Source organism: Salvelinus namaycush, unplaced genomic scaffold (assembly GCF_016432855.1).
Source record: "Salvelinus namaycush isolate Seneca unplaced genomic scaffold, SaNama_1.0 Scaffold339, whole genome shotgun sequence".
NCBI lineage: Eukaryota > Metazoa > Chordata > Actinopteri > Salmoniformes > Salmonidae > Salvelinus > Salvelinus namaycush.
The window spans coordinates 53,997-126,085 of NW_024060330.1; the positions used below are offsets into that span (position 1 = coordinate 53,997).

A 72,089-nucleotide genomic window follows, 5' to 3' on the forward strand; every position below is an offset into this window, starting at 1 on the left:
TTCATGGTCAAATTGCTGCAAAGAAACCACTACTAAAGGACACCAATAAGAAGAAGAGACTTGCTTGGGCCAAGAAACAAGAGCAATAGACATTAGACTGGTGGAAATCTGTCCTTTGGTTTGATGAGTCCAAATTTGAGATTTTAGATTCCAACCGCTGTGTCTTTGTGAGATGCAGAGTAGGTGAACGGATGTTCTCCACATGTGGTTTTCCCACCGTGAAGCATGGAGGAGGAGGTGTGGGGGTGCTTTGTTGGCGACACTGTCAGGGATTTATTTAGAAATCAAGGCACACTTAACCAGCATGGCTACCACAGCATTCTGCAGCGATACACCATCCCATCTGGTTTGGGCTTAGTGGGACTAGCATTTGTTTTTCAGAAGGACAATGACCCAACACACCTCCAGGCTGTGTAAGGGCTATTTGGCCAAGAAGGAGAGTGACGGATTGCTGCATCAGATGACCTGGCCTCTACAATCACCTGACCTCAACCCATTTGAGATGGTTTGGGATGAGTTGGACAGCAAAGTGAAGGAAAAGCAGCCAAATGCTCAGCATATGTGGGAACTCCTTCAAGACTATTGGAAAAGCATTCCTCATGAAGCTGGTTGAGAGAATGCCAAGAGTGTGAAAAGCTGTCATCAAGGCAAAGGGTGGCAACTTTGAAGAATCTCAAATATTAAAAAAATATGTAGTAACCAAAAACACTTTTTTGGTTACTTCATGATTCCATGTGTGTTATTTCATAGTGTTGATGTTTTCACTATTATTCTACAATGTAGAAAATATTAAAAAATAAAGAAAATCCCTTGAATGAGTAGGTGTGTCCAAACTTTTGACTGGTACTGTATATTATATAGATATATATAGGAGAGAGATATATATAGGCCTGATTAAATCTCAACAACAGTGTCTAGTCAACTTACTTCAGATCTATGAGAATGTCTTTGGTGGTTGTCTTCCTCTTGATACACAGACAGCCGCTCCTCTGCGTCACCTTATAGTGGATGTTATGGAAACTAACGGTTGAACCTTGAAGGGACTTGACAGCATCAATAGACTCATATTTAGGAGTCCCGTTAGTTCCGGTGTCCTCAATCACCGGGATCTGGCTGCTGTACTGCTCCGACATTCTGACGGTGCTCTCCTATTAGGGAAATGATAGACAGTCTTGAAGGAGTTCCCACATATGCTGAGCACTTGCTCTCCTATTAGGGAAATGATAGGGATATGTCTGTCAGAAATGAGACAGCGAGGTAGACTGTGGGAATAATTACAGGGACATGTCTGTCAGAAATGAGACAGCGAGGTAGCCTGTGGGAATAATTACAGGGACATGTCTGTCAGAAATGAGACAGCGAGGTAGCCTGTGGGAATAATTACAGGGATATGTCTGTCAGAACTGAGACAGCGAGGTAGCCTGTGGGAATAATTATGACGGTTCATTTGGCTGGTGCCTTTCTGCTAAGGTAAAGTGATATCATGTAAACATTGCCCATTTCTCTCTACCGTTCCCATCTTTAAGTTAAACAACTGTAGCATTAATTCATTATCGTTAAAAACAAACATTTTCAGGCGCCAATAATTGTTCAATCAAAAATAGGCTACATATTTAGTGTCACTTACCCTGCGCGTGTAATGGAAAGTTGACGCTAAACTACTAACGTTACTCTGTGTCAATTTATGTAATCCTCCTTGCGGTGGACTTAGAACTGTGTGTTGTCTAACCTAGCTGGAGAGCTATGAATGCGCTGTTGTGTCTTCAGCACGTTTTACAGCCCTGCGGTGCGGTGCGGTCAGAGTTTGATAAGAGGAAACCGCTACATAACAGCAGGACAGCTGCTTGATCAGCGGCAGGATATTTTACGTCCCAAATGGCGCCCTATTGCCTACACAGTGTAAAACTAAAAAACTAAAAGTGATTTTGTATTCATTACTCAAAATGATAAGCTTTTTTTGTACAAATGTGAACATTTTGAATAACGCCCCGCCTCCAATATAATTTCCCCATGGCTGAATTTATTAGTGACAGAAGTTAGATTTCCATCCAATTGGCGAAAGATTTCCATGTGAATATTCTGCAGTCCGGCATAAAGAAACGTAGCATTTCCAACAAATGGATTTACCGCTGATAGAAATCAGTGCGTGATGACGTATACACACAACATGTACGTTTTTTTTTTACTTAAGCTTTGACGTAGTAAATAAAAAACAATATAAAGTTCAACGTTTTGAAATTATAATATCCATCATCATGTCGCCAGAATAAGACCCTCTATATTTATTGGACAGGAGAATCAAGATCACTGTGCACTTTCACCCCCCTGTGAAGTTCCTCATTATTTATTTGATATGTATGTAGCCGATCAAACTATAGTGAGAGGACCACACACAGTATCATCCCGTGACTCGAAGTTTACTTCGATATGATGGTTATTATATAAATATTTGCGCACAAAGGCCTTTCCGCTACAATTTCTCCCATAATTAATTTTACTAACACATCCCACCATGTTGAATAAACAAATTATCTGTCGGGCATTTAAAAAATTGTACCCGAAACTTCCTGTTTTCATCACAGCTGTTGTGATTTTTATTTTTAAAATACAGTATGACTTTACTTCCATAGAAACTGTGGATGGAAACGTGGTTAGAGACAAGGTGGTTGATTTCGTTCATGTTCAGTCCTGTGGTCTTCACCAAGTGAGTTGTTATTTTTAAGCTTTACCCTAATACGGTGGCATGAAACTCATGGTTTACAGGCCACATCAGGCCTGCAAGTAGGGTTGCAAAATTCCATTAACTTTCCCAGATCTTTCAAAAATCCTGGTTGAAGGATTTCAATTTACCTTCCAACCTGGATATTATGAGGGGAAAAATTGGGAAATTTCCCAGAATTTTGCAACCCTTCCTGCAAGTCAAAGTGGCTTGCAAAGTGATATGTAATTCCTATTTGAATCCAGCCAAGAGTTAGGATATCCAACCGTTTACATTTTTATTCAACCACAAACTGCATTCAGAATGACTGACAGGGTTAGGAACAGTGTGAGGAGACTACCATTTAAACAACAAATGACTGGATTAGTTTAGAAAAAAGTATGTTATTTATCTTTGTGTGGCATTCGATTTATCAATCAATCATTCAATGTACATGCAAAAACACAGATATTAAAAACAATCCCCCCCCCCAAAATCTACCTACAGTAGAGCATGCTGGGTAAAAAGTTAATTTGTAATCATAAAATGAAATTGTTTTAGTTTATGTGACTTCTCATTTAGTTTTAAGTCAGTACCACAAACATTTTTAAGTAATAATTACTTTTCATTTACTTTGAGTAAAATTTTCTAAAGGTATTTAAGTTAAAAATGCCTTGGGGTTTGTATTTCTGACCAGGGCCCATGTAGGGAATGTGGTGCCATTTTGAATTTAACTATGACTGTTGGTTTATGACCGGAACACATGTACCCACCTCTGGCTGGCCGTAAAATGGGATTGAATAATTCCCTTTTATAGCGAGGGTTTTGTAACAAGAAATATAGGTTATGTTTCTTAACTACACGCGTTGTAGACCTAACGCCCTGGCCCAGAGCTACCTTAAATAAGGGTTACACCTTATTACACATGCGCGCACACACACACACACACACACACACACACACACACACACACACACACACACACACACACACACACACACACACACACACACACACACACACACACACACACACACACACACACACACACACAGTGACACCTGTTTATGGCAGGCATGACCTCTCACACAAAATCCCATTGTGTGTGTGGCCATGCAGCACTAGGTTCTCTTATACAATGTCAAATGTTGTACAGGTGTTATCTGGCAGGTAGTCTGTATCAGGAGAGTTTGTTTCAATGTACTAAGGGCGTGGACATGCTCTTCCTTTTGTTAACTATCTATCTGAAGGTGTATCCTAAATTGTATTATATTCCCTATGTAGTCCACTACTACTGATCAGGGCCCATTGGCATTATATTCCCTAGGTAGTACACTACTTTTGACCAGGGCCCACAGGGTTTTTCCATGGCCAAAGGAAGGGCCCAACATCGTAAAGTACAGTTACACAACCACAATACGTCTCTCTAACATTGCGCCACTAGAGGGTGATATCTATCTATCCATCTCACGACCAGAGAAAGAGAGAGTGCTATCTGTCTGTCTGTCCGTCCGTCCGTCCGTCTATCTATCTAACTCACCACCAGCGAAAGAGATAGTGAGAGAGAGAGACAGAGATAAAGAGCTATACAGTACGTACATTACCAGTCAAAAGTTTGGACACACCTACTCATTCAAGGGATTTTCTAGATTTTTTAGATTTTTTACATTGTAGAATAATAGTGAAGACATCAAAACTATGAAATAGCACCTATGGAATCATGTAGTAACCAAAAAAGTGTTAAACAAATCGTAATATTTTTTACATTTGAGATTCTTCAAAGTAGCCACCTTTTGCCTTGATGACAGATTGGCTAACTCTTGGCATTCTCTCAACCAGCTTCACATTGAATGTCTTTCCAACAGTCTTGAAGGAGTTCCCACATATGCTGAGCACTTGTTGGCTGCTTTTCACTCACTCTGCAGTCCAACTCATCCCAAACCATCTCAAATGGGTTGAGGTCGGGTGATTGTGGAGGCCAGGTCATCTGATGCAGCACTCACTCTCCTCATTGGTTAAATAGCCCTTACACAGCCTGGAGGTGTGTTGGGTCATTGTCCTGTTGATAAACAAATGATAGTCCCACTAAGCGCAAACCAGATGGGATGGCGTATTGCTGCAGAATGCTGTGGTAGCCATGCTGGTTAAGTGTGCCTTGAATTCTAAATAAATCACTGACAGTGTCACCAGCAAAGCACCCCGACAATGTGGTACCTTCAGGCGTTTGGAAATTGCTCCCAAGGATGAACCAGACTTGTGGAGGTCTACAATTATTTTTCTGAGGTCTTGGCTGATTTCTTTTGATTTTCCCATCATGTCAAGCAAAGAGGCACTGAGTTTGACGGTAAGCCTTGAAATACATCCACAGGTACACCTCCAATTGACTCAATTGATGTCAGTTAGCCTATCAGAAGCTTCTAAAGCATGACATAATTTTCTGGAATTTTCCAAGCTGTTTAAAGGCACAGTCAACTTAGTGTATGTAAACTTCTGACCCACTGGAATTATGATACAGGGAATTATAAGTGAAATAATCTGCCTGTAACAATTGTTGGAAAAATGACTTGTGTCATGCACAAAGTAGATGTCCTAACCGACTTGCCAAAACTATAGTTTGTTAACAATAAATTTGTTGAGTGGTTGAAAAACGAGTTTTAATGACTCCAACCTAAGTGTATGTAAACTTCCGACTTCAACTGTAGTATTGTTTTTCTCTCAGTACGCTTCTCATGTTTGTTCATCTGTATGGTTTCATTATTAAACTCACCTTCTGCACCTGCTTCCTGACTCCCGGTGTATTATGTTACAACAGCAGCACGATTTGTGAACTGCAACCCCTATTTAAGTTGATTTATTGTCCCTTTTGTACTTTACCTATTTGCACATCATTGCAACACTGTATATGGACATAATATGACATGAAATGTCTTTATTTCTTTGGAACTTTTGTGAGTGTAATGTTTACTCTTAATTTGTTATTGTTTATTTCACTTTTGTTTATTATCTATTTCAGTTGCGTTGGCAATGTAAACATGTTTCCCATGCCAATAAAGCCCATTGAATTAAGAGCTAGGGAGGGTTAGAGAGAGGGGGATGAGAGATGGGAGGGGGGTAGAGAGAGAGGGGGGGTAGAGAGATGGAGGGTCAGAGAGAGGGGGATGAGAGATGGGAGGGGGGTAGAGAGAGAGGGGGGGAGAGAGATGGAGGGTCAGAGAGAGGGGGATGAGAGATGTGAGTGGGGTAGAGAGAGGGGGGGTAGAGATGGGAGGGGGGTAGAGAGAGAGGGGGGGTAGAGAGATGGAGGGTCAGAGAGAGCGAGAAAGGAAGAGAGAGAGAGACCAGAGTGACATTGATGTTACAAAACCAGATTAATCATAGTTAATAGCACTGGCAAGAAAATTTGGTCCAGCTCTAGTCCCATTATAGTCTTCATATGTACTTGGTCCAGTTCTAGTCCCATTATAGTCTTCATATGTACTTGGTCCAGTTCTAGTCCCATTATAGTCTTCATATGTACTTGGTCCAGTTCTAGTCCCATTATAGTCTTCATATGTACTTGGTCCAGTTCTAGTCCCATTATAGTCTTCATATGTACTTGGTCCAGTTCTAGTCCCATTATAGTCTTCATATGTACTTGGTCCAGTTCTAGTCCCATTATAGTCTTCATATGTACTTGGTCCAGTTCTAGTCCCATTATAGTCTTCATATGTACTTGGTCCAGTTCTAGTCCCATTATAGTCTTCATATGTACTTGGTCCAGCTCTAGTCACATTATAGTCTTCATATGTACTTGGTCCAGTTCTAGTCCCATTATAGTCTTCATATGTACTTGGTCCAGTTCTAGTCCCATTATAGTCTTCATATGTACTTGGTCCAGTTCTAGTCCCATTATAGTCTTCATATGTACTTGGTCCAGTTCTAGTCACATTATAGTCTGCATATGTACTTGGTCCAGTTCTAGTCACATTATAGTCTTCATATGTACTTGGTCCAGTTCTAGTCCCATTATAGTCTTCATATGTACTTGGTCCAGTTCTAGTCCCATTATAATCTTTCTAAATGTTAAATCTTTAATGTTACTCTACATTGACCTTAGTCCTCCCACCCTCCTGGGTTTAGACAGTTTGCATTAGCCAGACCTGGACCATTTCACAAGACGAAACCACTGCTGTGTTTGGTTGTTGGAGAGAGACCAGGCATACATAACATTCACCACCCCCCAACACCCCACTGTAAGTAAATACTTGGCACACACACCGTCCCCAACCGCCCTTCCTCAGGTATGAACTTGGTCCAGCTCCAGCCGTATTCATGGTCTTCCTTCCTCAGTTCCAGAAAACTAAGAACTAAACAGACTGCTTTTGTGTTATGAGAACATTTGCCGTGACCTAACAAACGTTCTGGGAACTTTCATAGAACCACATTTGGTTGTGTTTTTACCTGGAAACCTAATGAGAACTTTTGGAGAATGCTCTGTCGTGATTGTTACAGATGTTTTGCACAACATTTTTATGAATGTAAGGATAAAATGTAACAATAAAAATAGTTACTTATCAAAAAACATTTTGACTGTATAGCACGGGAGGTTGGTGGCACCTTAATTGGGGAGGACGGGTCTCATGGTAAAGGTTGGAGTGGAATAGTATCCACCTAACACATGGTTTCCAGGTGTTTTTTTTTAATGTATTTTTATTTTTAATTTCACCTTTATTTAACCAGGTAAAAACATAGTTTTTAAGGCTTGTTATCATCCTAATGTTAGATAAAATCCTAACTAGAACTTAATGGGAATTTTAGCTAATGTTCCGGGAATGTTCCCGGTTTGCTGGGCATCAGTCTTCCTAAAGGCTTCCGCATGCTTCGGTTTAGCTAAACACGGCTAGGCAAACCGAACGAGTGTGCTCGCATATGCCCTTGAAAGACCTTCGTTTTAAAAAATTTGGGGAAAAAAAGCGGCAACAGTACTGTTTGTCCATCTTGAGACCCTGTAGCCAGTATACGCTTAACTCACAAGATAACTCACGAAATCTGTCATTGGTTTTTGACATTTTTTGCCGAGGAGATCTTAGTCGCGGAATTTTACATCTCACTAAGATGTTTGGTGCAGTATTTCTTTTCATACACAAAATGTGTATGAAAACTGTAGTCGAAATGACAACAAACACTTCATTGAATAATCCCTACTGTTGACCAATGACTGACGAAATGGTGTGTGGACTTCAGATTGCCTCCAGAAAATGTTCTGTGTGCATGAACAGCCGAAAAAACCCTAGCCAGAGACCACAACGTACCAAAACAAATGACACAAAATGTTGTCATGATATATGCAGATGCTTTTAGTTCCTCAGATACTATACAGCAGTGGAGGCTGCTGAGGGGAGGACAGCTCATTTAGGGGCGACAGGTAGCCTAGCGGTTAGCCCCTTTGGCTAGTAACTGAAAGGTTGCTGGCTCGAATCCCAGAGCTGACAAGGTGAAAATCTGTCGTTCTGCCCCTGAGCAAGGCAGTTAACCCCACTGCTCCCTGGGAGCTTCACAATAACAACACCGGGGCAGCTCTAGCAGGGCAGAAATTTAACAAACTGAATTGTTTGAAAGGTGGCATCCTATGACAGTGCCACATTGAAAGACACTGAGCTCTTCAGTAAGGACATTCTTCTGCCAATGTTTGTCTATGGAGATGGCATGGCTGTGTGCTCGATTTTATACAACCTGTCAGCAATAGGTTTGGCTGAAATAGCCGAATCCACAAATTTGAAGGGGTGTCCACATACTTTTGTGCATATATAGTGTATGTTGAAGAGGTTGGGGCTCAAGATTTATCCCTGTCTCACCCCCGGTGTGTGTGTGTTTTTTGGCTATTTTAACTGTTTGTGTTCATGGATTTTATAATGACATATGCAACACCTCTTTCCATCAATTTGTATAGCAGACCCTCGTGCCAAATTTAATTTAAAAGCTTTTTTTGAAAATCAACAAACATGAGAAGGCTTTGCTTTTGTTTTGTTTTGTTTGTCAATTAGGGTACGCAGGGTGTATACGTGGTCTGTTGTACATTAGTTTGGTAAACAAAAGCCAATTTGACATTTGCTCAGGACATTGCCTTTACTGACTGAATGTAGGAGTCTGTTGTCGCAGCAGACTAAGGCACTGCATCTCACTACAGACACCCTGGTTCGATTCCAGGCTGTATCACAACCGGCCGTGATTAGGAGTCCCATAGGGCGGTGCACAATTGGCCCTCCATTGTCCGGCTTTGGCCGGTGTAGGCCGTCATTGTAAATAAGAATTTATTTTTAACTGACTTGCCTCGTTAAATAAAGGTTAAATAAATAATGATACAAATTCTTAACTTCTCTTAACACCTCTCTCATAATCTCTCTCCCTTCTCTCTTTCCCTTCTCTTACTCTCTTTCTCCTCCCTTTCCTGCTCTCACTCCCTTCTCTCACTCTCTCTACCTTCTCTTTCTCTCTCTCCCTTCTATCACTCTCTCTCTCTGTCACTCCTCTCTCTCTCTCCCTCTCCCTCTCTCTCTTCCTTTCCTGCTCTCTCTCCCTTCTTTCTCTTTATCCTGTGTGTGTGTGTGTGTGTGTGTGTGTGTGTGGTGTGTGTGTGTGTGTGTTGATACACAGGAGAGGAAATAGAACAAGTACAAAGTTGATATTATGTTTTATTTGCATAATTAACATTTTTATACTGTTCATCACAGGTGGCTGGTGGTACCTTAATTGGGGAGGTAGGGCTCATATTTATGGCAGGAACGGAATTAAGGGATTGGTATCAAACACGTGGTTTCCATGTGACTGATTCCATTCCAGCCATTATTATGCACCGCCCTCCCTTCACCAGCCTCCTGTGCTGTAGATAGTGTACAAAACGTAAATAGAAACAATGTCTAGGACTGTGTCCAAAACGGCAACCTAGCCCCTTTGTAGTGAACTACTTGTGTCCAGAGTCCTAGGGGCCCTGTTCAACAGTAGTGAACTACTTGTGTCCAGAGTCCTAGGGGCCCTGTTCAACAGTAGGGAACTACTTGTGTCCAGAGTCCTAGGGGCCCTGTTCAACCATAGTGAACTACTTGTGTCCAGAGTCCTAGGGGCCCTGTTCAACAGTAGGGAACTACTTGTGTCCAGAGTCCTAGGGGCCCTGTTCAACAGTAGTGAACTACTTGTGTCCAGAGGCCCAGGGGCCCTGTTCAACAGTAGGGAACTACTTGTGTCCAGAGTCCTAGGGGCCCTGTTCAACAGTAGTGAACTACTTGTGTCCAGAGTCCTAGGGGCCCTGTTCAACCATAGTGAACTACTTGTGTCCAGAGTCCTAGGGGCCCTGTTCAACAGTAGGGAACTACTTGTGTCCAGAGTCCTAGGGGCCCTGTTCAACAGTAGGGAACTACTTGTGTCCAGAGTCCTAGGGGCCTTGTTCAACAGTAGGGAATTACTTGTGTCCAGAGTCCTAGGGGCCCTGTTCAACAGTAGGGAATTACTTGTGTCCAGAGTCCTAGGGGCCCTGTTCAACAGTAGTGAACTACTTGTGTCCAGAGTCCTAGGGGCCCTGTTCAACAGTAGTGAACTACTTGTGTCCAGAGTCCTAGGGGCCCTGTTCAACAGTAGTGAACTACTTGTGTCCAGAGTCCTAGGGGCCCTGTTCAACAGTAGTGAACTACTTGTGTCCAGAGGCCCAGGGGCCCTGTTCAACAGTAGGGAACTACTTGTGTCCAGAGTCCTAGGGGCCCTGTTCAACAGTAGTGAACTACTTGTGTCCAGAGTCCTAGGGGCCCTGTTCAACCATAGTGAACTACTTGTGTCCAGAGTCCTAGGGGCCCTGTTCAACAGTAGGGAACTACTTGTGTCCAGAGTCCTAGGGGCCCTGTTCAACAGTAGGGAACTACTTGTGTCCAGAGTCCTAGGGGCCTTGTTCAACAGTAGGGAATTACTTGTGTCCAGAGTCCTAGGGGCCCTGTTCAACAGTAGGGAATTACTTGTGTCCAGAGTCCTAGGGGCCCTGTTCAACAGTAGTGAACTACTTGTGTCCAGAGTCCTAGGGGCCCTGTTCAACAGTAGTGAACTACTTGTGTCCAGAGTCCTAGGGGCCCTGTTCAACAGTAGTGAACAGGGTACCGTTTGGGACTCACACAGGACTACTGCATAAGTATTTAGTATCTGTGTTTACAGCCCACCAAATCATCAATATATTTGGTATCAATACACGTTGTGTTGCATCGATAAAACAAATTGCACGTCATAAAAAACATAAATGGTTCAAAAATAATCACAGACATCTTGAGACATGATTTAAACATCTGTAGATAAGACACATTGGTGGAGAAATCATTGAATACCAGAAATAAAAAAACAGAAATACCAGGATGCTGAGAGACTCAAGAGATTTAAAAAATTCACCCCATTTAGTTTGTACTACACAGATCAGTGTTTTATTCTCTAATCAACATTATAGCAGACCCCTTTTCAATGCAACAAACAAAAAAACCAATCAAACTTGGATTAAGTCTGTGATTTTGTTTGTAGGCAGAGCCAGAGCACAACGGAAGAGAATTCTATTGACCTGGAGCTCACGTCTTTCAATCACCCTCGAGGCACTTTTCAGATCAAAGTGCATTTCTGTGCGCAAAATCAAAAGCTATTATGTGATTTACTCCATTGGTTTTGTTGGTAGGCCTACATGATGCTCAAATAGCCACAATAGCCTGTTTGCTACTGTCTAAAACTGTACGGGTACAGCCTCAGTGTTCACTGGAAACGTGCGCCGGAAGTTGCACAGAATTCTCACAACTTTCAAGTTTCCGCTCAATAGACCTGAAATTTTCTCAGGAACATTGCACCTGACCTCTAAATACCTAATTTCAACTTCCGCTTCAATCGAACATCCGCTCCCGTCCGCATCTGCGCACTTCCCTTGAAAAGTGTCCTTCGGACGCTGACATTTCAGAATCCATGCTGACATTTCAGAGTAAATGCAGACATTTCAGAGTAAATGCAGACATTTCATAGTAAATGCAGACATTTCAGGGTAAATGCAGACATTTCAGAGTAAATACAGACATTTCAGGGTCCATGCTGACATTTCAGAGTAAATGCAGACATTTCAGGGTCCATGCTGACATTTCAGAATCCATGCAGACATTTCAGAGTAAATGCAGACATTTCAGAGTCCATGCTGACATTTCAGAGTAAATGCAGACATTTCAGAGTAAATGCTGACATTTCAGAATCCATGCTGACATTTCAGAGTCCACGCAGACATTTCAGAGTCCATGCAGACATTTCAGAGTCCATGCAGACATTTCAGAGTCCCATGCGGACATTTCAGAGTCCATGCAGACATTTCAGAGTCCCATGCGGACATTTCAGAGTCCCATGCGGACAGAAGTGGAAGTTGGATATTGCAGCATTTCGTTTGAGCGGACAAAGGGGACGGAACAGAACAGGAAGGTGTACAATAGGCTTAACCTGTGACCCCTGACCTCTATGTGAACTTCTTGGTGAAACGTAGTTTGAGGTACGCAATCGCCAGGAAGATTACGGTCATGATCGCCAGGGCAACGTGATTCTGCCACAGCCCCCACGTGGTGTAGTCGATCCCCTGGTTCTTCAGAAAGTCTTCCCCCGTGCACCTGGACACAGGATAGAAAGGTTCCTACCTCAGAAACAAACACCTCAATTGTGGAGAATCTCACTGAGAGACAGCTCTCCCTTGTAAAATAACTCTCCTGACATCAATGGATAATTTAAAAAAGGTATAGTGAGACATTATCACTTACCCAGGGGTCCGGGTGCTGTTGAGGGGAATGCCTGCGTAGAAATGGAGACCTACAAAGTCATTAATCTGGAGAGCTGTTAGTCCGTACCGAGGGATGCTGAGGTACTGGAACCAGGCTAGCCACTCAACAACACTGGGCAGGTTCACCAACAGGCCTGAGAAGATCTGATAGGGGAGGGGAGTGAAGAGGGGGAGAGGAGAGGAGGAGAGAGAAGAGGGAGGGGAGGGGAGTGAAGAGAGGGGAGTAAAGAGGAGGGGAGGGGAGAGAAGTGGAGGGGGAGGGGAGTGAAGAAGAGGGGAGTGGAGAGAAGAGGGAGGGGAGGGGAGTGAAGAGGAGGGGAGTGGAGAGAAGAGGGAGGGGAGGGGAGGGGAGAGAAGAGGAGGGGAGTGGAGAGAAGAGGATGGAGGGGAGGGGAGTGGGAGGTGGGGGGAGAGGAGGGAAGGGGAAGAGGAGGGGAGTGGGAATGGGAGGAGAGGAGGGGAGGGGAGGGGAGGGGAGGGGAGGGGAGGGGAGGGGAGGGGAGGGGAGGGGAGGGGAGGGGAGAGAAGAGGAGGGAAGAGAAGAGGAGGGGAGGGGAGAGAAGAGGAGGGGAGAGAAGAGGAGGGGAGGGGAGAGAAGAGGAGGGAGAGAAGAGGAGGGGAGGGGAGAGAAGAGGAGGGAGAGAAGAGGAGGGAGGGGAGGGGAGTGGGAGGTGGGGGGAGAGGAGGGAAGGGGAAGAGGAGGGGAGTGGGAATGGGAGGAGAGGAGGGGAGGGGAGGGGAGGGGAGAGAAGAGGAGGGAGGGAGGGGAGTGGGAGGTGGGGGGAAGAAGAGGAGAGCAACATAATGTTTGATGTTTATAATCATCTCATATTAGTGTGTGTGTGTGTGTGTGTGTGTGTGTGTGTGTGTGTGTGTGTGTGTGTGTGTGTGTGTGTGTGTGTGTGTGTGTGTGTGTGTGTGTGTGTGTGTGTCTCAATTCAATTCAAAGGGGCTTCATTGGCATGGGAAACACATGCTAACATTGTTTCCTTAACTTGTTTTGGCAATCACAAATGATTTAGTCTCTCTCTCACCATCATGAAGACGAAGGATATGGTCATGAAGATGTTGGCGATCGCCACAACACTCTGGTCAGCTGAAATAGCCATGGTCATTGCAGTAGCTGTATAGGCTACCAGAGCTACGGTCAACATGAACACGAAGAAGGCCTCCACTGTAGCTTTATACCCTGGAGAATATAGAAATGTAATACTAGATCAGAAATATACTAGATCAGAACAGAAATATACTAGATCAGAACAGAAATATACTACATCAGACCGTATAAATATTATACTAGATCAGACCAGAAATATACTAGATCAGACCAGAAATATACTAGATCAGACCAGAAATATACTAGATCAGAACAGAAATATACTAGATCAGACCATATACATATTATACTAGATCAGACCAGAAATATACTAGATCAGACCAGAAATATACTAGATCAGAACAGAAATATACTAGATCAGACCATATACATATTATACTAGATCAGACCAGAAATATACTAGATCAGACCATATACATATTATACTAGATCAGAACAGAGAAGTGTAATACTAGATTACAACATAGAAATATAATACTAGAGCAGAACATAGAAATATAACACTAGATGAGAACTGAAAAATAATACTAGATCAGAACAGATAAATATAATAAATTACCAGAACAGAGAAATATAATACTAGATCGGAAAATAAAAATATATTATGAGATTGGAACAGAGAAATATAATACTAGATTAGAACATAGAAATACAATACTAGATGAGAACTGAAATATAACACTAGACGAGAACTGAAATATAACACTAGATTAGAACATAGAAATACAATGCTAGATCAGAACACATAAATACAATACTAGATCAGAACATAGAAATACAATACTAGATCACAACACAGAAATACAATGCTAGATCAGAACACAGAAATATAATACTAGATCAGAACATAGAAATACAACACTAGAAAACAACATAGAAATATAATACTAGATCATGAACTGTTGTAGCTTAAAACCTGAAGAGACAGAGAATATGTGACATGACAATGACTAATGATGTGTGTGTGTGTGTGTGTGTGTGTGTGTGTGTGTGTGTGTGTGTGTGTGTGTGTGTGTGTGTGTGTGAAGGGTCTACCCACCGATCATGGGTTAGTGTTCACTGTGTCTACGTGGGTGGAGGGTCTACCCACCGATCATGGGTTAGTGTTCACTGTGTCTACGAGGGTGGAGGGTCTACCCACCGATCATGAAGTAAGCCACACAGCTGAAGAAGATGGCAGGGAGCGTCCTTAAGGTGATGATTTCACTGAGTAACTTACACAGGAAGTAGACTGATACTCTGTAGTAACCGCTGATGTACTCATGACTGGAGATGGAGAGGAGAGAGGGAGAGAGAGAGAGAGAGGGAGAGGGAGAGAGAGAGAGAGCGAGTTAGACTGATACTCTGTAGTAACCGTTGATGTACTCATGACTGGAGATGGTGAGGAGAGAGGGAGAGAGAGAGAGAGAGAGAATGAGAGAGGAGAGAGGGAGAGGGAGAGAGAGCGAGTTAGACTGATACTCTGTAGTAACCGTTGATGTACTCATGACTGGAGATGGTGAGGAGAGAGAGAGAGGGAGAGAATGAGAGAATGAGAGAGAGAGAGGGAGAGGGAGAGAATGAGAGAGAGACAGAGACAGAGAGAGATAGAGAGAGAGAGAGGGAGAGGGAGAGAGTTAGACTGATACTCTGTAGTAACCACTGATGTACTCATGACTGGAGATGCTTACATGATATGTAGTGTGTGTGTGTGTGTGTGTGTGTGTGTGTGTGTGTGTGTGTGTGTGTGTGTGTGTGTGTGTGTGTGTGTGTGTGTGTGTGTGTGTGTGTGTGTGTGTGTGTTACTCACATGAACAGTTTCCTCTCGGTGATGAAGAGCTCAGCAGAAGACAGGGAACTGAAACACTGATTGGTGGTGATGAAGAAAAGAGCACCCATCCTGGTAGAAACAACACACACACACACACACACACACACACACACACACACACACACACACACACACACACACACACGTACATATGATTCCTGTTAGGACCACCCATATGATTCCTGTTAGGACTGTTACGTTCCCCAGTTTTAGTTTGTATTTGAGTGTGTGTTTCAGGAGATGGCTTCCTGAAGTACTCCCCAACCAGATGATTGGTCGACCCCAGGCTAATTGATGATTGGAACTGACCCCGCCCCCTCGTCAAGAAGCAGCTGACTCTAATCACCATTGCCACCTGAAGATATAAAAGCCAGTGTTCTGTTCAGAAGAGAAGAGATGAGATCAGGAGAGAGATTAGAGGGAGAGGAGAGAAATTAGAGATTAGAGATTAGAGATTAGAGATTAGAGGGAGATTGAATGTTTTGGATAGTGTTGGTTGTGTATCAGAAAGTGTTGGTATGTACTATATTAGTTGTTGTTGGTAGCAGCTTTGCTATGTCCTGTGTTTGTGAGTGTTTGTGAAATTGTTAATAATTATTCTGTTTCATTTGTTCCCAGGGGGGAAGGGGAAGGCACTTTGGGAGTGCTTAGGCAAGAGGCCCGCGGGCATACATATACCCGTAGTATATTAAATGTCTAGGCACACTAGGTAAGACCTGGGCGGACCACCCCCTGTATTTTGGTTAGGGCACCAGGTGGTGGTAAGTTAAGTGGGTAGGCAGGTTAGATAGGAGAGGGGGAGCTTTGATATTTACTTTCTTTCCTTTGGTTCCGTCCAGCCCCTTTTCCCCATATTACCGTGTAGGAAATAAATCCTAGTAAACGGTAAATTCTGCCTTTGTCGTCCTTTCTCGCACCTACGGTCCATACCTCTTTCGCTTCACGGAGAGTTGAGTTGCAGCAGGGAGTTGCGTTCCCTCTTTTTAGAGGCGTGCGTAACAGGACCACCAATATGATTCCTGTTAGGACCTCCCATATGATTCCTGTTAGGACCACCCATATGATTCCTATTAGGACCACCCATATGATTCCTGTTAGGACCACCCATATGATTCCTGTTAGGACCACCCATATGATTCCTATTAGGACCACCCATATGATTCCTGTTAGGACCACCCATATGATTCCTATTAGGACCACCCATATGATTCCTGTTAGGACCACCCATACGATTCCTGTTAGGACCACCCATATGATTCCTGTTAGGACCACCCATATGATTCCTGTTAGGACCACCCATACGATTCCTGTTAGGACCACCCATTAAGACCACCCATATGATTCCTGTTAGGACCACCCATACGATTCCTGTTAGGACCACCCATTAAGACCACCCATATGATTCCTGTTAGGACCACCCATACGATTCCTGTTAGGACCACCCATACGATTCCTGTTAGGACCACCCATATGATTCCTGTTAGGACCACCCATATGATTCCTGTTAGGACCACCCATACGATTCCTGTTAGGACCACCCATATGATTCCTATTAGGACCACCCATATGATTCCTGTTAGGACCACCCATATGATTCCCATTAGGACCACCCATACGATTCCTGTTAGGACCACCCATATGATTCCTGTTAGGACCACCCATATGATTCCTGTTAGGACCACCCATATGATTCCTGTTAGGACCACCCATATGATTCCTATTAGGACCACCCATACGATTCCTGTTAGGACCACCCATATGATTCCTATTAGGACCACCCATATGATTCCCATTAGGACCACCCATACGATTCCTATTAGGACCACCCATATGATTCCTGTTAGGACCACCCATACGATTCCTGTTAGGACCACCCATACGATTCCTGTTAGGACCACCCATATGATTCCTATTAGGACCACCCATATGATTCCCATTAGGACCACCCATACGATTCCTATTAGGACCACCCATACGATTCCTATTAGGACCACCCATACGATTCCTGTTAGGACCACCCATATGATTCCTATTAGGACCACCCATATGATTCCCATTAGGACCACCCATACGATTCCTATTAGGACCACCCATATGATTCCTATTAGGACCACCCATATGATTCCTGTTAGGACCACCCATATGATTCCTATTAGGACCACCCATACGATTCCTGTTAGGACCACCCATATGATTCCTGTTAGGACCACCCATATGATTCCTATTAGGACCACCCATATGATTCCTATTAGGACCTCCCATATGATTCCTGTTAGGACCACCCATACGATTCCTATTAGGACCACCCATATGATTCCTGTTAGGACCACCCATATGATTCCTATTAGGACCTCCCATATGATTCCTGTTAGGACCACCCATATGATTCCTGTTAGGACCACCCATATGATTCCTATTAGGACCTCCCATATGATTCCTGTTAGGACCACCCATATGATTCCTATTAGGACCACCCATATGATTCCTGTTAAGACCACCCATATGATTCCTGTTAGGACCTCCCATACGATTCCTGTTAGGACCTCCCATATGATTCCTGTTAGGACTACCCATATGATTCCTATTAGGACCACCCATATGATTCCTATTAGGACCACCCATATGATTCCTATTAGGACCACCCATACGATTCCTGTTAGGACCACCAATATGATTCCTGTTAGGACCTCCCATATGATTCCTATTAGGACCACCCATATGATTCCTATTAGGACCACCCATATGATTCCTATTAGGACCACCCATATGATTCCTATTAGGACCACCCATATGATTCCTGTTAGGACCACCCATACAATTCCTATTAGGACCACCCATACGATTCCTGTTAGGACCACCCATATGATTCCTATTAGGACCACCCATATGATTCCTGTTAGGACCACCCATATGATTCCTGTTAGGACCACCCATATGATTCCCATTAGGACCACCCATATGATTCCTGTTAGGACCACCAATATGATTCCTGTTAGGACCTCCCATATGATTCCTGTTAGGACTACCCATATGATTCCTATTAGGACCACCCATATGATTCCTATTAGGACCACCCATACGATTCCTGTTAGGACCACCCATACGATTCCTATTAGGACCACCCATACGATTCCTGTTAGGACCACCCATATGATTCCTATTAGGACCACCCATATGATTCCTGTTAGGACCACCCATATGATTCCTGTTAGGACCACCCATATGATTCCCATTAGGACCACCCATATGATTCCTGTTAGGACCACCCATATGATTCCTGTTAGGACCACCCATATGATTCCTGTTAGGACCACCCATATGATTCCCATTAGGACCACCCATATGATTCCTGTTAGGACCACCCATATGATTCCCATTAGGACCACCCATAAGATTCCCATTAGGACCACCCATATGATTCCTGTTAGGACCTCCCATATGATTCCTGTTAGGACGGCAGGTAGCCTAGTGGTTAAAGGTTGCAAGATCAAATCCCTGAGCTGACAAGGTGAAAATCTGTTGTTCTGCCCCTGAACAAGGCAGTTAACCCATCGTTCCTCGGCCGTCATGGTAAATAAGATTTTGTTCTTAACTGACTTGCCTAGTTAAATAAAGGTGAAAAAAATAAATAAAATAAAATAAAAATCTTGGGTAGGCTTTCAGCCTAAATTGCTTGTTTGAAATGATTAAATGTTCTTTTCTGAGATTTTCTACATGTTTCTATCTGGTTACTGCAGAAATGCATGACATTTTCCATCATTCTGTTTTGAATGTGTTTTTAACAGTTTTGGAAACAGTGTGTTAGCGTTTGAAAACATGTGCAGTAAATATAGAGTTTTACAGGTGGTGGAGTATGAATGAGAAAAGAGTTCATGGATTTCATGAATGCATTTTGTGTGAAAGCAATGAAAAAGGATTCACAGATTGGTCCATATACCCTTCTGTTTAGCTGACTGTGTGAAGAGTTTTTACAATGTGACTTCAGTTTTGACCAATGCATGTTAGCAATTGAAAAAAAACCTGTAATATATTATATTAAACACACACATAAAAACATACACACAGACCTGTTCTGTAAGCCACTCTGGTCATTCTTCACTCCAAAGAATATTGCCCCAACGACGAGGGCCAGGAATACAGTCACTCCAATCTGGATTAGATAGATTATTAGGTAGGTAGGTAGGTAGGTAGGTAGGTAGGTAGGTAGGTAGGTAGGTAGGTAGGTAGGTAGGTAGGTAGGTAGGTAGGTAGGTAGGTAGGTAGGTAGGTAGGTAGGTAGGTAGGTAGGTAGGTAGGTAGGTAGGTAGGTAGGTAGGTAGGTAGGTAGGTAGGTAGGTAGGTAGGTAGGTAGGTAGGTAGGTAGGTAGGTAGGTAGGTAGGTAGGTAGGTAGGTAGGTAGGTAGGTAGGTAGGTAGGTAGGTAGGTAGGTAGGTAGGTAGGTAGGTAGGTAGGTAGGTAGGTAGGTAGGTAGGTAGGTAGGTAGGTAGGTAGGTAGGTAGGTAGGTAGGTAGGTAGGTAGGTAGGTAGGTAGGTAGGTAGGTAGGTAGGTAGGTAGGTAGGTAGGTAGGTAGGTAGGTAGGTAGGTAGGTAGGTAGGTAGGTAGGTAGGTAGGTAGGTAGGTAGGTAGGTAGGTAGGTAGGTAGGTAGGTAGGTAGGTAGGTAGGTAGGTAGGTAGGTAGGTAGGTAGGTAGGTAGGTAGGTAGGTAGGTAGGTAGGTAGGTAGGTAGGTAGGTAGGTAGGTAGGTAGGTAGGTAGGTAGGTAGGTAGGTAGGTAGGTAGGTAGGTAGGTAGGTAGGTAGGTAGGTAGGTAGGTAGGTAGGTAGGTAGGTAGGTAGGTAGGTAGGTAGGTAGGTAGGTAGGTAGGTAGGTAGGTAGGTAGGTAGGTAGGTAGGTAGGTAGGTAGGTAGGTAGGTAGGTAGGTAGGTAGGTAGGTAGGTAGGTAGGTAGGTAGGTAGGTAGGTAGGTAGGTAGGTAGGTAGGTAGGTAGGTAGGTAGGTAGGTAGGTAGGTAGGTAGGTAGGTAGGTAGGTAGGTAGGTAGGTAGGTAGGTAGGTAGGTAGGTAGGTAGGTATTAATTAGGCAGAATTAGGCCGATACCCACTAATTATCAAAATCCAGAAAAGAGCCGTTAAATTCTACAACCACCTAAAAGGAAGCGATTCCCAAACCTTCCATAACAAAGCCATCACCTACAGAGAGATGAACCTGGAGAAGAGTCCCCTAAGCAAGCTGGTCCTAGGGCTCTGTTCACAAACACAAACACACCCCACAGAGCCCCAGGACAACAGCACAATTAGACCCAACCAAATCATGAGAAAACAAAAAGATAATTACTTGACACATTGGAAAGAATTAACAAAAAAACAGAGCAAACTAGAATGCTATTTGGCCCTAAACAGAGAGTACACAGTGGCAGAATACCTGACCACTGTGACTGACCCAAACTTAAGGAAAGCTTTGACTATGTACAGACTCAGTGAGCATAGCCTTGCTATTGAGAAAGGCCGCCGTAGGCAGACATGGCTCTCAAGAGAAGACAGGCTATGTGCACACTGCCCACAAAATGAGGTGGAAACTGAGCTGCACTTCCTAACCTCCTGCCCAATGTATGACCATATTAGAGAGACATATTTCCCTCAGATTACACAGATCCACAAAGAATTTGAAAACAAATCCAATTTTGATAAACTCCCATATCTACTGGGAGAAATTCCACAGTGTGCCATCACAGCAGCAAGATTTGTGACCTGTTGCCACAAGAAAAGGGCAACCAGTGAAGAACAAACACCATTGTAAATACAACCCATATTTATGCTTATTTATTTTAACTTGTGTGCTTTAACCATTTGTACATTGTTACAACACTGTATATATATAATATAACATTTGTAATGTCTTTATTGTTTTGAAACTTCTGTATGTGTAATGTTTACTGTTAATTTGTATTGTTTATTTCACTTTTGTATAATATCTACCTCACTTGCTTTGGCAATGTTAACACATGTTTCCCATGCCAATAAAGCCCCTTGAATTGAATTGAATTGAATTGAATAGATAGATAGATAGATAGATAGATAGATAGATAGATAGATAGATAGATAGATAGATAGATAGATAGATAGATAGATAGATAGATAGATAGATAGATAGATAGATAGATAGATAGATAGATAGATAGATAGATAGATAGATAGATAGATAGATAGATAGATAGGAGAGCTTCCACAGACCAACAAAGAATTCGAAAACAAATACAATTCTGATAAACTCCCATATCTACTGGGTGAAATACCACAGTGTTCCATCACAGCAGCAAGATGTGTGATCTGTTGCCACAAGAAAAGGGCAACCAGTGAAGAACAAACACCATTGTAAATACAACCCACACACAGACACACACAGCAACACACAGACACACACAGCAACACAGACACACACCTGAGCGAAGGATGTCTGAGGGTTGAGGATGAGGTTAGTAAAGGTTCTCTTCAGGACCCATCTGAACTGAGTAGAGAAGGAGGTGTTGTACGTGATGGTCCGAGAGGGAGTCTTCACACTGGAGAACAACAAGAAGATTGTCCATTAACATGCAGAGAACAGACAGACAGACAGACAGACAGACAGACAGACAGACAGACAGACAGACAGACAGACAGACAGACAGACAGACAGACAGACAGATACCATAGAGAGAGAGAGAGAGAGAGAGAGAGAGAGAGAGAGAGAGAGAGAGAGAGAGAGAGAGTGTGTTATTACCTGTACTCTCTGTTCATGGTGATGCGTTCTAACTGGGCCTTGGTCTCTCCATAGAACTGACTCCCCCGGTACTCCTGGACCAGATGGTCCTCGATGTTCTGCCTGGAACTGGTTACCCTGTCTGGGTCTGAGTCTGAGGGAGGGGTGGGGGGGGTTGGAGAAGACGGGAGGGGAAGGGATAGAGGTGCCAGAACAGAGGTAAATGGAGGGTAATCAAAGTTAGGGAGGGAGAATATGAAGAGACAAAATATGTATTCCATTGGATGACCTGACTGATCCCGCCCACTGACTCTGCTCCTTAGCAAATCAGAACTCACCGTCTGCTGCCTTTATCCTGTCGAAGGCGATTGCGGTAGAATCTCCATTGATCACATCCAGGAAGAAGTCAGCCGGGTTGTTGTGGGGTTCACAAGTGTACCCTGGGTAATGATGACAGTTGTAATTACATTGTTTATAGATACAGATAAGGTTTGGATACAGATAAGGTTGAAACATTGATACACTGAATGTATCTCAAATGCATCTCATCTTAGTGTTAATGGAATTTATATGAATGACTAGAATATTCCACCCTGAAGCCATATAATCGTATGAAATTGATTAGAATTATGTATAACCATAGTCTGTACAATGTGTCTATAATAGTATCTTAAAAACCGACTGTCTGAGCAAGATTCGGTGCCGACCTTGGCTGGGGCCACAGAGTACTTCCCAGGGTCTCCCTATCTTGAGCGAGGATGGGGAGTAAGTCTCACGGATTCCCCTAATCTTTGTCGGCTGGGTAGCAGGACATTGTGTGCTGATGTTAGTGTGAATGTGTGTGCGTGAGGAGCCAGTATAAAATTAATTGCTTCTGTACAACAGGGGAGCGCTCTCGTAAATAAACATTTGACTATTGTAGACTGGGCCTCTGTCTGTTTTCATTTCAAATCAGTATCTTACAAATCCTGATTTAGCAGACTGAGTCGTTTAATTGAATTGGTTTATGAACATTGAGAACATAATTCTCGTAACAATTTGGTCCTTCGAGCCGGATTCCAATACCTGTCCCTGCCGTCCGAAGGTAACACGCCGAAAATGCATCTCATCTTAGTAACCTCTAAAGAGAGACAATAGAATGATGGATATAATACCTGTTTAGTAACTCTAGACATTTCATAACCTGGTTTGCCAGCAGAGAGCTGAGACTACACTGTCTGGTTAGCAGGAGGAGTGTGAATTAGAAATCACTAGAAACGTGACATTTGTAATGACTTAGTCTCACCGATGTTAGAGAAGTAGTCCAGAGCCCTCTGAGCGGGGCCGTGGTAAACCTGTTTACCGCTAACCAGCAGAGTCAGACTGTCAAACAGACGGTAGATGGAATAACGAGGCTGGTGGATAGACAGGATGATGGTACGGCCATGACTAGACATCCTGATAGAGAGAAAGGAGGAGGTTAGTGTTACAATACCCAGACTACAACACCCAGACTACAATACCCAGACTGCAATACCCAGACTGCAATACCATGACTAGACATCCTGATAGAGAGAGGAGGAGGTTAGTGTTACAATACCCAGACTACAACACCCAGACTACAACACCATGACTAGACATCCTGATAGAGAGAGGAGGAGGTTAGTGTTACAATACCCAGACTACAACACCCAGACTACAATACCCACCCACCCAGACTACAACACCCAGACTGCAACACCCAGACTACAACACCCAGACTACAACACCCAGACTACAATACCCAGACTACAACACCCAGACTACAACACCCAGATTACAACACCCAGACTACAACACCCAGACTACAACACCCAGACTACAATACCCAGACTACAACACCCAGACTGCAATACCCAGACTACAAAACACAGACTACAATACCCAGACTAACCCGCAGTATTAGCACTACAATACCCAGATTGCAACACCCAGACTGCAACACCCAGACTAACCCCCAACATTAGCATTACAATACCCAGACTACAATACCCAGACTAATACCCAAGTTCTACCTCTTGAACAGTAGTAGTACAGAGTTAGCTTTGCTAGCGTCCAGGCCTGTGGTGGGTTCATCCAAAAAGAGAACTGCAATACCCAGACTAACCCTACAACATTAGAACTACAATGCCCAGACTAACCCTACAATATTAGAACGTCAATACCCAGACTAACCCTACAATATTAGAACTACAATACCCAGGTTCTACCTCTTGAGCAGTAGTAGTACAGAGTTAGCTGTGCTAGCGTCCAGGCCGGTTGTGGGTTCATCCAGAAAGAGAACAGGAGGGTCGATGATCAGTTCCATACCGATGTTTGTCCTCTTCCTTTCCCCTCCTGATATACCCCTGATCAACTGGGTACCAACCTGGATACAGAATACACACATTCATAGTCACACACTCTCTCTGTCCTCTCCCCCCCATCCCCCTCCACACACCCGTCCACACTGACCCGTGAGTCTGCTACTTTAGTGAGGCCCAGTTCTGTGATGAGTCGGTTGACTTTGTCCTCCTTCTCCTTCTGGCTGACGGAGGACGGGAGACGCAACGCAGCAGAGAAACGGAAGTTCTCCCTCACAGTCAGAGTCCCCATCACCACATCATCCTGACGGTTGGTGGGTGGGGGGGGGGGGGGGGGGGGGGGGGGGGCAGCGAGAGAGGGGGGGGGGGAGAGAGAGAAGACCAGACACTCGTAACTATAGTCTGGTCACTGGTGTGTGTCTGTGTGTGTGTGTGTGTGTGTGTGTGTGTGTGTGTGTGTGTGTGTGTGTGTGTGTGTGTGTGTGTGTGTGTGTGTGTGTGTGTGTGTGTGTCAGTCCCCTACCTGGACCACATATCCTGAGAGACATTTGAAGTTGGGAGGTTGAGGAGCTCCGTCTATCAACACCTCTCCAGCCAGACCTGCTGGGTCCTTCCTGGCTGCCAGCACATCCAGAAACCTGCACACAACACATCCACAACCTTTACACAACTATAATACAACCCCAACCTTTACACAACTACAACACAACCTTTACACAACTATAATACAACACAACCACAACCTTTACACAACTATAATACAACCCCAACCTTTACACAACTATAATACAACCCCAACCTTTACACAACTATAATACAACACAACCCCAACCTTTACACAACTATAATACAACCACAACCACAACCTTTACACAACTATAACACAACACAACCACAACCTTTACACAACTATAATACAACCCCAACCTTTACACAACTACAACACAACCTTTACACAACTATAATACAACACAACCTTTACACAACTATAATACAACACAACCCCAACCTTTACACAACTATAATACAACCCCAACCTTTACACAACTATAATACAACACAACCCCAACCTTTACACAACTATAATACAACACAACCTTTACACAACTATAATACAACCCCAACCTTTACACAACTACAACACAACCTTTACACAACTATAATACAACACAACCTTTACACAACTATAATACAACACAACCCCAACCTTTACACAACTATAATACAACACAACCTTTACACAACTATAATACAACACAACTTTTATAAATAACCACATCACAACCATTAGACATAATGTTAGTTCACAAAGTTCAATGAGAGTCACAGGTTTGTCTGAATCAACTGAAATGTCACTTACGATGACTTCCCGCTTCCAACTATAATACAACACAACCCCAACCTTCTGAGTCAGCTGAAATGTCACTTACGATGACTTCCCGCTTCCTGTGGCCCCCATGATAGCGTTCAGCCCTGGTTTCATCAGCCCGCTGTAGAGACAGGAAACAAACATCTGTTAGTGCTGAGCTGGACAACAAATCTGATGCCCCAGCAGATGTTCTCCGAGAGAACGGTTGGCAGTAGGTTCTTTTTCAAACCTCTATATGATAATAATTCTAATATATTAAGAATAGATGTTATTTAGCTGACGCTTATTAATCAAATCAAAGTTTATTTGTCACGTGCGCCGAATACAACAGGTGTAGACCTTACAGTGAAATGCTTACTTACTAACCAATGACTTACAGTCATGTGTGCATACATTTTATGTATGGGTGGTCCTGGAAAAACCTTTTGCTAGCTTGTTAGCATAACAAATGACTAGCTAGACATCTTATGACTTCATGCTAGCTTGTTAGCACAACAAATGACTAGCTAGACATCTTACGACTTCATGCTAGCTTGTTAGCACAACAAATTACTAGCTAGACATCTTACGACTTCATTAACCATGTCCGTTGAGAACGCACAACGATTATAACACTTAGCTAAGCTAAGAATGACGTCAATACTTAGCTAAGCTAAGAATGAAGTCAATACTTAGCTAAGCTAAGAATGACGTCAATACTTAGCTAAGCTAAGAATGAAGTCAATACTTAGCTAAGCTAAGAATGACGTCAATACTTAGCTAAGCTAAGAATGAAGTCAATAAACATTGGGTAGTTAGTTAGATAGAATATAGGTAACATACTGGCAAGTTCAAAGTATTAGTAGCCAACTAACGTTAATGGAACATACAAGCAACTGCTGTAATGATATGCTCTGCGCTTTGTAAGACTAATTGTCAGCCAAAGTAACGTAACTTAGTTGAAAAGATAGTACTTTATTACATTGCTGAACATTTCTTAAGATATGTCATAATTAGTTAAAGCAATGCGTTTGTATCCTCTCTCTCGTCAGTCGCTATTTGCATATTTTCCAACATTTTCTTCCAATCTAAAAATGCTTTGAAGCCACAGAACAACACCTACAGTACAACACCTACAGTATAACACCTACAGTATAACACCTACAGTACAACACCTACAGTACAACACCTACAGTACAACACCTACAGTATAACACCTACAGTACAACACCTACAGTACAACACCTACAGTACAACACCTACAGTATAACACCTACAGTACAACACCTACAGTATAACACCTACAGTACAACACCTACAGTACAACACACCTACAGTATAACACCTACAGTATAACACCTACAGTATAACACCTACAGTATAACACCTACAGTACAGTACAACACCTACAGTACAACACCTACAGTACAGTACAACACCTACAGTACAACACCTACAGTACAACACCTACAGTACAACACCTACAGTACAACACACCTACAGTACAACACCTACAGTACAACACCTACAGTACAACACCTACAGTACAACACACCTACAGTACAACACCTACAGTATAACACCTACAGTATAATACCTACAGTACAACACCTACAGTACAGTATAACACCTACAGTATAACACCTACAGTATAACACCTACAGTATAATACCTACAGTACAACACCTACAGTACAACACCTACAGTATAACACCTACAGTATAACACCTACAGTACAACACCTACAGTATAACACCTACAGTACAGCACCTACAGTACAACACCTACAGTACAACACCTACAGTACAACACACCTACAGTACAACACCTACAGTACAACACCTACAGTACAACACCTACAGTATAACACCTACAGTACAACACACCTACAGTACAACACCTACAGTATAACACCTACAGTACAACACCTACAGTACAACACCTACAGTATAACACCTACAGTACAACACACCTACAGTACAACACCTACAGTATAACACCTACAGTACAACACACCTACAGTACAACACCTACAGTACAACACACCTACAGTACAACACCTACAGTATAACACCTACAGTATAATACCTACAGTACAACACCTACAGTACAGTATAACACCTACAGTATAACACCTACAGTACAACACCTACAGTACAACACCTACAGTACAACACACCTACAGTACAACACCTACAGTATAACACCTACAGTATAACACCTACAGTATAACACCTACAGTATAACACCTACAGTACAGTATAACACCTACAGTACAACACCTACAGTACAACACCTACAGTACAACACCTACAGTATAACACCTACAGTATAACACCTACAGTATAACACCTACAGTACAGTATAACACCTACAGTACAACACCTACAGTATAACACCTACAGTATAACACCTACAGTATAACACCTACAGTATAACACCTACAGTACAGTATAACACCTACAGTATAACACCTACAGTACAACACCTACAGTACAGTATAACACCTACAGTACAACACCTACAGTACAACACCTACAGTACAACACCTACAGTATAACACCTACAGTATAACACCTACAGTATAACACCTACAGTACAGTACAACACCTACAGTATAACACCTACAGTATAACACCTACAGTATAACACCTACAGTATAACACCTACAGTATAACACCTACAGTACAACACCTACAGTATAACACCTACAGTACAACACCTACAGTATAACACCTACAGTATAACACCTACAGTACAACACCTACAGTACAGTATAACACCTACAGTATAACACCTACAGTACAACACCTACAGTATAACACCTACAGTATAACACCTACAGTACAACACCTACAGTACAGTACAACACCTACAGTACAACACCTACAGTATAACACCTACAGTATAACACCTACAGTACAACACCTACAGTACAACACCTACAGTACAACACCTACAGTATAACACCTACAGTACAACACCTACAGTACAACACCTACAGTATAACACCTACAGTACAACACCTACAGTACAACACCTACAGTACAGTATAACACCTACAGTACAACACCTACAGTACAGTATAACACCTACAGTACAACACCTACAGTATAACACCTACAGTACAACACCTACAGTATAACACCTACAGTACAACACCTACAGTATAACACCTACAGTACAGTACAGCACCTACAGTACAACACCTACAGTACAACACCTACAGTATAACACCTACAGTATAACACCTACAGTACAACACCTACAGTATAACACCTACAGTACAGCACCTACAGTACAGCACCTACAGTACAACACCTACAGTACAACACCTACAGTACAACACCTACAGTATAACACCTACAGTACAACACCTACAGTATAACACCTACAGTATAACACCTACAGTACAACACCTACAGTACAGCACCTACAGTACAACACCTACAGTACAACACCTACAGTACAACACCTACAGTATAACACCTACAGTACAACACCTACAGTATAACACCTACAGTACAACACCTACAGTATAACACCTACAGTACAACACCTACAGTATAACACCTACAGTACAACACCTACAGTACAGTACAACACCTACAGTATAACACCTACAGTACAACACCTACAGTACAACACCTACAGTACAACACCTACAGTACAACACCTACAGTACAACACCTACAGTACAGTATAACACCTACAGTATAACACCTACAGTACAACACCTACAGTACAACACCTACAGTATAACACCTACAGTACAACACCTACAGTACAACACCTACAGTACAACACCTACAATACAACACCTACAGTACAACACCTACAGTACAACACCTACAGTATAACACCTACAGTACAACACCTACAGTACAACACCTACAGTATAACACCTACAGTATAACACCTACAGTACAACACCTACAGTATAACACCTACAGTACAACACCTACAGTACAACACCTACAGTATAACACCTACAGTACAGTACAACACCTACAGTACAACACACCTACAGTATAACACCTACAGTACAGTATAACACCTACAGTACAACACCTACAGTACAACACCTACAGTACAACACCTACAGTACAACACACCTACAGTATAACACCTACAGTATAACACCTACAGTACAACACCTACAGTACAACACCTACAGTACAACACCTACAGTACAGTACAACACCTACAGTACAACACCTACAGTATAACACCTACAGTACAACACCTACAGTACAACACCTACAGTATAACACCTACAGTACAACACCTACAGTATAACACACCTACAGTATAACACACCTACAGTACAACACCTACAGTACAGTACAACACCTACAGTACAACACCTACAGTATAACACCTACAGTACAACACCTACAGTACAACACCTACAGTATAACACACCTACAGTATAACACCTACAGTATAACACACCTACAGTATAACACCTACAGTACAACACCTACAGTATAACACACCTACAGTACAACACCTACAGTATAACACACCTACAGTACAACACCTACAGTACAACACCTACAGTACAACACCTACAGTATAACACCTACAGTATAATACCTACAGTACAACACCTACAGTACAACACCTACAGTATAACACCTACAGTACAACACCTACAGTACAACACCTACAGTACAACACCTACAGTATAACACCTACAGTATAACACCTACAGTACAACACCTACAGTATAACACCTACAGTACAACACCTACAGTATAACACCTACAGTACAACACCTACAGTACAACACCTACAGTACAACACCTACAGTACAACACACCTACAGTACAACACCTACAGTACAACACCTACAGTATAACACCTACAGTACAACACCTACAGTACAGTACAACACCTACAGTACAACACCTACAGTATAACACCTACAGTACAACACCTACAGTACAGTACAACACCTACAGTACAGTATAACACCTACAGTACAACACACCTACAGTATAACACCTACAGTACAACACCTACAGTACAACACCTACAGTACAACACACCTACAGTACAACACCTACAGTACAACACCTACAGTATAACACCTACAGTATAACACCTACAGTATAACACCTACAGTACAACACCTACAGTACAGTACAACACCTACAGTACAACACCTACAGTACAGTATAACACCTACAGTACAACACACCTACAGTATAACACCTACAGTACAACACCTACAGTATAACACCTACAGTACAACACCTACAGTACAACACCTACAGTACAGTATAACACCTACAGTACAACACCTACAGTACAACACCTACAGTACAACACCTACAGTACAACACCTACAGTATAACACCTACAGTACAGTACAACACCTACAGTACAACACCTACAGTACAACACCTACAGTACAACACCTACAGTACAGTATAACACCTACAGTATAACACCTACAGTATAACACCTACAGTACAACACCTACAGTACAACACCTACAGTACAACACCTACAGTACAACACCTACAGTACAGTACAACACCTACAGTACAACACCTACAGTACAACACCTACAGTACAACACCTACAGTATAACACCTACAGTACAACACCTACAGTACAGTACAACACCTACAGTACAACACCTACAGTACAACACCTACAGTATAACACCTACAGTACAACACCTACAGTACAACACCTACAGTATAACACCTACAGTATAACACCTACAGTACAGTATAACACCTACAGTACAGTATAACACCTACAGTACAGTATAACACCTACAGTACAGTATAACACCTACAGTACAGTATAACACCTACAGTACAACACCTACAGTACAACACCTACAGTACAACACCTACAGTACAACACACCTACAGTACAACACCTACAGTATAAAACCTATAATATAACATCAAGTCAACACAACAGCAGTGCACTATGTAGGGAATATAATGCCAATGGGCCCTGGTAAAAGTAGTGCACTATATAGGGAATATATTTAAATGTTTCATTCTTTATTTATGCAGGTTAAAACCCATTGAGACCAGGGTCTCTTTCTGAAAGGTGCCCTGATCACAACAATACAACACCAATTACAATGTAAGATAAAACATGAATCAATACAAAACACAACAGAAAACTGTTACATTCCTCAGTTACTAGGTCCTTAATCAACACCCTAAGCTGCCTGAGCAGCACCAGAACATCCAGTCGTAATGAGTTCTGCAAAGTTGTTCCAGCAGTGAGGCGCATTAAAACCAAAAGCGGATTTACCTAATTTGGCGCAGACCCAAGGAACCTCGAGATTTAACCAAACCCTGTGAATGTGGTTGGTAACTCATGTTTTTATACTTCAACAACGTAGTTAGGTAAGTTGTGTAGTAGAGTTTGTAAATAAAAAGAGAATAGTGAAGTGATCTAGGGGACTTTTATGAGGACCAGCCATCCTTTAGATACAGGATGTAGTGATGAGTATTAATACTGAGGACCATCCAACCTTTAGATACAGGATGTAGTGATGAGTATTAAAACTGAGGACCAGCCAACCTTTAGATACAGGATGTAGTGATGAGTATTAAAACTGAGGACCAGCCAACCTTTAGATACAGGATGTAGTGATGAATATTAAAACTGAGGACCAGCCAACCTTTAGATACAGGATGTAGTGATGAGTATTAAAACTGAGGACCAGCCAACCTTTAGATACAGGATGTAGTGGTGAGTATTAAAACTGAGGACCAGCCAACCTTTTAATACAGGATGTAGTGGTGAGTATTAATACTGAGGACCAGCCTTTTAATACAGGATGTAGTGGTGAGTATTAAAACTGAGGACCAGCCAACCTTTAGATACAGGATGTAGTGATGAGTATTAAAACTGAGGACCAGCCTTTTAATACAGGATGTAGTGGTGAATATTAAAACTGAGGACCAGCCAGCCTTTTAATACAGGATGTAGTGGTGAGTATTAAAACTGAGGACCAGCCTTTTAATACAGGATGTAGTGGTGAGTATTAAAACTGAGGACCAGCCAACCTTTAATACAGGATGTAGTGGTGAGTATTAATACTGAGGACCAGCCTTTTAATACAGGATGTAGTGGTGAGTATTAAAACTGAGGACCAGCCAACCTTTTAATACAGGATGTAGTGGTGAGTATTAAAACTGAGGACCAGCCAACCTTTAGATACAGGATGTAGTGATGAATATTAAAACTGAGGACCAGCCAACCTTTAGATACAGGATGTAGTGATGAATATTAAAACTGAGGACCAGCCAACCTTTAGATACAGGATGTAGTGATGAGTATTAAAACTGAGGACCAGCCAACCTTTAGATACAGGATGTAGTGATGAGTATTAAAACTGAGGACCAGCCAACCTTTAGATACAGGATGTAGTGATGAATATTAAAACTGAGGACCAGCCAACCTTTAGATACAGGATGTAGTGATGAGTATTAAAACTGAGGACCAGCCAACCTTTAGATACAGGATGTAGTGATGAATATTAAAACTGAGGACCAGCCAACCTTTAGATACAGGATGTAGTGATGAATATTAAAACTGAGGACCAGCCAGCCTTTAGATACAGGATGTAGTGGTGAGTATTAAAACTGAGGACCAGCCAGCCTTTTAATACAGGATGTAGTGGTGAGTATTAAAACTGAGGACCAGCCAACCTTTAGATACAGGAAGTAGTGATGAATATTAAAACTGAGGACCAGCCAACCTTTAGATACAGGATGTAGTGATGAGTATTAATACTGAGGACCAGCCAACCTTTAGATACAGGATGTAGTGATGAGTATTAAAACTGAGGACCAGCCAACCTTTAGATACAGGATGTAGTGATGAGTATTAAAACTGAGGACCAGCCAACCTTTAGATACAGGAAGTAGTGATGAATATTAAAACTGAGGACCAGCCTTTAGATACAGGAAGTAGTGATGAATATTAAAACTGAGGACCAGCCTTTAGATACAGGATGTAGTGATGAATATTAAAACTGAGGACCAGCCAACCTTTAGATACAGGATGTAGTGATGAATATTAAAACTGAGGACCAACCTTTAGATACAGGATGTAGTGATGAATATTAAAACTGAGGACCAGCCTTTAGATACAGGATGTAGTGATGAATATTAAAACTGAGGACCAACCTTTAGATACAGGATGTAGTGATGAATATTAAAACTGAGGACCAGCCAACCTTTAGATACAGGATGTAGTGATGAATATTAAAACTGAGGACCAGCCAACCTTTAGATACAGGATGTAGTGATGAATATTAAAACTGAGGACCAGCCAACCTTTAGATACAGGATGTAGTGATGAATATTAAAACTGAGGACCAGCCAACCTTTAGATACAGGATGTAGTGATGAATATTAAAACTGAGGACCAGCCAACCTTTAGATACAGGATGTAGTGATGAATATTAAAACTGAGGACCAGCCAACCTTTAGATACAGGATGTAGTGGTGAATATTAAAACTGAGGACCAGCCAACCTTTAATACAGGATGTAGTGGTGAGTATTAATACTGAGGACCAGCCTTTTAATACAGGATGTAGTGGTGAGTATTAAAACTGAGGACCAGCCAACCTTTTAATACAGGATGTAGTGGTGAGTATTAACACTGAGGACCAGCCAACCTTTTAATACAGGATGTAGTGGTGAGTATTAAAACTGAGGACCAGCCTTTTAATACAGGATGTAGTGGTGAGTATTAAAACTGAGGACCAGCCAACCTTTTAATACAGGATGTAGTGGTGAGTATTAAAACTGAGGACCAGCCAACCTTTTAATACAGGATGTAGTGGTGAGTATTAATACTGAGGACCAGCCAACCTTTAGATACAGGATGTAGTGATGAGTATTAAAACTATAAAGTGAAGGGTGCTATGGTAGACAACATCCAATGGTTTAAGAGTAGTGGCAGATGAATTCTGGTATATTTTGTCACTATAGTCAAGAACTGTCAGGAAAGTTGACTGTACAATCTGCTTCCTGCTGTTTAGGGAGAAGCAAGATCTATTTAGAATAAAAAAGAAGGCCACTTTAAATATGATCTTTTTAACTAGCTCATCAGTACGTTATTTAAACATTAAATCCTTGACAATTCAAACGCCCAGATATTTATAGGCAGGAACCCAAATGATGGGAGAACCATTAAATTAACTACTATGTAGACTATCTGAAACATTCCTGAGAGAATTTAGAGAACAACATAAATGTAGTCTTGCCCGTATTAAGTACCAGTCTTAAACCAACCAGGGCTTTTTGTAAGTTTAGAGAACAACATAAATGTAGTCTTGCCCGTATTAAGTACCAGTCTTAAACCAACCAGGGCTTTTTGTAAGTTTAGAGAACAACATAAATGTAGTCTTGCCCGTATTAAGTACCAGTCTTAAACCAACCAGGGCTTTTTGTAAGTTTAGAGAACAACATAAATGTAGTCTTGCCCGTATTAAGTACCAGTCTTAAACCAACCAGGGCTTTTTGTAAGTTTAGAGAACAACATAAATGTAGTCTTGCCCGTATTAAGTACCAGTCTTAAACCAACCAGGGCTTTTTGTAAGTTTAGAGAACAACATAAATGTAGTCTTGCCCATATTGTGTACGAGTCTTAAACCAACCAGGGCTTTTTGTAAGTTTAGAGAACAACATAAATGTAGTCTTGCCCATATTATGTACCAGTCTTAAACCAACCAGGGCTTTTTGTAAGTTTAGAGAACAACATAAATGTAGTCTTGCCCATATTATGTACCAGTCTTAAACCAACCAGGGCTTTTTGTAAGTTTAGAGAACAACATAAATGTAGTCTTGCCCATATTATGTACCAGTCTTAAACCAACCAGGGCTTTTTGTAAGGCAACAAAGTCAGATTGCAGCTCTAACAACACCTGTTCTACAGTTGGGGCAACGGCATAACAGGATCATCTGCATACATATAAACATTATGTGTTTTAACAGATAGACCAATATTATGGATATTACAAGTTAACAGATAGAACAATATTATGGATATTACAAGTTAACAGATAGACCAGTGTTATTTATATTATTATGGATATTACTAGTTAACAGATAGACCAATATTATGGATATTACTAGTTAACAGATAGACCAATATTATGGATATTACTAGTTAACAGATAGACCAATATTATGGATATTACTAGTTAACAGATAGACCAATATTATGGATATTACAAGTTAACAGATAGACCAATATTATGGATATTACTAGTTAACAGATAGACCAATATTATGGATATTACAAGTTAACAGATAGACCAATATTATGGATATTACTAGTTAACAGATAGACCAATATTATGGATATTACAAGTTAACAGATAGACCAATATTATGTATATTACTAGTTAACAGATAGACCAACGTTATTTATAATATTATGTATATTACAAGTTAACAGATAGACCAATGTTATGTATATTAATACTGAAGAGAACAGGTCTCAATGCCGCCCCCTCAGGCTTACAAGTGTTGTGAGAATGATCTTTCAGACAGGACACAAGGTGGATTTTCTGATGAGCTTAAGGCTTTCTGGATATTACAGTGCATTTGGAAAATATTCAGACCAACTCGTTTTTTTCCCACATTTTGTTTTACGTTACAGTCTTATTCTAAAATCTACATACAATACCCCATAATGACAACGCAAAAAAAACAGGTTTTTGGAAATGTTTGCAAATTTATTAGAAATGAAAAAACGGAAATATCACATTTACATAAGTATTCAGACCCGTTACTCAGTACTTTGTTGAAGCACCTTTGGCAGCGATTACAGCCTTGAGTCTTCTTGGGTATGACGCTACAAGCTTGGCAAACCTGTATTTGGGGAGTTTCTCCCATTCTTCTCTGCATTTAGAAACTGTTAGTAAATCTAGTGTACATTCAGTAACTGTTAGTAAATATAGTGTATATTTAGTAACTGTTAGTAAATCTAGTGTATATTCAGAAACTGTTAGTTACACTTTTTAACCTGTCTAGCCCCGGGGTTCCGCTAGCGGAACCCCCCCCACACTCCACTGAAAAGGCAGCGCGCGAAATTCAAAAAATATTTTTTAGAAATATTTAACTTTCACACATTAACAAGTCCAATACAGCAAATGAAAGATAAACATCTTGTGAATCCAGCCAACATGTCCGATTTTTTAAATGTTTTACAGCGAAAACACCACGTATATTTATGTTAGCTCACCACCAAATACAAAAAAGCACAGACATTTCTTTCACAGCACAGGTAGCTTGCACAAAACCCCCAAATAGAGATAGAATTAGTCACTAACCAAGAAACAACTTCATCAGATTACAGTCTTATAACATGTTATACAATAAATCTATGTTTTGTTCGAAAAATGTGCATATTTCAGGTATAAATCATAGTTTTACATTGCAGCTGCAATCACAAATAGCACCGAAGCAGCAAGAATAACTACAGAGAGCAACGTGAAATACCTAAATACTCATCATAAAACATTTATGAAAAATACATGGTGTACAGCAAATGAAAGATAAACATCTTGTGAATCCAGCCAATATTTCAGATTTTTTAAGTGTTTTACAGCGAAAACACAATATAGCATTATATTAGCGTACCACAATAGCCAACCACACAACCGCATTCATTCACCGCAAAGGTAGCGATCGCAAAAAAACAGCAAAAGATATAAAATTATTCACTAACCTTGACAAACTTCATCAGATGACAGTCCTATAACATCATGTTACACAATACATATATGTTTTGTTCGAAAATGTGCATATTTAGCGGTACAAATCGTGGTTTTACAATGTGAATACGTAGCCAAACTGCACAAAATTATCCAGATATATTTATGACACTCACCTAATCTAATCAAAGAACTCATCATAAACTTTACTAAAAAATACATGTTGTACAGCAAATGAAAGATACACTAGTTCTTCATGCAATCGCCGTGTTAGAATTCTAAAAATAACTTTAGTACGACATACAGCTTACGTTATAGCGAGACAGCGCCTGCAATGAGGGCGGAAAATAGTACTAAACATTTTCCACAGAAATACGAAATAACATCATAAATGGTTCCTACTTTTGCTGAGCTTCCATCAGAATCTTGTACAAGGAGTCCTTTGTCCAGAATAAATCGTTGTTTGGTTTTAGAATGTCCTTTTCGCCTGTCGAATTAGCAACCAAAGCTAGCCAAGTGGCGCGAAGTTGTCCATCTTCACCAAACGCAGAGAACGGAAAACGCCAAAACTCCCGATAAACGTTCAATAATCTGATAAAAATATATTGAAAAAACATACTTTACGATGATATTATCACATGTATCAAATAAAATCAAAGCCGGAGATATTAGCCGTCTATACCGAAAGCTTTTCAGAAGGCAATCCAGGGTTCCTTCCCGCGCCTTGCTGAACAAAGGAAATTTGGGGTCACGTCATTCCAAGAGCTCTTGTTCGACCTCAAATCAAGCTAGAAACCCCATTCCAGATAGACTGTTGACATCTAGTGCCTGTTGACTGCCTGTTGACATCTAGTGGAAGGCGTATGAAGTGCATGTATATCCATAGATTTCAAGCAAATGAATAGGAAGGCCCTGGAACAGAGCCTCGATTTCAGATTTTTCACTTCCTGACAGGAAGTTTACTGCAAAATGAGTTCTGTTTGACTCACAGATATAATTCAAACGGTTTTAGAAACTTGAGAGTGTTTTCTATCCAATTGTAATAATAATATGCATATTGTACGATCTAGAATAGAGTACGAGGCCGTTTAAATTGGGCACGATTTTTTCCCAAAGTGAAAATAGCGCCCCCTATCCCAAAGACGTTTTAAAGGCAATGATTCCGCGTTCGCAGAGACCGCATTTCCAGGAAACATGTCGACTCAATCAGAATGTACCTTTAAAATGTCAAGGCTACTATAAGGTGCATCCACAGCTGATGGGATTGAATCCTGGCACAGATAGTAGGCATACTGAACACAGATATTACGGAGTTACATTTCATATGAACAAATCAGTCAACTTAAAATAAATTCATTAGGTCCTAATCTATGGATTTCACATGACTGGGAATACAGATATGCATCTGTTGGTCACAGATAATCTTTAAAATAAATTAGCCTCACAATGGGCCTCAGGATCTCGTCACAGTATTTTTGTGCATACAAATTGCCATCGATAAAAATGCAATTGTGTTCGTTGTATGTAGTTGATGCCTGTTCATACCATAACCCCACCGCCACCATGGGGCAATCTGTTCACAGCGTTGATGCCTGTTCATACCATAACCCCACCGCCACCATGGGGCAATCTGTTCACAGCGTTGATGCCTGTTCATACCATAACCCCACCGCCACCATGGGGCAATCTGTTCACAACGTTGATGCCTGTTCATACCATAACTCCACCGCTACCATGGGGCACTCTGTTCACAACGTTGATGCCTGTTCATACCATAACCCCACCGCCACCATGGGGCACTCTGTTCACAGCGTTGATGCCTGTTCATACCATAACCCCACCGCCACCATGGGGCAATCTGTTCACAACGTTGACATCAACAAACCGCTCGCACACACGACGCCACACACATGGTCTGCGGTTGTGAGGCCGGCTGGATGCACTGCCAAATTCTCTAAAATGACGTTGGAGGTGGCTTATGGTAGAGAAATTAACATGAAATTCTTTGGCAAAAGCTCAGGTGAACATTCCTGCAGTCAGCATGCCAATTGCATGCTCCCTCAAAACTTGTGGCATTTTGTTGTGTGACAAAACTGCACATTTTAGAGTGACCTTTTATTGTCCCCAGCACAAGGTGCACCTGTGTAATGACCATGCGGTTGAATCAGCTTCTTGATATCCCACACCTGTCAGGTGGATGGATTATCTTGGCAAAGGAGAATTGGTCACTAACAGGGATGTAAACACATTTTTGCACAAACATTTTGAGAAATAAATATTTTTGTGTGTATGGAAAATATTTATTTAATTTCAGCTCATGGAAACAACACTTTACATGTTGCCTTTATATTCTGTTCAGTGTAGTTGAGCCATGGGAGAATGTTTGTTGTTACATGTTGAGAGTCATCGTTTCCCTATGTAAGACAATGGACTTATGAAAGCAGGGTCCATGTACTGACACATGACCCCAGTCCCAGTGTGTGTGTGTGTGTGTGTGTGTGTGTGTGTGTGTGTGTGTGTGTGTGTGTGTGTGTGTGTGTGTGTGTGTGTGTGTGTGTGTGTGTGTGTGTGTGTGTGTGTGTGTGTGTGTGTGTGTGTGTGTGTGTTTGTATGTGTGTGTCCTCCTGCTGAGCCTCTGAACCAGTCCCTTTCCTTCCTCTGATTCAATAGGTATTATTTAGGAAATGTCTGGGTTTAATATTATTTAGGGTAGTGTCTGTGTGTGTGTGTGTGTGTGTGTGTGTGTGTGTGTGTGTGTGTGTGTGTGTGTGTGTGTGTGTGTGTGTGTGTGTGTGTGTGTGTGTGTGTGTGTGTGTGTGTGTGTGTGTCTCCTCTTAGTTAGTATAGAATTCAACCATAGAATTCTAGTCTCCCCATTATAATAGGATCAGAAAGCATTCTCTCAGACTGATATGGTTCCTCTGTAAAGTCTACAGTAGACTGATATGGTTCCTCGGTAAAGACTACAGTCTATAGTAGACTGATATGGTTCCTCTGTAAAGTCTACAGTAGACTGATATGGTTCCTCGGTAAAGACTACAGTCTACAGTAGACTGATATGGTTCCTCTGTAAAGACTACAGTCTACAGTAGACTGATATGGTTCCTCGGTAAAGACCACAGTCTACAGTAGACTGATATGGTTCTTCTGTATAGACTACAGTCTACAGTAGACTGATATGGTTCCTCTGTAAAGACTACAGTCTGCAGTAGACTGATATGGTTCCTCGGTAAAGACTACAGTCTACAGTAGACTGATATGGTTCTTCTGTATAGACTACAGTCTACAGTAGACTGATATGGTTCCTCGGTAAAGACTACAGTCTACAGTAGACTGATATGGTTCCTCTGTAAAGACTACAGTCTACAGTAGACTGATATGGTTCCTCGGTAAAGACTACAGTCTATAGTAGACTGATATGGTTCCTCTAAAGGCTATAGCATAAAGGCAACTGTGACCTCTTTTTAGCCTACTGTATCATTGAACTCTGATACATAGAAATAGAATGCGTAGATCAACCGTCACCATTTATACTACATGGCATTTCTCCACTCGTTTTGGATCTATGAAGTAATATAATTGCAGGGAGGGGCAACATTGATGGAGGGTGGGGGCCACAAAAATTCTGAAGGCATCAAAAGAGGCAGGTCTGCGTACCCACGTGTGAGAGAGAAAAATGTTCCTTCCTCTCCGGCAACTGAGATTATCTGGTATCAAGGTAAGACCCAAGTGCAGACTGTGTGAAGTAATAATGTTTATTGTAACAACAGGGGCATGCAAACGACAGGTCCAGGCAGGCAGAGGTCAATAATCCAGAGTAGGAGCTAAAGTACAGGACGGCAGGCTCAGGGGCAGGCAGAGTGGTCAGGCGGGCAGGTACAGGGGCAGGAAAGGCAAGGGTCAAAAACCAGAAGGACGAGAAAAAGAGGGGCTGGGAAAAAACAGGCGCTGTCAGGACAAACGCTGGTAAGCTTGACAAACAAGGTGAACTGGCACAGACAAACAGAAAACACAGGTATAAATACCCAGAGGATAAGTGGGGAAGATGGGCGACACCTGGAGGGGGAGGAGACAAGCACAAGGACAGGTGAAACAGATCAGGGCGTGACAGAGATTGGAAGGACGCCTGTATCTTTGTAGTGACTGGGTGTATTGATACACCATCCAATGTGTAATTAATAACTTCACCATGCTCAAAGGGATATTCAATATCTGATAATTTTTTTACACATCTACAAGTCGGTGCCCTTCTTTGCAAAGCAAAACCTCCCTTGTCTTTGTGGTTGAATTTGTGTTTGAAATTCACTGCTCAACTGAGGGATCTTACAGATAATGGTATGTGTGGGGTACAGAGATGAGGTAGTCATTCAAAATCACGTTAAACACTATTATTGCACACAGAGTGAGTCCATGCAACTTATTATGTGACTTGTTAAAACTTCTTAGGGCTGCAATCCCGTTAACGGGATCGATATGACAACAGCCAGTGAAAGTGCAGGGCGCCAAATTCAAACAACAGAAATCTCATAATTAAAATTCCTCAAGCATACAAGTATTTCACACCATTTTAAAGGTACACTTCTTGTTAATCCCACCACAGTGTCCGATTTCAAAAAGACAAACGATTATGTTAGGTCACCACCAAATCACAGAAAAACACAGCCATTTTTCCAGCCAAAGACAGGAGTCACAAAAAGCAGAAATAGAGATAAAATTAATCACTAACCTTTGATGATCTTCATCAGATGACACTCATAGGACTTCATGTTACACAATACATATATGTTTTGTTCGATAAAGTTCATATTTATATCCAAAAACCTCAGTTTACATTGGCGCCATGTTCAGAAATGCCTCCAAAATATCCGGAGAAATTGCAGAGCCACATCAAATAACAGAAATACTCATCATAAACTTTGATGAAAGATACATGTTTTACATATAATTAAAGATAAACTTGTTCTTAATGCAACCGCTGTGTCAGATTTCAAAAAAGCTTTACGGCAAAAGCACAATATTCAATAATCTGAGAAAAGCGTTCAGCCACAAAAGCAAGCCATACAGTTGCTGATCTTCGTCGGAATGCCCTCCCAGGACTCCCACTTCCACAAGAAATGTTTGTTTTGTTCGGTAATGTCCATCATTTATGTCCAAATAGCTACTTTTGTTAGCGCGTTTGGTCAACAAATCCAAAGTCACGAAGCGCGTTCACTAAAAGCAGACGAAATGTCAAAAAGTTCCGTAACAGTCAGTAGAAACATGTCAAACGATGTATTGAATCAATCTTTAGGATGTTTTAACAGAAATCTTCAATAATGTTCCAAACAGAGAATTCCTTTGTCTTCAGAAATGCGATAGAACAGAGCTCGCTCTCACATGAACGCGCATGGTCAGAGCATGTTCAGCTCATGATAGACCTTACTCATTCCCCTCTCCTTCGGCCCCACTTCACAGTAAAAGCATCAGACAAGGTTCTAAAGACTGTTGACATCTAGTGGAAGTCTTAGGAAGTGCAACATGACCCCATTTCAACTGTATCTCCATATCCCACTGTGTATTCGATAGGCGATGAGTTGAAAACCTACAAACCTCAGATTTCCCACTTCCTGGTTGGATTTTATTCTCAGGTTTATGCCTGCCATATGAGTTCTGTTATACTCACAGACATCATTCAAACAGTTTTAGAAACTTCAGAGTGTTTTCTATCCAATACTACTAATACTCTGCATATATTAGCAACTGGGACTGAGGAGCAGGCAGTTTACTCTGGGCACCTCTGGGCACCTTTTCACCCAAGCTACTCAATACTGCCCCTGCAGCCATAAGAAGTTTTAAGCACATTTTTATTCCTAAATTTACAGTATTTAGTCTTGCCACAACAAAGAAGTTGAATACTTATTGACTCAAGACATTTCAGTTTTTCATTTATAATTAATTTGTAAAAATTTCAAAAAACATAATTCCACTTTGACATTCAAATCAAATAAAATTGTATTAGTAACATGCGCCGAAATACAACAGGTGTAGACCTTACAGTGAAATGCTTATTTACGAGTCCCTAACCAACAGTGCAGTTTCAAAAAAATATGGATAAGAATAAGAGATAAAAGTAACAAGTAATTAAAGAGCAGCAGTAAAATAACAATATATACAGCGGGGTGCCGGTACGGAGTCAATGTGCGGGGGCACCGGTTAGTTGAGGTAGTATGTACATGTAGGTAGAGTTATTAAAGTGACTATGCATAGATGACAACAGAGAGTGGCAGTGGTGTGGAGAGGGGAGGGGGGAGGCAATGCAAATAGTCTGGGTAGCCATTTGACTAGATGTTCAGGAGTCTTATGGCTTGGGGGGTATACATTATGAGGTATTGTGTGTAGGCCAGAAACAAAACAATCTCAATTTAATCCATTTTAAATTCAGGTTGTAGCACAACAAATAGTGGAAAAGGTCAAAATACTCCCTGTTTCCGCCATTTATGCCCATATTAAACATATAGGTCATATACAATCTTAGTAATATTGTTAGATTACATGTAGAATTGTTATATTACTTGCTAGAATTGTGAGATTACTTGTTAGATATTTTTAGATTACTTGCGGGATTGTTAGATTACTTGTTAGATTACTTGTTAAATATTGTTAGATTACTTGTTAGATTACTTGTTAAATATTGTTAGATTACTTGTTAGAATTGTTAGATTACTTGTTAGATAACTTGTTAAATATTGTTAGATTACTTGTTAGAATTGTTAGATTACTTGTTAAGTTAACTTGTTAGATAACTTGTTAAATATTGTTAGATTACTTGTTAGAATTGTTAGATTACTTGTTAAGTTAACTTGTTAGATATTGTTCGATTACACGGAACCCAAACCGGCTGCGCGCGTGCGCCATCGTGCATAAATGTATTTTGTCCACCCACACCAAACGCGATCACGACACGCAGGTTAAAATATCAAAACAAACTCTGAACCAATGACATTAATTTGGGGACAGGTCGAAAAGCATTAAACATGAATGGCAATTTAACTAGTTAGCTTGCACTTGCTCGCTAGTTTGTCCTATTTAGCTAGCTTGCTGTTGCTAGCTAATTTGTTCTGGGATATAAACATTGAGTTGTTATTTTACCTGAAATGCACAAGGTCCTCTACTCCGACAATTAATCCACACATAAAACGGTCAACCGAATCGTTTCTAGTCATCTCTCCTCCTTCCAGGCTTTTTCATCTTTGAACTTATATGGTAATTGGCATCTACACTTTCACAGTATTACCACGACAACCGGCAAAACATTTAGTCTTTCAATCACCCACATGGGTATAACCAATGAGGAGATGGCACGTGGGTACCTGCTTCTATAAACCAATGAGGAGATGGCACGTGGGTACCTGCTTCTATAAACCAATGAGGAGATGGCACGTGGGTACCTGCTTCTATAAACCAATGAGGAGATGGCACGTGGGTACCTGCTTCTATAAACCAATGAGGAGATGGCACATGGGTACCTGCTTCTATAAACCAATGAGGAGATGGCACGTGGGTATGTGCTTCTATAAACCAATGAGGAGATGGCACGTGGGTACCTGCTTCTATAAACCAATGAGGAGATGGCACGTGGGTACCTGCTTCTATAAACCAATGAGGAGATGGCACGTGGGTACCTGCTTCTATAAACCAATGAGGAGATGGCACGTGGGTACCTGCTTCTATAAACCAATGAGGAGATGGCACGTGGGTACCTGCTTCTATAAACCAATGAGGAGATGGCACGTGGGTACCTGCTTCTATAAACCAATGAGGAGATGGCACGTGGGTACCTGCTTCTATAAACCAATGAGGAGATGGCACGTGGGTACCTGCTTCTATAAACCAATGAGGAGATGGCACGTGGGTACCTGCTTCTATAAACCAATGAGGAGATGGCACGTGGGTACGTGCTTCTATAAACCAATGAGGAGATGGCACGTGGGTACCTGCTTCTATAAACCAATGAGGAGATGGCACGTGGGTACCTGCTTCTATAAACCAATGAGGAGATGGCACGTGGGTACCTGCTTCTATAAACCAATGAGGAGATGGCACGTGGGTACCTGCTTCTATAAACCAATGAGGAGATGGCACGTGGGTACCTGCTTCTATAAACCAATGAGGAGATGGCACGTGGGTACCTGCTTCTATAAACCAATGAGGAGATGGCACGTGGGTACCTGCTTCTATAAACCAATGAGGAGATGGCACGTGGGTACCTGCTTCTATAAACCAATGAGGAGATGGCACGTGGGTACCTGCTTCTATAAACCAATGAGGAGATGGCACGTGGGTACCTGCTTCTATAAACCAATGAGGAGATGGCACGTGGGTACCTGCTTCTATAAACCAATGAGGAGATGGCACGTGGGTACCTGCTTCTATAAACCAATGAGGAGATGGCACGTGGGTACCTGCTTCTATAAACCAATGAGGAGATGGCACGTGGGTACCTGCTTCTATAAACCAATGAGGAGATGGCACGTGGGTACGTGCTTCTATAAACCAATGAGGAGATGGCACGTGGGTACCTGCTTCTATAAACCAATGAGGAGATGGCACGTGGGTACGTGCTTCTATAAACCAATGAGGAGATGGCACGTGGGTACCTGCTTCTATAAACCAATGAGGAGATGGCACGTGGGTACCTGCTTCTATAAACCAATGAGGAGATGGGAGAAGCAGGACTTTCTGCGTCAGAAATAGGAAGGAGTTCTATTTTAGCCCTTGGCATCGCAGACGCTCGTTGGCGCGCGCGAGCAGTGTGGGTGCAATAATTGAATAACATGCATTTCTAAATTGATTTTGCAACGCTCGCGCACGCGACGTGTCCGGTCTGGTCAGCATGTTACTTGTTAGACTTGTTAGATTACTTGCTAGATATTGCTGCTCTGTCGGATCTAGAAGCACAAGCATTTCACTACATTCGCATTAACATCTGCTAACCATGTGCATGTGACCATTAATATTGACTGACAGGCCTACTGTACTGACAGGCCTACTGTACTGACAGGCCTACTGTACTGACAGGCCTACTGTACTGACAGGCCTACTGTACTGACAGGCCTACTGTACTGACAGGCCTACTTCCTCCAGTGTGGATGCTCGTTTTATACTATAGTTAGGCTATACATAATACTCAAGGTCCTAAACGACATCATAACCGCCATCGATAAGAGACATTACTGTGCAGCCGTATTCGGGCGGGAGGGTGCGGGTAGCAATCGGTTGAAGAGCATGCACTGAGTTTTACTAGCATTTAAGAGCAGTTGGAGGCCACGGAAGGAGTGTTGTATGGCATTGAAGCTCGTTTGGAGGTTTGTTAGCACAGCGTCCAAAGAAAGGCCAGATGTATACAGAATGGTGTCGTCTGCGTAGAGGTGGATCAGAGAATCACCAGCAGCAAGAGCAACATTATTGATGTATACAGAGAAAAGAGTCGGCCCGAGAATTGAGCCCTGTGTCACCCCCATAGAGACTGCCAGACGCCCGTCATAAAAACAGAGTGACATTTAGACACACACACACACACACACACACACACACACACACACACACACACACACACACACACACACACACACACACACACACACACACACACACACACACACACACACACACACACTGAGTAAAAGAGAGCAATGCGTGGGAGGATGCTGTGGTGGACTGACCCATTGATATAGCTAACGTTAGCTAGCTACGTGGTTGACACTGTAGCTAGCTAGTTTAGAAAACGTATCTAGTTGCAACCTAATGTGATAGCTAGTTAGCTATTGTTGCCACACACATCTGAATAATCTGTTCAGTCTTTATGCCAATGAAAAAGAGAGATCATATGGAGAGCTAAAGACAGGAGATTAAACTTTGTCTGTCAGATTCTGGGTTAGCGAAAGCTAGATAGTTAGCTACCTAGCCATTTGATTTGCACCCGCCGTCAAAACACAATTTCAACATTATATCTTAGAAATCCTTAACTTACTCCAGAAATATATAATATTACAAAGGCAGAAGGTAATTAAAGTGTAACTTACCTCTGATCGCATTTGGCTAAGAACCTAATAACAAAAATATCTTCAGGAGTGAAGGCACTTCACTTCAAGACACATGGTGGAGATGCGGTGTTTGACGGACAACTTTGAGAGCCAGTGGATTTAAGAATAATTTTAACACATTTTCATGGGTCAAGGGGGTCAAAAAACAAGGTCAAACATGACGTCGTGATCTTCATGCTGGAAAGTCGGAGCTCTAGAAAAATGGAATTCCAAGTTGGAAGATTATGGAACAACGTTTGGGTCAAAAAAGATACACGTTAATGATGGGTTATGCATAGTAAGCTATTAATTTATAGCCTCCGTCTCTTGCGCAATACGCAGGTACCTGTGCTCTGCTGGCCTCTCTCCTTTAAAAAACACTCCTGAGCCCATGCATGAATAGCTAGACTAAAATAGCTTGCTGGACTTTTCTTTTTTTTTTTTTTCAGTCCTTATACCAATAGACTATTCGAAGAGGGAAGCAAGCTCTTGTTATTTGAATGTTAAATACGGCAGCCAGTAGAACTCACGGGTAGTTTGAAAGAAGAGTGAACGCGTGTTATAGGTAGGTTATAGCTGTCACACCCTGATCTGTTTCCCCTGTCTTTGTGATTGTCTCCACACCCCCCCTCCAGGTGTCGCCCATCTTCCCCCATTATCCCCTGTGTATTTATACCTGTGTTCTCTGTTTGTCCGTTGCCAGTTCGTCTTGTTTGTCAAGTCAACCAGTGTTTTTGTCTCAGCTCCTGCTTTTCCTCAGCTTCACTTTTTCTCGCCCTCCTGGTTTTGACCCTTGCCTGTCCTGACCCTGAGCCTGCCTGCCGACCGGTAGCTTTGCCCACCTCTGGATTATTGACCTCTGCCTAACCTGAACCTGAGCCTGTCTGCCGATCTGTACCTTTGCCCACCTCTGGTTTACTGACCTCTGCCTAACCTGACCCTGAGCCTGCCTGCCGACCGGTACCGTTGCCCCACCTCTGGTTTACTGACCCCTGCCTAACCTGACCCTGAGCCTGCCTGCCGACCTGTACCTTTGCCCACCTCTGGTTTACTGACCCCTGCCTAACCTGACCCTGAGCCTGCCTGCCGATCTGTACCTTTGCCCACCTCTGGTTTACTGACCCCTGCCTAACCTGACCCTGAGCCTGTCTGCCGATCTGTACCTTTGCCCACCTCTGGATTATTGACCTCTGCCTACCCTGACCCAGAGCCTGCCTACCGACCTGTACCGTTGCCCCCCTCTGGATTATTGACCCCTGCCTGCCCTGACCCAGAGCCTGCCTACCGACCTGTACCGTTGCCCCACCTCTGGTTTACTGACCCCTGCCTGCCTTGACCCAGAGCCTGCCTACCGACCTGTACCGTTGCCCACCTCTGGATTATTGACCTCTGCCTAACCTGACCCTGAGCCTGCCTGCCGACCTGTACCGTTGCCCCACCTCTGGTTTACTGACCCCTGCCTGTCCTGACCCTGAGCCTGCCTGCCGACCTGTACCTTTGCCCACCTCTGGATTATTGACCTCTGCCTAACCTGACCCTGAGCCTGCCTGCCGACCTGTACCGTTGCCCCACCTCTGGTTTACTGACCCCTGCCTAACCTGACCCTGAGCCTGCCTGCCGACCTGTACCTTTGCCCACCTCTGGTTTACTGACCCCTGCCTAACCTGACCCTGAGCCTGTCTGCCGATCTGTACCTTTGCCCACCTCTGGATTATTGACCTCTGCCTAACCTGACCCTGAGCCTGCCTGCCGACCTGTACCTTTGCCCACCTCTGGTTTACTGACCCCTGCCTAACCTGACCCTGAGCCTGTCTGCCGATCTGTACCTTTGCCCACCTCTGGATTATTGACCTCTGCCTAACCTGACCCTGAGCCTGCCTGCCGACCGGTAGCTTTGCCCACCTCTGGATTATTAACCTCTGCCTAACCTGACCCTGAGCCTGCCTGCCGACCGGTACCGTTGCCCCACCTCTGGTTTACTGACCTCTGCCTACCCTGACCCTGAGCCTGCCTGCCGACCGGTACCGTTGCCCCACCTCTGGTTTACTGACCTCTGCCTACCCTGATACTGAGCCTGCCTGCCGACCGGTACCGTTGCCCCACCTCTGGTTTACTGACCCCTGCCTGACTTGACCTGTCTTTTGCCTGCCCCTGTTGGATTATCAAACCATTGTTAATTTGACGTTGTCTGCATCTGGGTCTTACCTTCATACCTGATAATAGCAGTTATTTATTCAGACCCGTAACCATTCAATCTTCGTGAAGAGAAGTGAAAGCCTTCTGCATCTAATTCTAGTCCTATATTATTCAAGGATGTCATTAGAATGATGAAGATCAGGACAACAAAATGTATTTCATTTAACTGTTGAAAGCGAGGAAGGAATGACGCAACAATAGAGACAGAGAAGGTAGGCTAAAAACATTAGGGGAAATATTATGAAAGATATATTTGCGTCAGCCTACTAATTATACAAATAGGCCCTATTATATTTCAAAATTAAAATCAAATGTGCCTATACTAGCCTATACTAGCCTATACCAGCCTATACTAGCCTATACTAGCCTATACCAGCCTATACTAGCCTATACCAGCCTATACTAGCCTATACTAGCCTATACCAGCCTATACCAGCCTATACCAGCCTATACTAGCCTATACTAGCCTATACTAGCCTATACTAGCCTATACCAGCCTATACTAGCCTATACTAGCCTATACTAGCCTATACTAGCCTATACTAGCCTATACTAGCCTATACTTGTAACTTTGTAAGCCAAATGTCCTGTATCAGCATCACATGTTCTCTCCCAGCTTCCTGGTTTGAACGAGGTGCGTAATTCCTGTCCACATAATACAGTATAATACAATATAGCACAGTACTATAGTTGAAACTGAAGAAAGACTAGCCTACTGGAGCTGGTTTCATTTATTTACCCACGAGAGCATATAGCTAGCTACATCTATGGGCTTTTATGTTTTCCTGTCGTGAGTAATGTGCAGTAGCCTATATCATATACTGTATGTATTGGATAATGATACAAACATTTCAGCTTCTTTGGGCTTTGGCTCATTAAATGTCTTTAATGTACGGCTCATAAAATGGCTTTAATGTACGGCTCATTAAATGTATTTAATGTAGGGCTCATTAAATGTGTTTAATGTAGGGCTCATTAAATGTATTTAATGTAGGGCTCATTAAATGTCTTTAATGTATGGCTCATTAAATGTCTTTAAGGTATGGCTCATTAAATGTATTTAATGTAGGGCTCATTAAATGTATTTCATGTAGTGCTCATTAAATGTCTTTAATGTATGGCTCATTAAATGTCTTTAAGGTATGGCTCATTAAATGTATTTAATGTATGGCTCATTAAATGTATTTAATTTAGGGCTCATTAAATGTCTTTAATGTAGGGCTCATTAAATGTCTTTAATGTAGGGCTCATTAAATGTCTTTAATGTAGGGCTCATTAAATGTATTTAATGTAGGGCGCATTAAATGTATTTAATTTATGGCTCATTACATGTCTTTAATGTATGGCTCATTAAATTTCTTTAATGTATGGCTCATTAAATGTCTTTAATGTATGGCTCATTAAATGTCTTTAATGTATGGCTCATTAAATGTCTTTAATGTAGGGCTCATTAAATGTCTTTAATGTAGAGCTCAATAAATGTCTTTAATGTAGGGCTCATTAAATGTCTTTAATGTAGGGCTCATTACATGTCTTTAATGTAGGGCTCATTACATGTCTTTAATGTAGGGCTCATTAAATGTCTTTAATGTATGGCTCATTAAATGTCTTTAATGTAGCTCTTCAGGCTTGAATTTTTTTGATCAAAGCTCTTATCAAATCCAGATATAGACCCATTAATATGCTTTATATGCTTTTGAATGGCACTTCCAGTTTTGGCGGGAAATACCGTGTTACCCTACCGGAAAATATTCAACCTTAATATTCAGGTCCCGATTGGTCAACAAGCTTATTTGACATGTGAAATAGTGTTATTTTATGTGTATCTTTTTGACACGCAAATACCTACCCAAACAAGGTTCAATAGAAGACAGTTCAAAAACACATTTTTCACAGTCGGAGCGTGTTTTTTTTTTCTTCGAGTTCCCAGTTGTCTTGAACGCAGAATAAAGGGAAATCAATAGTATCGATTCATGTAAAAAAAAAAATAAAAAAAATCACACATTTGGAGTTAGGTTTTCATCCAACTGTAATTGAAGTGATTTGGTCCAATGTAACAGAGTAATAAGTTACTTCCTTCAGAAATTACTTGAGTAAGAGTACAGCCCACAGAAAGTAACTAGAAAAGTAGTTTACTAGTTCGTCCAAAAATTTAGAAGGGCAGAAGTCGGACAGATTTGAGTCGACTCTGGCATATGCGGGATAAGCGGCTGTAACCGCTGGGCCACACAGGTACTGAACCTATTGTTTATTCTGATTATTGTTTGCCTTGAACCTATAATAAAACAATGGATCTAAAAAATAAAAAAAAGATTTTCCATAACGAACATAGATCTACCCCTTATAGATATTGTCCATTTATCCGTGTACATAGGTTACTTCAACCGAAACACATTGGACTTGCTGTCTGTTAATACAAACACGGCGTCCAGCTGCCCCCTGGTGGCGGATTCTAAATATTAAGAAATCCATTTAAAATCCTTCTGCAGGATTATTTTCTTCCTGCGACGAAATGGGTCGTATTAAGATCCGACATTTGTATAAAACTGATTAAATCTCAACAACAGTGTCTAGTCGACTTACTTCAGATCTATGAGAATGTCTTTGGTGGTAGTCTTCCTCTTCATACACAGACAGCCGCTCCTCTTCGTCACCTTATAGTGGATGTTATGGAAACTAATGGTTGAACCGTGAGGAGACATGGCGGTACCGGTAGACTCAGGAGACCCGTTAGTCCCTCGGTCCTCCATCACCAGGATGTGGCTGTTGTACTTCTGCGACATTCTGATGGTCCTGTCTGAAATGAGACAGCGAGGTAGCCTGTGGGAATAATTACAGGGACATGTCTGTCAGAGATTAGACAGCGAGGTAGCCTGTGGGAATAATTACAGGGACATGTCTGTCAGAGATTAGACAGCGAGGTAGCCTGTGGGAATAATTACAGGGACATGTCTGTCAGAGATTAGACAGCGAGGTAGCCTGTGGGAATAATTACAGGGACATGTCTGTCAGAGATTAGACAGCGAGGTAGCCTGTGGGAATAATTACAGGGACATGTCTGTCAGAAATGAGACAGCGAGGTAGCCTGTGGGAATAATTACAGGGACATGTCTGTCAGAGATTAGACAGCGAGGTAGCCTGTGGGAATAATTACAGGGACATGTCTGTCAGAGATTAGACAGCGAGGTAGCCTGTGGGAATAATTACAGGGACATGTCTGTCAGAAATGAGACAGCGAGGTAGCCTGTGGGAATAATTACAGGGACATGTCTGTCAGAGATTAGACAGCGAGGTAGCCTGTGGGAATAATTACAGGGACATGTCTGTCAGAAATGAGACAGCGAGGTAGCCTGTGGGAATAATTACAGGGACATGTCTGTCAGAAATGAGACATCGAGGTAGCCTGTGGGAATAATTACAGGGACATGTCTGTCAGAAATGAGACATCGAGGTAGCCTGTGGGAATAATTACAGGGACATGTCTGTCAGAAATGAGACAGCGAGGTAGCCTGTGGGAATAATTACAGGGAGATGTCTGTCAGAAATGAGACGAGGTAGCCTGTGGGAATAATTACAGGGATATGTCTGTCAGAAATGAGACAGCGAGGTAGCCTGTGGGAATAATTACAGGGATATGTCTGTCAGAAATGAGACGAGGTAGCCTGTGGGAATAATTACAAGGATATGTCTGTCAGAAATGAGACGAGGTAGCCTGTGGGAATAATTACAGGGATATGTCTGTCAGAAATGAGACAGCGAGGTAGCCTGTGGGAATAATTACAGGGACATGTCTGTCAGAGATTAGACAGCGAGGTAGCCTGTGGGAATAATTACAGGGACATGTCTGTCAGAGATTAGACAGCGAGGTAGCCTGTGGGAATAATTACAGGGATATGTCTGTCAGAAATGAGACATCGAGGTAGCCTGTGGGAATAATTACAGGGACATGTCTGTCAGAAATGAGACATCGAGGTAGCCTGTGGGAATAATTACAGGGACATGTCTGTCAGAAATGAGACAGCGAGGTAGCCTGTGGGAATAATTACAGGGATATGTCTGTCAGAAATGAGACGAGGTAGCCTGTGGGAATAATTACAGGGATATGTCTGTCAGAAATGAGACAGCGAGGTAGCCTGTGGGAATAATTACAGGGACATGTCTGTCAGAAATGAGACATCGAGGTAGCCTGTGGGAATAATTACAGGGACATGTCTGTCAGAAATGAGACAGCGAGGTAGCCTGTGGGAATAATTACAGGGATATGTCTGTCAGAAATGAGACGAGGTAGCCTGTGGGAATAATTACAGGGATATGTCTGTCAGAACTGAGACAGCGAGGTAGCCTGTGGGAATAATTACAGGGACATGTCTGTCAGAAATGAGACGAGGTAGCCTGTGGGAATAATTACAGGGATATGTCTGTCAGAACTGAGACAGCGAGGTAGCCTGTGGGAATAATTACAGGGATATGTCTGTCAGAACTGAGACAGCGAGGTAGCCTGTGGGAATAATTACAGGGATATGTCTGTCAGAAATGAGACAGCGAGGTAGCCTGTGGGAATAATTACAGGGATATGTCTGTCAGAAATGAGACAGCGAGGTAGCCTGTGGGAATAATTACAGGGATATGTCTGTCAGAGATTAGACAGCGAGGTAGCCTGTGGGAATAATTACAGGGACATGTCTGTCTGAAATGAGACATCGGGGTAGCCTGTGGGAATAATTACAGGGACATGTCTGTCTGAAATGAGACAGCGAGGTAGCCTGTGGGAATAATTACAGGGATATGTCTGTCAGAAATGAGACAGCGAGGTAGCCTGTGGGAATAATTACAGGGACATGTCTGTCAGAAATGAGACAGCGAGGTAGCCTGTGGGAATAATTACAGGGACATGTCTGTCAGAAATGAGACAGCGAGGTAGCCTGTGGGAATAATTACAGGGACATGTCTGTCTGAAATGAGACAGCGAGGTAGCCTGTGGGAATAATTACAGGGACATGTCTGTCAGAAAAGAGACAGCGAGGTAGCCTGTGGGAATAATTACAGGGACATGTCTGTCAGAAATGAGACAGCGAGGTAGCCTGTGGGAATAATTATGACGGGTTCATTTGGCTGGTGCCTTTCTGCTAAGGTAAAGTGATATCATGTAAACATTGCCTATTGCTCTCTACCGTTCCCATCTTTAAGTTAAACAACTGTAGCATTAATTAACATTAATTCATTATCGTTAAAAAAAACAAAATAGTCAGTCGCCAAATAATTTGTCGATCAAATATTACAGGCAACAGATTTGTGTCACTTACCCTGCGACTGGAAACGGAGAGTTGAACACTAAACTACTGTGTCGAACCAATTCTCCTTGCAGTGGACTGTGTTGTGGACTGTTTCAAATGTCAAGTTTTAATGTCACGTGCACAAGTACAGCGAAAATGCCTTTTCTTGCAAGCTCTAAAGCCGTGTTGTGTAACCAAGTTTGAGAGCTATATAAATGAATGTGTTGGTATGTCTTCAGCAGATTTATAGTTTTACAGCCCTGCCGTGCTGTGAGAGAGTTTACAACGTAAAACACAAAGTAATGCATGCAGAGCAGAATTAGGAAGATTCACGCTAATTATCAAAATGCAGAAAAATACCTGTTAAATTCTACAACCACATAAAGGGAAGCGATTCTCAAACCTTACGTAACAAATCCTTCACCTACAGAGAGATGAACCTGGAGAAGAGTCCCCTAAACTAGCTGGTCCTGGGGCTCTGTTCACAAACACAAACACACCCCACAGAGCCCCAGGACAGCAACACAATTAGACCCAACCAAATCATGAGAAAATAAAAAGATAATTACTTGACACATTGGAATGAATCAACCAAAAAACAGGGCAAACTAGAATGCTATTTGGTCCTAAACAGAGAGTACACAGTGGCAGACCCAAACTTAAGGAAAGCTTTGACTATGTACAGACTCAGTGAGCATAGCATTGCTATTGAGAGAGGCTGCTGTAGGCAGACCTGTGCCACACTGTCCACAAAATGAGGTGGAAACTGAGCTGCACTTCCTAACCTCCTGCCAAATGTATGACCATATGAGACACATATTTCCCTCAGATTACACAGATCCACAAAGAATTTGAAAACAAATCCAATTTTGATAAACTCCCATATCTACTGGGTGAAATTCCACAGTGTGCCATCACAGCAGCAAGATGTGACCTGTTGCCACAAGAAAAGGGCAACCAGTGAAGAACAAACACCATTGTAAATACAACCCATATTTTGTTTATTTATTTTCACTGTCATACTTCAACTATTTGCACATCCTTACAACACTGTTCATAGCCAATAATATACCATTTGAAATGGTTTTGTGAGTGTAATGTTTACTGTTCATTTCTGATTGTTTATTTCCCTCTAATTTATTGTCTATGTCACTTGCTTTGGCAATTTCAAACATGTTTCCCATGCCAATAAAGCCCTTTGAATTGAAATGAATTGAGTTTGATAAGAAGAAACGGCTATGTAACCGGAGGGCAGCGGCTTGATCAGTGGCCGGATAATGGTCCCGAATTACGTTCTATTCCCTAGGGCTTTACGTTTGACCAGGACCGATGTAGGCAATACGGTGGCACTTGGAACGCCAGCATGATTGTCTGTTTACGACCGGAGGGGCACACGCACCCACGTCTGGCTGGCGGTAAAATGTGATTGAATAATCCCATTTGTCGCGGGGGTTTTGTAATAAGACGTCTATAGGCTGTTTCTCCACTACACGCGTAGAAGACCTAACGCCCTGGCCCAGAGCTACCGTAACTCTAGAAATAAGGGCTAGGCTTTAATCAATGCGTTAAAATAAGATTTTCTAGAATTCGAGGGTAGCGAATTAACCAGCAACACAGTGAAATTACAACTTGATAAGGGAACATAATAACATTCATTGGTGATGTTGTCCCACATTTTGTCCATGTAACTTGGGAGGGAAGGTTGTTGAATCATAGTTATAACCTAGTCATGTGACCTGGTCACGTTGGCTCTCCAGAAAAACACACACACACACACACACACACACACACACACACACACACACACACACACACACACACACACACACACACACACACACACACACACACACACACACACACACACACACACACACACACACACACAGTGACACCTGTTTATGGCAGGCATGACCTCTCACACAAAATCCCATTGTGTGTGTGGCCATGCAGCACTAGGTTCTCTTATACAATGTCAAATGTTGTACAGGTGTTATCTGGCAGGTAGTCTGTATCAGGAGAGTTTGTTTCAATGTACTAAGGGCGTGGACATGCTCTTCCTTTTGTTAACTATCTATCTCAGCGTTAACTATCTATCTGAGTGTTAACTATCTATCTGAGTGTTAACTATCTGAGTGTTAACTATCTGAGTGTTAACTATCTGAGTGTTAACTATCTGAGTGTTAACTATCTATCTGAGTGTTAACTACCTATCTCAGCGTTAACTATCTATCTGAGTGTTAACTATCTATCTGAGTGTTAACTATCTATCTGATTGTTAACTATCTATCTGAGTGTTAACTATCTATCTGAGTGTTAAATATCTGAGTGTTAACTATCTATCTGAGAGTTAACTATCTATCTGAGTGTTAACTATCTATCTGAGTGTTAACTATCTATCTGAGTGTTAACTATCCATCTGAGTGTTAACTATCTGAGTGTTAACTATCTATCTGAGTGTTAACTATCTATCTGAGTGTTAACTATCTATCTGAGAGTTAACTATATATCTGAGTGTTAACTATCTATCTGAGTGTTAACTATCTATCTGAGTGTTAACTATCTATCTGAGTGTTAACTATCTATCTGAGTGTTAACTATCTATCTGAGAGTTAACTATCTATCTGAGTGTTAACTATCTATCTGAGTGTTAACTATCTATCTGAGTGTTAACTATCCATCTGAGTGTTAACTATCTGAGTGTTAACTATCTATCTGAGTGTTAACTATCTATCTGAGTGTTAACTATCTATCTGAGAGTTAACTATATATCTGAGTGTTAACTATCTATCTGAGTGTTAACTATCTATCTGAGTGTTAACTATCTATCTGAGTGTTAACTATCTATCTGAGTGTTAACTATCTATCTGAGTGTTAACTATCTATCTGAGTGTTAACTATCTATCTGAGAGTTAACTATCTATCTGAGAGTTAACTATCTATCTGAGTGTTAACTATCTGAGTGTTAACTATCTATCTGAGTGTTAACTATCTATCTGAGTGTTAACTATCCATCTGAGTGTTAACTATCTAACTGAGTGTTAACTAGCTGAGTGTTAACTATCCATCTGAGTGTTAACTATCTATCTGAGTGTTAACTATCCATCTGAGTGTTAACTATCTAACTGAGTGTTAACTATCTGAGTGTTAACTATCCATCTGCGTGTTAACTATCCATCTGAGTGTTAACTATCCATCTGAGTGTTAACTATCTAACTGAGTGTTAACTATCTGAGTGTTAACTATCCATCTGAGTGTTAACTATCTATCTGAGTGTTAACTATCCATCTGAGTGTTAACTATCTAACTGAGTGTTAACTATCTGAGTGTTAACTATCCATCGATTGTTTCTGATAGTCTACATAGTAGTTAATTTAATGGTTCTCCCATCATTTGGGTTCCTGCCTATAAATATCTGGCCATTTGGATTGTCAAGGATTTAATGATTAAATAACGTACTGATGAGCTAGTTAAAAAGATCATATTTAAAGTGGCCTTCTTTTTTATTCTAAATAGATCTTGCTTCTCCCTAAACAGCAGGAAGCAGATTGTACAGTCAACTTTCCTGACAGTTCCTGACTGGTCACACTATATACCAGAATTCAGCTGCCACTACTCTTAAACCATTGGATGCTGTCTACCATAGCACCCTTCACTTTATAGTTTTAATACTCATCACTACATCCTGTATCTAAAGGTTGGCTGGTCCTCAGTTTTAATACTCATCACTACATCCTGTATCTAAAGGCTGGTCCTCAGTTTTAATATTCATCACTACATCCTGTATCTAAAGGTTGGCTGGTCCTCAGTTTTAATATTCATCACTACTTCCTGTATCTAAAGGTTGGCTGGTCCTCAGTTTTAATATTCATCACTACATCCTGTATCTAAAGGTTGGCTGGTCCTCAGTTTTAATACTCATCACTACATCCTGTATCTAAAGGCTGGTCCTCAGTTTTAATATTCATCACTACATCCTGTATCTAAAGGTTGGCTGGTCCTCAGTTTTAATATTCATCACTACATCCTGTATCTAAAGGTTGGCTGGTCCTCAGTTTTAATATTCATCACTACATCCTGTATCTAAAGGTTGGCTGGTCCTCAGTTTTAATACTCATCACTACATCCTGTATCTAAAGGCTGGTCCTCAGTTTTAATATTCATCACTACATCCTGTATCTAAAGGTTGGCTGGTCCTCAGTTTTAATATTCATCACTACTTCCTGTATCTAAAGGTTGGCTGGTCCTCAGTTTTAATATTCATCACTACATCCTGTATCTAAAGGTTGGCTGGTCCTCAGTTTTAATACTCATCACTACATCCTGTATCTAAAGGCTGGCTGGTCCTCAGTTTTAATATTCATCACTACATCCTGTATCTAAAGGTTGGCTGGTCCTCAGTTTTAATATTCATCACTACATCCTGTATCTAAAGGTTGACTGGTCCTCAGTTTTAATATTCATCACTACATCCTGTATCTAAAGGTTGGCTGGTCCTCAGTTGTAATACTCATCACTACATCCTGTATCTAAAGGTTGGCTGGTCCTCAGTTTTAATATTCATCACTACATCCTGTATCTAAAGGCTGGTCCTCAGTTTTAATATTCATCACTACATCCTGTATCTAAAGGTTGGCTGGTCCTCAGTTTTAATACTCATCACTACATCCTGTATCTAAAGGTTGGCTGGTCCTCAGTTTTAATACTCATCACTACATCCTGTATCTAAAGGTTGGCTGGTCCTCAGTTTTAATATTCATCACTACATCCTGTATCTAAAGGTTGGCTGGTCCTCAGTTTTAATATTCACCACTACATCCTGTATTAAAAGGTTGGCTGGTCCTCAGTTTTAATACTCACCACTACATCCTGTATTAAAAGGCTGGTCCTCAGTTTTAATACTCACCACTACATCCTGTATTAAAAGGCTGGTCCTCAGTTTTAATACTCACTACTACATCCTGTATTAAAAGGCTGGTCCTCAGTTTTAATACTCACCACTACATCCTGTATTAAAAGGCTGGTCCTCAGTTTTAATACTCACCACTACATCCTGTATTAAAAGGCTGGTCCTCAGTTTTAATACTCACCACTACATCCTGTATTAAAAGGTTGGCTGGTCCTCAGTTTTAATACTCACCACTACATCCTGTATTAAAAGGCTGGTCCTCAGTTTTAATACTCATCACTACATCCTGTATTAAAAGGCTGGTCCTCAGTTTTAATACTCACCACTACATCCTGTATTAAAAGGTTGGCTGGTCCTCAGTTTTAATACTCACCACTACATCCTGTATTAAAAGGCTGGTCCTCAGTTTTAATACTCATCACTACATCCTGTATTAAAAGGCTGGTCCTCAGTTTTAATACTCACCACTACATCCTGTATTAAAAGGTTGGCTGGTCCTCAGTTTTAATATTCACCACTACATCCTGTATTAAAAGGCTGGTCCTCAGTTTTAATACTCACCACTACATCCTGTATTAAAAGGTTGGCTGGTCCTCAGTTTTAATACTCACCACTACATCCTGTATTAAAAGGTTGGTCCTCAGTTTTAATACTCACCACTACATCCTGTATTAAAAGGCTGGTCCTCAGTTTTAATACTCACCACTACATCCTGTATTAAAAGGCTGGTCCTCAGTTTTAATACTCATCACTACATCCTGTATTAAAAGGTTGGCTGGTCCTCAGTTTTAATACTCATCACTACTTCCTGTATCTAAAGGTTGGCTGGTCCTCAGTTTTAATATTCATCACTACATCCTGTATCTAAAGGTTGGCTGGTCCTCAGTTTTAATATTCATCACTACATCCTGTATCTAAAGGCTGGTCCTCAGTTTTAATATTCATCACTACATCCTGTATCTAAAGGTTGGCTGGTCCTCAGTTTTAATATTCATCACTACATCCTGTATCTAAAGGCTGGTCCTCAGTTTTAATACTCACCACTACATCCTGTATTAAAAGGCTGGTCCTCAGTTTTAATACTCACCACTACATCCTGTATTAAAAGGCTGGTCCTCAGTTTTAATACTCACCACTACATCCTGTATTAAAAGGCTGGTCCTCAGTTTTAATACTCACCACTACATCCTGTATTAAAAGGCTGGTCCTCAGTTTTAATATTCATCACTACATCCTGTATTAAAAGGTTGGCTGGTCCTCAGTTTTAATACTCACCACTACATCCTGTATTAAAAGGCTGGTCCTCAGTTTTAATACTCACCACTACATCCTGTATTAAAAGGCTGGTCCTCAGTTTTAATACTCACCACTACATCCTGTATTAAAAGGCTGGTCCTCAGTTTTAATACTCATCACTACATCCTGTATTAAAAGGCTGGTCCTCAGTATTAATACTCACCACTACATCCTGTATTAAAAGGCTGGTCCTCAGTTTTAATACTCACCACTACATCCTGTATCTAAAGGCTGGTCCTCAGTTTTAATATTCATCACTACATCCTGTATCTAAAGGTTGGCTGGTCCTCAGTTTTAATATTCATCACTACATCCTGTATCTAAAGGTTGGCTGGTCCTCAGTTTTAATATTCATCACTACTTCCTGTATCTAAAGGTTGGCTGGTCCTCAGTTTTAATATTCATCACTACATCCTGTATCTAAAGGCTGGTCCTCAGTTTTAATATTCATCACTACATCCTGTATCTAAAGGTTGGCTGGTCCTCAGTTTTAATATTCATCACTACATCCTGTATCTAAAGGTTGGCTGGTCCTCAGTTTTAATATTCATCACTACATCCTGTATCTAAAGGTTGGCTGGTCCTCAGTTTTAATATTCATCACTACATCCTGTATCTAAAGGTTGGCTGGTCCTCAGTTTTAATATTCATCACTACATCCTGTATCTAAAGGATGGCTGGTCCTCATTAAAGTCTCTTAGATTACTTCACTATTTGTTTAATCATTTACAAAGCTCTACTACACAAGTTCACAACTTACCTAACTACGTTGTTGAAGTATAAAAACATGAGTTACCAACCACATTCACAGGGTTTGGTTAATTCTCGAGGTTCCTTGGGTCTGCGCCAAATTAGGTAAATCCGCTTTTGGTTTTAATGCGCCTCACTGCTGGAACAACTTTGCAGAACTCATTACGACTGGATGTTCTGGTGCTGCTCAGGCAGCTTAGGGTGTTGATTAAGGACCTAGTAACTGAGGAATGTAACAGTTTTTCTGTTGTGTTTTGTATTGATTCATGTTTTATCTTACATTGTAATTTGTGTTGTATTGTTGTGATCAGGGCACCTTTCAGAAAGAGACCCTGGTCTCAATGGGTTTTAACCTGCATAAATAAAGAATGAAACATTTAAATATATTCCCTATATAGTGCACTACTTTTACCAGGGCCCATTGGCATTATATTCCCTACATAGTGCACTACTTCTGACCAGGGCCCATTGGCATTATATTCCCTACATAGTACACTACTTTTGGGGCCATAGGTGTTTTCCATGGCCATGGGAAGGAAAGGCCCAACACCATAAAGTACAGTTACACAATACCTCGTTTTCCCATTCAGCCACTAGATGGTGCTATCTACAGTATCTGAGCGAGAGAGAGAGAGCGAGAGAGAAACAGAGAGAGACACACAGAGAGAGAGAGAGAGAGAGAGAGAGAGAGAGAGAGAGAGAGAAAAAGAGAGAGAGAGAGAGAGAGAGAGAGAGAGAGAGAGAGAGAGAGAGAGAGAGAGAGAGAGACACAGAGAGAGAGAGACACAGAGAGAGAGAGAGAGAGAGAGAGAGAGAGAGAGAGAGAGAGAGAGAGAGAGAGAGAGAGAGAGAGACACGGAGAGAGACACGGAGAGAGACACGGAGAGAGAGAGAGAGAGAGAGAGAGAGAGATACATTTTGATAAACTCCCATATCTACTGGGTGAAATTCCAGTGTGCCATCACAGCAGCAAGATTTGTGACCTGTTGCCACAAGAAAAGGGCAACCAGTGAAGAACAAACACCATTGTAAATACAACCCATATTTATGCTTATTTATTTTCCCTTGTGTACTTTAACCATTTGTACATTGTTACAACACTGTATATATATAATATGACATTTGTAATGTCTTTATTGTTTTGAAACTTCTGTATGTGTAATGTTTACTGTTAATTTTTATTGTTTATTTCACTTTTGTATATTATCTACCTCACTTGCTTTGGCAATGTTAACACATGTTTCCCATGCCAATAAAGCCCCTTGAATTGAATTGAGAGAGAGAGAGAAATACATGAGTAACCTGCTTAATTACTTACAATCATATCATGCGTAACCTGCTTAATTACTTACACATACTGTACATTAAAATGATTTGAAGGCCAAGTGTTTTCCACCAGGAAACATGAGGCCTCAACCTGCATCCATCTGAACTGGCTCAAGCTCTAGAATGTTCCTCTCTGTTCTACTGAACAGTGGATCAGTTCCATAGTAAAAGCAGACAATTCTTAAAGAGATTCAAAGTGAGTTTAATCATTTAATTCATAACATTTTGTAGGGAATAGCAGGAAATATTACTCTGATTATGTATGTTTTTACAGGACGTAACATGTCATACAAAATGGAGGAAGTTGTTCACAATCGTTATACAAATTATACAAAAAACTTTTGTAACGCATCTTTAAAAAACTGAACTCCAAATTATGATGTAAGGTACAAAGCTGGAGACAATCAAGTCTGTAGACTAACTAGGTTATTGATCAGTCTATAGACTAACTAGGGATTGATCACAGTCTATAGACTAACTAGGTTATTGATCAGTCTATAGACTAACTAGGTTATTGATCACAGTCTATAGACTAACTAGGTTATTAATCAGTCTATAGACTAACTAGGGATTGATCACAGTCTATAGACTAACTAGGGATTGATCACAGTCTGTAGACTAACTAGGTTATTGATCACAGTCTGTAGACTAACTAGGTTATTGATCACAGTCTATAGACTAACTAGGTTATTAATCAGTCTATAGACTAACTAGGTTATTGATCAGTCTATAGACTAACTAGGGATTGATCACAGTCTGTAGACTAACTAGGTTATTGATCAGTCTATAGACTAACTAGGTTATTGATCAGTCTATAGACTAACTAGGGATTGATCACAGTCTGTAGACTAACTAGGTTATTGATCAGTCTATAGACTAACTAGGTATTGATCACAGTCAATAGACTAACTAGGTTATTGATCAGTCTATAGACTAACTAGGGATTGATCACAGTCTGTAGACTAACTAGGTTATTGATCAGTCTATAGACTAACTAGGTTATTGATCACAGTCTATAGACTAACTAGGTTATTGATCAGTCTATAGACTAACTAGGTTATTGATCAGTCTATAGACTAACTAGGGATTGATCACAGTCTGTAGACTAACTAGGTTATTGATCACAGTCTATAGACAAACTAGGGATTGATCACAGTCTGTAGACTAACTAGGTTATTGATCAGTCTATAGACAAACTAGGTTATTGATCACAGTCTATAGACTAACTAGGTTATTAATCAGTCTATAGACTAACTAGGTTATTGATCAGTCTATAGACTAACTAGGTTATTGATCAGTCTATAGACTAACTAGGTTATTGATCACAGTCTATAGACTAACTAGGTTATTAATCAGTCTATAGACTAACTAGGTTATTAATCAGTCTATAGACTAACTAGGTTATTGATCAGTCTATAGACTAACTAGGTTATTGATCAGTATATAGACTAACTAGGTTATTGATCAGTCTATAGACTAACTAGGTTATTGATCAGTCTATAGACTAACTAGGTTATTGATCACAGTCTATAGACTAACTAGGTTATTAATCAGTCTATAGACTAACTAGGTTATTGATCACAGTCTATAGAATAACTAGGTTATTAATCAGTCTATAGACTAACTAGGTTATTGATCAGTCTATAGACTAACTAGGTTATTGATCACAGTCTATAGACTTAACTAGGTTATTGATCAGTCTATAGACTAACTAGGTTATTGATCAGTCTATAGACTAACTAGGGATTGATCACAGTCTATAGACTAACTAGGTTATTGATCAGTCTATAGACTAACTAGGTTATTGATCACAGTCTATAGACTAACTAGGTTATTGATCACAGTCTGTAGACTAACTAGGTTATTGATCAGTCTATAGACTAACTAGGTTATTGATCACAGTCTGTAGACTAACTAGGTTATTGATCAACGACTATAGACTAACTAGGTTATTGATCAGTCTATAGACTAACTCGGTTATTGATCACAGTCTGTAGACTAACTAGGTTATTGATCAGTCTATAGACTAACTAGGTTATTGATCACAGTCTATAGACTAACTCGGTTATTGATCACAGTCTATAGACTAACTAGGTTATTGATCACAGTCTATAGACTAACTAGGTTATTGATCACAGTCTGTAGACTAACTAGGTTATTGATCAGTCTATAGGCTAACTAGGTTATTGATCAGTCTATAGACTAACTAGGTTATTGATCACAGTCTACTTGCATTGCACAGATCAACTGCAATGTTTCTAAGGCATCTCTCTCTCTCTCTCTCTCTCTCTCACACACACGCGCCATGTAAAGAAGATACCTCTAGTACTGTCAGGCCTCCTCTCCATATGTGGAGATTCTAATTTTAGTTCATGAGAAATCTACCCTGCACACGCACACACACACACACACACACACACACCCTTCCAGAGCGGTGTAACCTACACTCTGACCTGTTAGGATTGTTTAGGGGTCACATCTCTGTGTGTCACAGGGTCTCCTGCGTAATGGAGGGGGATTGGACCCATGATATAGTGGTGACAGTATAGCTAATGCTGTACACAGCTTTTCATACACTGTGTATGACTATTGTATTGCTAGATATTGCTGCATTGTTGGAGCTAGAAACTTAAGTAAAACTGTGTACGAGACCAATAAACTTTGATTTGATTTTTCAAAGTGTCTCAGAGTAGGAGTGATGATTTAATGCAGTCTTGAGTCAGTAGTCATAGTAACGGTCTTAGTCTTGAGTCTGTAGTCATAGTAACGGTCTTTCTCTCAGAAGGTTAATGTAGTCTTGAGTCTGTAGTCATAGTAACGGTCTTTCTCTCAGAAGGTTAATGCAGTCTTGAGTCAGTAGTCATAGTAACGGTCTTTCTCAGAAGGTTAATGCAGTCTTGAGTCAGTAGTCATAGTCACATTTTACATTCACATTTACATTTTAGTCATTTAGCAGACGCTCTTATCCAGAGCGACTTACAGTAGAGTGCATACATTTTTATTACATACTGAGACAAGGATATCCCTACCGGCCAAACCCTCCCTAACCCGGACGACGCTATGCCAATTGTGCGTCGCCCCACGGACCTCCCGGTTGCGGCCGGCTGCGACAGAGCCTGGGCGCGAACCCAGAGACTCTGGTGGCGCAGCTAGCACTGCGATGCAGTGCCCTAGACCACTGCGCCACCCGGGAGGTCGGTCTTAGTCTTGCGTCTGTAGTCATAGTAACGGTCTTTCTCTCAGAAGGTTAATGCAGTCTTGAGTCTGTAGTCATAGTAACGGTCTTTCTCTCAGAAGGTTAACGCAGTCTTGAGTCAGTAGTCATAGTAACCGTCTTAGTCTTGAGTCAGTAGTCATAGTAACGGTCTTTCTCTCAGAAGGTTAATGCAGTCTTGAGTCAGTAGTCATAGTAACGGTCTTAGTCTTGAGTCAGTAGTCATAGTAACGGTCTTTCTCTCAGAAGGTTAATGCAGTCTTGAGTCTGTAGTCATAGTAACGGTCTTAGTCTTGAGTCTGTAGTCATAGTAACGGTCTTTCTCTCAGAAGGTTAATGTCTGACAGTCTAACATTTAACAGTTAACAGTCTTCCTGTGAGAAAGAAGAAATGTCACAGAGTTCATTTTGTGAAGCAAACACACAAATACACCCACATTCACCCAGACACGTACACACACAGTCCTTAATTACAAACAGTACACTCAGTCTCTTTCACACACACACACACACACACACACACACACACACACACACACACACACACACACACACACACACACACACACACACACACACACACACACACACACACAGTCCTTAATTACAAACAGTACACTCAGTCTCTTTCACACACACACACACACACACACACACACACACACACACACACACACACACACACACACACACACACACACACACACACACACACACACACACACAGTCCTTAATTACAAACAGTACACTCAGTCTCTTTCACACACACACACACCCACCCACCCACCCACCCACCCACCCACCCACCCACACACACACACCCACACACACACACACACACACACACACACACACACACACACACACACACACACACACACACACACACACACACACACACACACACACACACACACACACACACGCCATGTAAAGAAGATACCTCTAGTACTGTCAGGCTTCCTCTAAATATGTGGAGATTCTAATTTTAGTACATGAGAAATCTACCCTGCACACACACACACACACACACACACACACACACACACACGCACACACACACACACACACACACGCACCCTTCGAGAGCGGTGTAACCTACACTCTGACCTGTTAGGATTATTTAGGGGTCACATCTCTGTGTGTCACAGGGTCTCCTGCGTAATGGAGGGTCTTGGACCCATGATATAGTTGTGACGGTAGTGATGTAGGTTTGTGTGATCAGTAACCCTGCCAAGGCCTGTATGTATCTACTGGATTCTAGTCATATATACAGTTGAAGTCGGAAGTTTACATACACCTAAGCCAAATACATTTAAACTCAGTTTTTCACAATTCCTGACATTTATTCCTAGTAAAAATTCCCTGTTTTAGGCCAGTTTGGATCACCACTTTATATTAAGAATGTAAAAAGTCAGAATAATAGTAGAGAGAATGATTTATTTCAGCTTTTATTTCTTTCATCACATTCCCAGTGGGTCAGAAGTTTACATACACTCAATTAGTATTTGGTAGCATTGCCTTTAAATTGTTTAACTTGGGTCAAACGTTTTGGGTAGCCTTCCACAAGCTTCCCACAATAAGTTGGGTGAATTTTGGCCCATTCCTCCTGACAGAGCTGGTGTAACTGAGTCAGGTTTGTAGGCCTCCTTGCTCGCACACGCTTTTTCAGTTCTGCCCACAAATGTTCTATAGGATTGAGGTCAGGGGTTTGTGATGACCACTCCAATACCTTGATTTTGTTGTCCTTAAGCCATTTTGTCACAACTTTGGAAGTATGCTTGGGGTCATTGTCCATTTGGAAGACCCATTTGCAACCAAGCTTTAACTTCCTGACATATGTCTTGAGATGTTGCTTCAATATATCCACGTAATATTCCTGCCTCATGATGCCGTCTATTTTGTGAAGGGCACCAGTCCCTCCTGCAGCAAAGCACCCCCACAACATGATGCTGCCACCCCCGTGCTTCACGGTTGGGATGGTGTTCTTCGGCTTGCAAGCCCCCTTTTTCCTCCAAACATAACAATGGTCATTATGGCAAAACAGTTCTATTTTTGTTTCATCAGACCAGAGGACATTTCTCCAAAAAGTACGATCTTTGTCCCCATGTGCAGTTGCAAACCCTAGTCTGGCTGTTTTATGGCGGTTTTGGAGCAGTGGCTTCTTCCTTGCTGAGCGGCCTTTCAGGTTATGTCGATATAGGACTCGTTTTACTGTGGATATAGATACTTTTGTACCTGTTTCCTCCAGCATCTTCACAAGGTCCTTTGCTGTTGTTCTGGGATTGATTTGCACTTTTCGCACCAAAGTACGTTCATCTCTAGGAGACAGAACGCGTTTCCTTCCTGAGCTGTATGATGGCTGCGTGGTCCCATGATGTTTTTTTTTTTTTGAATATTTTATTTTTGCATTTTCCAATTAACAACATTCAAGACAAACGTGAAAAGATATTAGACAACAATAGGAGAAAGTGACAATAACAGATGAGCATAACAAAGAAAGACAAAATAAAACAAATTATAATTATATGTACAGACATACAATAAAAAAAAAAATTATAATGAGACATTGGATCATATGGTCACCTGCCGTAGGCTACATATTATACGTTACGTGTGAAACATTATATAAGGATAATATAGAGATTCATTCAATGTGATGTGGGGGGAGATTCTCCATGTAGTCAATAAAAGGTTGCCAAATTCTATAAAATGTATTTAACTTATTCCTCAAGCGGTAAGTAATTTTCTCCAGTGGGATACAACTATTAACTTCTGATAGCCACATTGCAACTGGCAGGGGGGAATCCATTTTCCATTTCAAGGCAATACATTTCTTGGCAATCGCTAGCAATATTTCTGTTAGCTTTATAGTATGGCTTTGCCTAAGATTGGTGTTAGTAAAGTTGCCCAGTAGACAGACCTCCGGGTCTAGAGGGAATGCAACCCCATGAATTGAGGATATGGTATCGCATACCCCCTGCCAGAAACCGTGTAGTTTTGAACACTGCCAAGTGGAATGGAGGAATGTTCCTTCATCTGAGCCACATCTAAAACATAGGGAGGAGATATCAGGGTTGAACTTGTGCAGTCTAGATGGGGTGATGTAGAGCTGATGGAGGAAATTAAACTGGATCAGTCTGTATCTGGAGTTCAATGTGGATGTAACACCATCCCTGCATAGGTCACTCCATAGACCCTCATCAAGATCAATACCCAGATCTTTTTCCCATCTAAGTCGGGGTTTATCTAGCCCAGGCAGTGTTAGTCCTGACATAAGAGCATCGTAAACACGGGAAATGGTCTTGAACAGTGGTTGGTCTGCGTGGCAGAGATGTTCAATAGGTGACATCTTAGGTAGGTTCCATTGTCCCTTGAGAGACACCCTAATAAAGTTTCGTAGTTGTAGGTAGCTAAAGAAGTCCCTGTTAGGCAAGTGGTATTTCTGTTTCAGCTGATCAAAAGACATAAGAACTCCCTCCTCGTAACAATGTTCCAGAAGAGTGATCCCCTTATCAGACCATGGTCTAAAGTTACTATTCTGGAAAAACATAGGAATCAATCTATTGTTCCATAAAGGGGTTTTAGGGGAAAGGAATCCCCCTCGTCCGAACAGCTCATGCAGTTTGCACCATGCCAGGACAGAATGTATGATTAAAGGGTTGTCTGTGATGGTTTTTATAGATTTTCTGTCCCATTTGTAAAACAATTCTGCCCCAGTGTCATCTTTTACCTCAAGCTTTTCAATGTTCAACCATGAGGGAGAGGGACCCTTGTCAAACCTCTGAGCCAGAAACCTAGACTGTGCTGCCCAGTAGTACATTCTAAAATTGGGGAGGTTTAAGCCCCCTTGACTGTAATCCAGGGTCAGTTTATCCAGGCCAACCCTAGGGGTTTTGCCGTGCCAGATAAACCGTCTGGTCATCTTGTCGAGAGAGGAAAAGAATGCTGCGGGAACAGGGATAGGGAGAGATTGAAACAGATATAGAAATCTGGGCAGGACATTCATTTTAATTACATTGATTCTACCCAGTAGAGTGAGAGGTAAGTCCATCCATTTACAAAGGTCACCCTCCACCCTTTGCAACAAATTGGCCAGATTGAGTTTATAGAGGTTGTTCAGGTTACCATCCACCATTATGCCCAAATATGTGAAGCCCATAGGCGACCATCTAAAAGGGAACTTGTGCTTGATGGTATGATGGTCAAAGACAGACAACGGTAAGATTTCGCTTTTATCTAAATTGACCTTATATCCAGAGAAAGAACTATAACCCTGTAGTAGGATCTGCAAGTGAGAGAGGGAGTGTTCTGGGTTTGTTAGAAATAAGATAAGGTCGTCCGCAAAGAGTGATAATTTATGGGTATGGGGGCCCACCTCAAAGCCATGTATGTCAGGGCACGTTCTAATAGCCTCAGCCAACGGTTCGATGGCGAGGGCAAAGAGGTGGGGGCTAATTGGGCAACCTTGTCTGTTCCCCCTATGGAGAGGGAAAGAGGAGGAAGTAATCCCGTTGGTAGCAATCCTAGCTTTAGGAGATTTGTAGAGTGATTTTATCAAATTTACAAACCCGGTACCTAAACCAAACTTTTCCAAGACGCGAAAGAGGTATGACCATTCAACCCTATCAAAGGCCTTTTCAGCGTCGAGGGAGACTGCGACACTAGGTATTTTGTTTTTGTTAGCAAGGTGAATTATATCAAAGAACCTTCTGAGGTTATTGGAGGACAATCTATTAATTATGAAGCCAGTCTGATCTGGGTTGACCAACAGGGGAAGACATGACTCCAGTCTCTTAGATAGCATCTTGGTGACCAGTTTACAATCTGTGTTAAGGAGAGAGATTGGTCTATATGAGGCGCACTTTAGTGGATTTTTCCCTTTCTTGTGGATTACAGTAATCACTGCTTGAGAGAAAGACTCTGGAAAGCAGTTGTCTTCCCTGGCTTTTTTAAGTACCTCCATAAGGTAGGGGACCAACAGCTCCCTAAATTCTTTATAGAACTCTGGAGGGAAGCCATCCTCCCCAGGAGATTTATTAGAAGGTAAGGATTTAATGGCCTCCAACAATTCAGGAACTGAGAAGTGTTCACTCAGGCGCTCGCTGTCTTCCCCTGACAGGCATGGGAGGTTGAGAGAGGAGAGAAAGGAGTCGATCTCTGATAGATCATCGCTTGATTGGGAAGTGTAGAGGTCTTCATAGTATTTCTTAAAAGTATTATTAATTTCAGTAGGGTCGAAAGATATCTCATTAGTAAGAGTTTCTATAGCATTAATTGTCCTCTTACTTTCCTCTGCTTTCAGTTGCCATGCCAATACTTTGTGTGCTTTCTCTCCAAGCTCGTAATAACGCTGTTTTGATTTAGTGATGGCCCTCTCAGCTTGATATGTGTTCAGAATATTATATTTCAGTTTTTTATTCACCAAAAGCCTGTATAGATCTTTAGTTGGGCCTCTTTGGTAGGTTTTCTCTAGCTCTGAGATTTCAGATTCAAGGGCACTCAGTTCCGCACCGTG

General features: G+C 41.6%; 2 protein-coding genes across 2 annotated transcripts; both read right to left on the reverse strand.

The window, feature by feature from the left end:
• Nucleotides 1-9,619: 9,619 nt before the first annotated feature.
• LOC120040275 lies at nucleotides 9,620-12,245 on the reverse strand. Its single transcript, XM_038985471.1, has 3 exons — nucleotides 12,240-12,245; nucleotides 10,782-10,858; nucleotides 9,620-10,736 (listed from the first exon to the last, which is right to left on the reverse strand). Exons 1-3 carry the CDS (start codon nucleotides 12,243-12,245, stop codon nucleotides 9,620-9,622), a joined length of 1,200 nt encoding a protein of 399 aa, XP_038841399.1.
• Nucleotides 12,246-12,467: 222 nt separating this feature from the next.
• LOC120040277 (broad substrate specificity ATP-binding cassette transporter ABCG2-like) lies at nucleotides 12,468-52,587 on the reverse strand. Its single transcript, XM_038985473.1, has 14 exons — nucleotides 52,388-52,587; nucleotides 25,910-25,969; nucleotides 25,003-25,117; nucleotides 24,631-24,783; nucleotides 24,387-24,544; nucleotides 23,444-23,595; nucleotides 22,497-22,598; nucleotides 22,180-22,312; nucleotides 21,862-21,979; nucleotides 19,492-19,574; nucleotides 15,404-15,493; nucleotides 14,756-14,880; nucleotides 13,532-13,686; nucleotides 12,468-12,641 (listed from the first exon to the last, which is right to left on the reverse strand). Exons 1-14 carry the CDS (start codon nucleotides 52,585-52,587, stop codon nucleotides 12,474-12,476), a joined length of 1,812 nt encoding a protein of 603 aa, XP_038841401.1. The 3' UTR covers nucleotides 12,468-12,473.
• Between the last annotated feature and the right edge of the window lie 19,502 nt (nucleotides 52,588-72,089).

Excerpts from the sequence above, each read along its gene's own strand:
- LOC120040277 (XM_038985473.1), bottom strand. The coding sequence starts at position 52,587 with ATGTCGCAGAAGTACAACAGCCACATCCTGGTGATGGAGGACCGAGGG. Across the intron at positions 24,784-25,002 it reads TCTCAGGATATGTGGTCCAG|GATGATGTGGTGATGGGGAC; the intron begins GTAGGGGACTGA and ends ACCAACCGTCAG. Across the intron at positions 12,642-13,531 it reads TATCCTTCGTCTTCATGATG|ATCTTCTCAGGCCTGTTGGT; the intron begins GTGAGAGAGAGA and ends CTCCCCTATCAG.
- LOC120040275 (XM_038985471.1), bottom strand. Across the intron at positions 10,737-10,781 it reads CTGTTGAACAGGGCCCCTAG|GACTCTGGACACAAGTAGTT; the intron begins GACTCTGGACAC and ends CAGGGCCCCTAG.